General features: G+C 54.5%; 3 protein-coding genes across 4 annotated transcripts in view; 1 reads left to right on the top strand and 2 right to left on the bottom strand.

Moving 5' to 3' along the window:
• Positions 1–26,069: 26,069 nt before the first annotated feature.
• Positions 26,070–35,068, top strand: LOC117649735 (segmentation polarity homeobox protein engrailed-like). Its single transcript, XM_034392757.1, has 2 exons — positions 26,070–27,336; positions 33,857–35,068. The coding sequence occupies exons 1-2, from the start codon at positions 26,307–26,309 to the stop codon at positions 34,231–34,233; spliced, it is 1,407 nt and encodes a 468-aa protein (XP_034248648.1). The 5' UTR covers positions 26,070–26,306; the 3' UTR covers positions 34,234–35,068.
• Positions 35,069–44,224: 9,156 nt separating this feature from the next.
• On the bottom strand, positions 44,225–65,900 carry LOC117654078 (homeobox protein engrailed-2b-like). 2 transcript variants are annotated; one of them, XM_034400243.1, is made up of 3 exons: positions 65,050–65,864; positions 48,514–48,519; positions 44,225–45,521 (listed from the first exon to the last, which is right to left on the bottom strand). In XM_034400243.1, the coding sequence occupies exons 1-3, from the start codon at positions 65,639–65,641 to the stop codon at positions 45,178–45,180; spliced, it is 942 nt and encodes a 313-aa protein (XP_034256134.1). In that variant the 5' UTR covers positions 65,642–65,864; the 3' UTR covers positions 44,225–45,177. The 2 variants fall into 2 exon arrangements, with proteins under 2 accessions (XP_034256134.1, XP_034256135.1); XM_034400244.1 differs by lacking the exon at positions 48,514–48,519 and having other exon boundaries at positions 65,050–65,900.
• A 963-nt stretch (positions 65,901–66,863) lies between these two features.
• Positions 66,864–70,446, bottom strand: part of LOC117652088 (beta-1,3-galactosyltransferase 1-like) — a 5,933-nt gene continuing 2,350 nt past the window's right edge. Inside the window, exon 5 of the mRNA XM_034396756.1 lies at positions 66,864–70,446. This exon is cut by the window's right edge and continues 538 nt beyond it. The gene's annotated coding sequence lies outside the window, so the exon portion shown is untranslated.

Below are 70,446 nucleotides of genomic sequence, written 5' to 3' on the forward strand. Positions count from 1 at the left end.
GGCCCGCATATTCGAGAAAAGGTGGACCCCGGAGCGATAGGGGCGGCGCACATGGAGATTTTTCACGGATCTAGTTGAAGGCCTTACGGTGCCCTGGGCGCTGCGCTTGCCCCGGCTTGCCCCGCAGTCCTCGAGGCCTTATTGGTCGATGCGGGCCGTAAAAGTAATGGTCAAACGCGTGCGACTTGAACAATAGAGCCGTCGCAGGGAGGGCGGTCTCGGGTCTCGGGCTGTGTGGTGCGGCCACGTCGGAAAGCTTACTCTTGTCTCTCTCGCGTTCCGAATTCTCCAGCGAGTGCGCGCTTGACGCAGCCAGACATGAAGAGGAAAATATGAAGGCGTGCTTGTCCGAGGCGGTAAGTAAAGGTTGCTCGCTGTAAAGATGCCACAGGTGCACGCGGGAAACAAGCAGAACCTGGTGCCGCTCCGCGTTCCAAATGCCAGGCAACAAAACGAAAACGGTGACGTCACAATGCGTCGTGCGCGCAGTCGGGCTGCGTGTACGGAACGAGCAGAAAGAGGCTTAGAGGAGGCAACGCGAATAGAGCCACCGACTCGAGCGTCCACATTAAGTTGCAAGGGGACCGCCGGGGCTATCAGTACGAGCACACACATACACTCGCCCTTTGCACGCACACACACACACACGCACGCACGCAGTCGAGTCCTGAAAAGGACACTGCTGCTAGGCCCCACTGCAAGGCGATATCTGATGCGTATCTGACACGCCAAAGGGAGTCGCTGACATCTCAAACGGCTCTCAGCCAAGCCAGCGCCGCCAGCGGGCAAAGCGGATTCTTTGCCCTTGCCGAAACCCATCTTTATTTTCGTTATTTTTTCCCGTCCTCGATTCGCTGGCCTTTTTTTTTCAGTCCGCTGTCCCGCACTCTCATGAGAACACTGATTATTTTTAGCTTTCGTTCACGAAAGGGATCTACAGCAAGATTCAGCAAAATGTGTTGAATCTTTCCTTCCGAGTGCAGCCAGACCGATTCTACCGAGTCCCTACCCACATTGGCGCCTGCCTGCCGGGCAGTGTACCCGTGGCGGGGCGAGGTTCAATGTGCCTGGCGGTGCCTGGGCTGTGGGTGCGGCGAGCGGCTGGGGAAGGGGAGGGGGGAGTAAGCCACATACCAGGTCCGCCCAGCCTGCCTCTTAATATCATAATCGACTCTCTGCGCGCTGTGCGCTGCGCGGCCAAGCCGGCCTTGTCTCCTCCCCCACAGTGGCATTCCTTTCCGGTCAGGGCTGCCACCAGTGTGTATGCAAAGCACCGAAAAAGCCTCAACTGGAGTTTTTTGTGCGAGTGTTAACCAGCATTTCTCTGCTAGGCGTTCCTCACACGGCCCTTGGCTCGCCGCGCCTCGGCCGCCGGGATGACTGTTTTCGACCGCAGTGCTGTCGATCGGCTCGGGGCGCAGGGCGGCGCAGGGACGCGTCCGGAGTGGGCCCATTTTCACGGCCTTCGTCGCCTTGAGCGCCCGTCCGCGCCCCGCCCGTCCCGCACTCCTCGCACGCAGCCCGCGCAGCGCCGTGGATCCGGACCAGATAAATCAGCGCACGACTGGCTCTATTTCATGTTGACAGGCTCGACGGCCCGACAGCCCCGACAGGCCACGGGCGCTGACAGCCCGCGGGGCTGCGTCCGCAGCGACGCGTTCGGCGCGCGCCCTCCGCGGCACAGGACTCCGCTGGCCGGGCCGCGCTCCGGACGCGGTCCTTGCGCGTGGAGCGTACTGGACTGTAGGTAGGGCCTGGCGAGCCTGGCTAGCCGAGCGGACGGCCCAAAGGCAATCCAAGAATGTATGGGCACGCTCGCGCTACGCTTGCACTGCCAAGCCGGCACCCACCGCCACAAACAGGCTTTGTTTTACCTTTATCAAATTTCTACAACAATGTTTTTTTTTAAGAGTATAGAATAAACATTGTAGTTTTGAAAATTGAAATTACGTTTTTATCATCGTTTTTCGACCTTGGTTTTCTGCCCGGCAGAGAGTCGGGAGGGGTAACCATGAATTTTGTGCCATTCCCGACTTATCTCTGGGACGACAATGCAAGCGTCGCGGCGTCCCGGGTTCAAATCTCGGCGACGCGATAACGCTTTTTTTCTCCTCGCGGCGCGTTTATTGTAATTACTGGTCGCCGTGCGGTATTATAAACAGAGTTATTACGCGTGGGCAAAACAGGCCGCCGCCATCGCGAGTATTATTACAGGCAGAGCCCTCTGCGGCGAGTTGGCGCAACACGATCGGGGCAGATTGACACATTATCATAACAGCTGTGCCCGGCTCGGCTCGGCCCGGACCGGCCCGGGGCGCGTGTTCCGGCTCGACCGTCCGGCTCGGGCGTCCGGCTCGGATCTAGGGTTCGGCCGGCCGTTCTGCTCTGGCGAACCGGAAAATATGTAGCGTGGTCTCTCTCTTGCACGCGGGACGCGTGCCGCAGGGAATGCGCGCCGTGTCGTCAGGTGCCGCGATGGCCTGCACTGCCGCACCACGGACGGGCTGGTGCCAACGCATGCACCAAGAAGTTGTCTCTGTAAACAGCACTTGTTTCAAAAATACTTTTGTACAACTGTTTTTAATTTTGTTTTATTCCAAAACTTTAAGAAAAGAAATGCTTTTTTATTTTTATCAAATCTCTTTACATTAAAATAGATTTTTCATTTTTGTTTACGTTAAATGGTAAACAGCTTTTTGTTTCAATTTTGTTGCTCTCCCGTTCAAACGTAGGCTGCCTCAGCCTGTGAAGCGATCATCTAATCGATTGAAGGACAACCCCTCGCTCGTACCAACACACACACACACACACACACGGCGTAGTGAGCTTCCCGCCGGTTGTTTCTTGCCTCGCAGATTTATTGCGGTTAGGGGGTGCGGGTAACCAAAGCGCGAATCTGCTCACTATTGATGAGCGCCAGCGCTGTGCATGAGCCAGCCAATCACTTAGAGAGGGACCATACGGCGGCGGGATGACTCGCCGCACACATCGGCATACACTGTGGGGAACCGTATGCTCTTCATGGAGACCCATCGCGGGATTGAGTGAGTTTGCTTGTGGGCAATTAGTTTGCCTGTCGGGACGGAAAAATGGTGTGCGTCGCGGTGCCGCGTCACGCGACCAGTGTGACGGAGAAAGAACGCCTCGTCTCGGCGGCGCGCCGCGGCGACAGGCGAATCAGCGTCCTTCCCGGCGAGAGAGGAAATGTCATTTGCCTGGTGAACCGCACCTTCGCGGTCTCGTCCGCCAGGCCGTATTTTTCCCGTAGCCGACCCGTCCCTTGCAGACCGCCTGTTCCTGGACCCAGCGTGCTTCCTTCTCACCTCCCCCTTCTTTTTGCAAAATGGCATCCAGGCCCTTTTTCCAAAAATCAGACCTCAAATGTTGTTTTTCTTTGGTGTGGGGATAAGTGGTTTTTGAAATCGCCTCCTGACCCGTCTGCGGCTGCTTTTCCATTCAGCCACACCTCTGAACGGACCGGGAGAGGAGCGCCAAACATGGAAACAATAAAAATCCAAGTTTTACACCAAGGACCGGGGTGGTGCATTCCTGCATAGGAAAGGCGGCGGTCCGGCTGGGCTTGCTTGTGGACAGCGGATGACACGGCCGTCAAAGCGCCCGGACAGAGAATCCGCCCTAACGACGGTCTTTGATAGATCCAGTCGGGCAACACTCAAACGTGAGCAAGAAACTGACGTAGAATCCAGAACTCCTCACACCTACGAACCAATACCCCTTAGAATGTCACAAACAAGGCTGCAAACTCTAAAACCGTCGCTCCTTCAATGATAAAATGTTTAAAAGGTTATTCTATACAAAACTTCCTCGTGAACAAAAAGCTGTTCTATTTTTCGACTTTAGTTTTGCGTTTGCAGTGTGACACATGTTGCTCGCGCGGTGCGTGCCGCGCGCACGCTTCTCCATTGTGCCGCTTGCGTGTCCGAGACGTGTTCACAGCTTTTGTGACCACACACACTACACTACTGTTCTGAAAGGAAAAAAATAAAAGACAGGTAGGGTGCCGCCAGGTGCCACCAGGGTGTCCGTCAGCTGCGATTTCACAAGGCAAAATACGGACTTGTAGGACACGCCGGTCACTCTGGCCGCAATCTTTGGCCTGGTTCTCCGAAATGCAAGCTGACTTGCCGCTACCCGTGCCAGGCTTCAACAGGACGGCTCGTGCCATTCACAGAGATACACGCACAGAAATGCGGGCGGTTTGTTTTTCGTAGTGCAACAACGGAAGAAAATTTGACAGCTCGTGTTTGAGTCTGAGGGGGGCCGACGAGCCAGCGAGCAGTCACTTCTCAGTAACTTGGTCAAATTCGGGTTCCAGTTTTCGTGGCCGAAGAATATTATTCCTGCCGTCGGTACCTCGGTACCTCCAGGGGCTTCTCGGAAGGGCTGGGCTGGCAGGCCGCCTGGCGCGGCGGGCCAGCGGGCCGATCCGAACAAGGTCGTTCCGTCTCTCCTGCACCCGCTCGGTGCGCCCCACGAGTGCGAGAGAGACTGGGCCTGCCGAAGGGCCAGAAGTAAGGGCCGGAGGGGCGGGGCGATTGGCCCGGCCCATGGCCCGGCCGGCCGGGCGCAGGGACAGGTGGCGGCCATTTTGGTGGAGCGGCGGCGGCGAGCACTAGCGCTGCCGAAGAAATACCAGTTTGGATTTTGGTTTTTAATCTCCTTCCACTTTCTGGATGTGATCTTGGTTGCACGGGGAGAGAGAATAAATTCGACGTGGAAGACACCAACACAACAAAGCACCGCAAAAATTACTACTCTGCCAAAATGAAATTACGTTCAAAGGCCGATATTTAAAATGAGCGGCGTGTAGCCGTGTCGATTTCGGTGCAAAATCGGGCGTACGCACCTTCTTCAGCTTTCTGGTGCGGGTTGCTCTTTGACAGCACTGGCGGACCCAATCCCGTGGCGCGGGAAGACCTTGACCTGACGGGCCCGGGCCTGGCCAAGGGCCCGGCCCTCACCTTGCCTCTCTTCTTCCTTTCTTTCCGATCTTCGCCGCAATTAGGCTGTTGCATTGTTCCCGGACTTTCATTTTCGCACCTCACGACTTAAAAGCCGCCGTTGCGTAAGTCTGCCGGGCCGAAAACGGATCTATCAACAACATTTCTTCTGCTGTCTGCTTGCGACGTGGGCTGTAAATGGTTGTGACGATGCGACTGAGACTGTTAGATTGAGTCGAGTTGACTTATTCTCAGACGCGAATGCCTAGCGTACTTTAAAGAAGTGAAGGCAATCAACTGAATTTTACTGGACCGAAATTGGTCCGTTTAGTTATCAAATCCCCGCGATGGATTGAGTGAACCGAGAGGATGAGTCAGAGGTATAACGAAGCGCCCATCCATCCTTGAACCCATCCGGAGCGGCGACAGCCCTGCTTTCCTTCTAACTGCCGAGATTGTATTTGTCGAGCAGCTCCGTTAGGTGCAGCTAGTTTCTCCTGGCAGGCCCATTAATTCGGATCGTGCACCGGACAGAGCCCGGAACTTGAAAGCGCTTCCTTCAAAGCTTTCAGGCTTTCAGGCGGCACTGCCTTGGCACTGCCTGGAGGTCATGGAGGTGCTCGTCGCGTTGCTGTCCATCCGCCAAGACAATCCTTGTCCTGTGCCGGACGGGCATCAAGGAAAAACGAAAGAGGAAAATCAAAAATTTTCAACGATTGTCCTGAATTCCAAAAAGGCTTGGCCATTAGCCTCTGTTGCTGCTTCTGCCGTTGTTGTTGGCTCCTTATTTACCCCACTCTTATTCAGCCCGGCGAGGGCTATTGAGCTGTCAGGCCAAAGGCCCCCCTCCAGTTGCATCCGCGAATCGTCACACGTCACGGCCTTCTAATTGTTACACCAGCTGCCTTCCGTTAACAACATCCCCTTTCGCTCGCGACTTTGTAAAAGGTGAAAGTGAGTGGCTACTGGAGCCGGGTCTCTGTATTTCTCATCTTTGAATAAGGTAACCGCGGATTGGTTTTATTTTTTCCTTTTTCGGCGATTGAAATGGTTTGGAATGATAGTTTTGTACTCAATTCAAAACCTCATTCTCATACACTGCCACTCTCACAATTAGAAACTGAATTTCGTTCAAGTAAATGAAAAACGTTTGCGAAGTAATGAATGCCGATAACCTTTCGACAGTTTCCAGTACAGCGGGGCCGGTTTGCGACACATTAGCCAAAGGTAAACTCTAGCCTGCCAAGCGGCAGGCGCACGGGGATGATCGCTAAGGGTCCCTCTTGCCTACACTTTAATTGGCAACAATGAATAATGCAAAACTCGAAACCGAGTGGCTTCTGCGAACGGAACCCCGGCCGTGTCCGCGATATGTACCGGCAACACTGGTCGACAAGTGGTATGCGCTACTAACAACAGGACTCACTCTCGAGACACGAAGAATTCGGAATGCTGGACGGACAGTCCGACGCAGCCGCCGAAAGCGATCAAGGCGCTTGGCTGCCGCGCTGCCGCATGCTCTGCCGCGTGGTTGCGAGCGTCGCCGCGAGATGGCGCTGCGGTCTCGGCGGCGGCGCGGTGGCACTGGGCAGGCACGCTACAGGTGCTGCCCCTGGCGGCGGCGCGGGAAGCTCAACTCGGACTCCTCGCCCTGCGCGCGTCTTCCCGCCTTCCGCTGCCGCTGGCTGCCGCCCGCCCTGTTCGCGGCAACAAATGAGGCCAATCTTGGCGCCTAACACTTTCACTCTTCATCCTCCGAAATATTTGAAGGTAATTGCGGGTTTGGAGGTAACTAGCTGGCCAGTCACTCCGGACAGCCGCTCCGGGCCGCGGACTCGGACCGGAAGTGGCGGAGTGTGGCGCGGATTTTGCGCGGTGTTTTATTACCGGTTGATGTGGTGCAAGAACTCTAGTTAGGGAGCCACTTAGAAACAGATTTACCAGGCTGGGAAAGGACGCTGTGGGTTTTGGAGCCCGTTGCCGCTCTACGCAATCTCCATCTCATTTCTGGAGATTTAGAGTGATGTGCTTTAGTTTTTAACAAGTTTTAAGACGAATTACACTTCGTTCAACGTTGATCAATCAAAAAGAACAAAGTTAAATTTTGATTAGAAACTTGCTGGGCTCAAAGACTACCGGGCGAAACAGCTTAACTGAAATGGTCGCAAAGGCAAGATAGCTTCGCTTTTCAACTCAGGTCGCGCCTGGCCGTTTGGCCGCTTGGTCGCGCAGCGCGTCGAAAGGTCAAGCCTGTTTCCCTTGCATCCGGATTGTCTCACGTTCCCTTCGATAATAAACCGAAATGCCGAGGGACATTCTTGGGCCCCGCGCGCTGTATTCCGTCTCCCTCCCTCATCCTCCGCCCTCCCTCCCCTCGCCCATTCCGAGCCACCCCCGACTCGGCGACACTGTGTTTTTCTGCCTAATTCCTTTTCCAGCCAATTAACTTTTTCAATTTGAATAATTAAAAGGGAGAAGAATGTTAGTCCAAGCCGCACACTCCCTGCTAGTGGAAAGGCGCACGAAGTCTTTATTACTAAGAAAGTCCTTTTGCGTGTGTAGTGCTCTAGTCGCCAACCTCCTGACCTGAGCCAACGGCATTGTGAGTGCCCGGGTAGGTGGTTGTGAAAAAAAAAAAAATCAAATTGAAAACCAAAAAATAATTATGATTCTAATTTTTTTAAAAACTTATCACTAATAATTGTCGTGTTCGCGGCAAGACGAGCCGCAAAGTACTTGCATCATGCGAGGAGTTTCACAAATATTTTAATAATAACTGATGATTATAACCGGCGGCGCCAATGACCCAGGGTGTGCAACTCGCCGGGTGAGTGCGTGCGGCTGGACGCTGGCGCGCTGGCGCCGCCGAGCTGCTATGCAAGGCTTGTTAGTGGAATAACACACACACACACACCGCTTACATGCAGGGACGCGATCTCACACACACTAGACCTCGCAGACAGTCACGGATACTACCCGAATGGACTCATTGATGCTCGCAGCCACGAACGACACGCAGAGGAGTGTGAGGATGCCGCCAGCAACCAAAGCGACTTCCGAAGACAGGCCGCCGAACGGTTCAGAGTACAGCCGCTTCGGAATGCTGCCACGGCTTGGTGTAAATGGTCGGTTGCCACCGCCGAATGGACCCGCAACGATGGCACTGTTTGTTTTAGCTCTAACTGCCGGCACCGTTTATGAGACAAACATCCCGAATTTGCATCGCGTTGTCGGACCGGCTCGTAAGCCCTCCTGTCTACAAACAAGTATCTAGGCAAAGGGTTGTTCGACCGCACCCCTCCCCCAATCTGGGGCAGGGTGTTTGCGCCACCCACCGCACCCCTTCCTCCCAGGCCGCCCAGCCTTGCGGCTCAAATTGCCTCCTATCTGGGCTGCGCAGAGACAGGCCGTCCAAAGGGTGCCCGCGAGGGTGCCCGCCACGCCCCATTCTGCCCGGATTAATTCCGTCTAATAGTCCACACCTTGTTAACAGAATAAACAAAAGGACTGTATCGCGCGCGTAGTCGCCCCGCGGAGTGCGTTCTTGGTCCTTTTTGCAAGAGGACTTCAGCTGCTCAAATTTTTGATTACTTGGATTATTTTCTGTGAGGAAACAGTTTAGGTCCTTCCCGCAGTTTAATGCTTCAATTTCATAGCTTTCTAAATTCAATGATACAAAACCACAGAAGAGACGCTGAAATGATGATTTCCGACTCTGTCCAACCACTGGCCGTTTTGCTGATATTTGTAGTGCGCCCCTGCGAGGGGTAGACAGAAGTGTCTTGCTTTCTCGCTGCGCCGCAGAGAACTTCTCACATTGGTCGGAATAACTTCTTCGCAGGGAAGGGGAGGGAGTACCTCGACGGGGGCCGCGGCGGCTACGGCCCTGTGGCGCCCTGTGGGCTGGGTCACGAATTCTACCCCTGGAATAATGACTTTGCGGGTGAAAATGAGGCAGAAATTTATGCACAACGTTGTGGCCAAACGCAAGCAGAGAGAGAGAGAGAGAGAGAGAGAGAGAGAGAGAGAGAGAGAGAGAGAGAGAGAGAGGGTGGAGGGCAAGAAGCCAAAGCAAGCGTGTTGGGGTAATAGGCGTGGCATGGCAAACTGCGGGGGCGGTCCCGCCGCTCCCGGGGCCCTTCCACCCTCTGTAATGGCTCTCTCCCTCGCTCTCCCTCTAACCCCGTCCCTCTCACTCTCCGGGGAGAGGCCTTCGTGCAAATTGCCTTCTATCTGTCTGCCCCGTTCCGTGTGCGAGTGGCGTTTATGCAAGGGATAGAGTGTTTACCTTACGGTCATTTGCTCACCTCGATAGGAAATTGAGCCAGGCGGATAGAGATGAGGATGGACTGATAGATTGGATAGACGGAACGCGGAGCGGGTAGCCGGAAGTGCTCGGATTTATTTCTGGAGAGACGGAGGGAAGTCGATGTCTCGATGTCACGCCTCGCAGCGAGACGGCAAGGCGGCGAAGGCTGTTCTATTGAGTTGGTTTAATGCCTCGCCGCAAATTGGTGGAAGGGAAGGGAAGCCTCGAAGGCTTGTGCTAAGACCTCCTCCGGGCAATGCTGCGGTGCCGCGGGCTGCGGCTGCGAAATTGGAGAGAGGAGAGTCGGGAAAGGAGGGGGGGGGGCAGCGTGAGCGGCACGAGGAGACTGTGGTGATGCGATCGAATACAGTGCAGGGAATTAACTTGTCGCGAGGCTTCGCTCTCCGAGGAAAACTGATGATGCTGACTTGGTGTCAAAAATTTTAGGGGAAGTGAGATAATTGTTCTACTTGCGGTTCCTGGAAAATCCGCCCCCAAGTGCGTGTGGAAAGGGGCGGGGGCGTCGCCGCGTCGCGGCTGCTCGACATCAAATGGCTGGATATTGATATCACGCGAGCGAGCCCCGAGTGGTGATAAAGGCTGACAGGGGCGGAGCCAGGCGGGGAAGGGGTGGGGCAGATAAGCGGGAAACAGCTGTGGTTTCATTTGAAGCACCGAACGCCCCTCGCTCCGTCTCTGTTCCGCGCGCGGAATCAGCGGGAGCCGTGGAGTCAGCAAGGGGTTTGGTTGGCCGGGGGAAAGAAAGAGAGCGAAAATTGCGTGGCACAGACACTATGGCAGTGAGGAAGAGAGACGGAGCGGGGAGGGGATGAGCGAGGAGATAAAATAAAAGAATTGCGAGTGTGCGTGCCGTTTCCATGGTTACCGCCACCTATCGACCATTCGCCCCAGCCAGGGGCTGCCAGGCTGCCAGGGCTGGCGCAGGCCATCCCGCTGGACCAAAATGGCGGCCGGAACTAGAAAGGCCTAATGCAGGGATGCTGAGCCGCCTTCAACCTGGACAAATGAGATTAACACCGCCACAGCTCCCTCAGCAGACTGAAGCGATATGTAAACAATTTATTTACCATTTTGTATAACAAATCTAGAAACCGAAATACAGCAGGAATGCGCACTGTGCTGCGCACTCCAAGCGTGTGCCGCAGCTGGCGGGCCTAAAATCAGCACTGCCTCTCCTCTCCCTTCCCTCCGAGGCGCACGTCGTTCGGGACTCGTTGTGCATGCTCTTCACACCTCGCACTCCGCCCCGCCCCTCCACCCTTCACACATCCGCACCTCGGGCGTGTCAATCACTGCTGCCCGTTTTAGGGGGCTGCACAGAGATTGACCCGGACTCTCTCTCTCTCTGACCAACTATCCCCCGTCCTTCTTCCTCTCCACGGACCGCAACACGCGTCACTCCCTCCCGGAACACATTCAAACAGTCGCAAAGCTTTTTAAGTCAGACAACCTCCTGTAAAATTTAAATTAAAAAAAAAAAAAAACTTGGGTGCTTTGGATTTTTCATATTTGGCGGCAAATCGCGGCTGTGCGTCACGCGCGCACGTGTGTGTGTGTGTGTCCGTGCGTGGGGTCGGCGGGTCGAAAATTGAACGCAGTGCGGCCAGCTTGCCATGGTCACGTGCGATGCGCGGCCAGCATGCGGAAACGCCTATAAACTGCAATCGGTGGAAACGCGGCGCCAACTCACACACACACACACACACACACACACACACACACTAGCGGGCGGTTCATCTCGGTGGCTGTTATGGGGTCCGACGAACACGACACTCACTTTGCGGCGGATAAGGAATTTTAATTTCCCTGCTGGAACCGCGACCGATGATGCTTCGTTCAACTCTCAAAATTTTCCTCCTGAATGCGCGCTCTGTTGACGAAAAGCCGCAGATCTCCGCGTTTTCGCAAATGGCTTCTACTAATGGATCTAAATTAAAATAAGACTGAAACGGAAAAAAAAAACTTCCATTGTCTCAACTTTGGGATCGCGTCGCGCGGAACGCGAAGAATGTCGCGCTATCAACCCCTGGACCCATCATGCAATCATTGTTGAGGAGAGCACGATTTCAGTTATCTTCACGCCAAAGTTTTATTTCGACTGAGGAAACGCTAAAAAAAGTGTCTGCGAAATAAAACGAAAGCGATTTGCGCTCGTGTCTCCTGTTTCTCTTTTACTACCCCTAGCGGCCCAGGCCCACCCCTCCCAGGAATGCTACAACACTTGACACTTGTTTCCCTGGCGGCTAAATTAAAAAGTGGCGCTCTGTCTCTGTCTCCCTTTGCCGTCTCTCTCTTCATTCCATTTATTCAGGCGAACGAGAAGAGTGCCGGGTAACGTGTTGATTTCTTCCACCAGCCTTCCTTCCTCGGCGCTCCTCGATTTGACGAAACGAAACAAACATTGGTTCACGCCTTCGGCTGAAGTCTTTTTCTTTCGGCAGGCCCTCTATGCACTACACAGAATAAAACAGGAACTGGGGTGTGTTTTAAATAAGTCCGACGAACTCGATATTGGGTCCAAGATGACAAAGAAGGCGTCGTCTTTCGAATCGTCGGCTTGGGTGAGCCCGCCGGGTGAGGGTTTGGTAAATTGATTCCCCCCTCCCCCATCGGGCCGTACTGCCTGCAGTTACAGACCGGGTATGTAAAGCAGTCCGTTGCTGCACCGAATGGTTCAGCGCATACAAACTTTACACTCGATTGGGCCGTGACTTGCGACTTCGGAGCGAGTGACTTTCGATTTACAGGCAAAATGGCGTACGACTGTGTTCCAAATGCAAAAGCTCTGGATTGAGCCACACGCTGAATGCAAACTGTGTTTGCAATATTTGATCCTTATTTTTCGCGGTGGGCAAAGTAAACAAGAAGCTGCACTCGTTTTCTCCCTCGAGTCAAATTAGTGCCCCAACTCGCGGGGGTCTCGGAGCAATTACCCAACAAGCCGAGTCACTTCCCGCGTCTTGCCTGTCACTTTTGCACACCGAGCCGAGGAGAGCGCACGCGAAAGCGGAGCCATGGCGGAGCCCGCGCGGCGCATCTCAAGTAAGGCACTCCTTGTTTATTCGGCAAAAGTAAAACCCCGATCGACATTTAATTGCATTTGCCTGAAGCGAGGCATGTCGCTGCCGACGAGTAAGCTGAGAGCAATTGGCCAAATTGCGGGGACGTATTCCGTCGAGGCGCGCAGTCGCGACGCGGGCAAGACAATTAGCTGTCGCAGAAGGTCTCGTCTAAACGCTCCACCGCGCTAAACGCCAGCAATGCATACTGCCCCCGGGCACGTCTCAACACACTCCGCGAGTTTGTTACTCGGGCGTTTTCATTTGCCGTCTCGAGAAAAAGTGTCAAGTCAGGCAGCGACACTTAGCGGATGAAGTAACTCGGCCGGGGACTAATTTGTACGCAAGCTGTGCACTTGTACGATTCATTCATTCATTCATTCATTCATTCATTCATTCATTCATTCATTCATTCATTCATTCATTCAAAACGAAAATAAAATATAACGGGTACGAATCGGAGTGATGTAAATAAATGACTTCCTACACTACACGATAAGAAGTTATCGGAGAGAAAAAAATCCCCATGTTGGAGGGAAAAATCCCCGCCGAGGTGCGGGAATACCTCCCAGGCGAGCTTGTCGCGACGGCCTCTGCAGATGACAGTCAATCTATCCCTTTACCATCCCGTGCGGACGGCCCGACATCGCTCGAGTGCCGCCGCAGAGAGAGAGAGAGAGAGAGAGAGAGAGAGAGAGAGAGAGAGAGAGAGAGAGAGAGAGAGAGGCACCCCGTCACTGGTCAGGCAGGGGTGGACAGGTGAGGGGGAAGTGCCGAGCCGACATTCCCGAAGGCGACTGCTCCCGGCCGGCGGACGCTGTGCCGACGCTGTGCCGACGCTGTGCCGACGCTCCTCCAGTGCAGAGCGCGCTGAGTGATGCTGCTGGTTTACACTGAGTGCCCCCGACGACAGAACAAATAGCGTCCATCAGCGCGACGCGGCGGCGCGGCCCGCCACGCGGTGGTCGCCGCGCTGTCTCTCTCGTACTTCCTGCCTGGCCGCCAGCGGTGCGAGAGAGACAGTGCGGTGCGGAATCAGGCTGAGGAGGAGTCCAGCGATCGCTCAGCAGCGCCGCGCATGCAGCGAAATCCACCGTAATGAGGGATTCGCGCTGGAATACGTCATCGAACCGTCAAATGGGGCCGCATTGTGTAGGGAAGGACCAGACGAGTATCATCTACCTGGATGATAGACATTTTCAGCAGATGATACCTTTACTTTAAAACGTACCTTAAACTACAAGACGTACTTTATTGACAGGTGTGCAGAGTATAAAACATTTCCACAGTACAGTGCAGATCAAGGACCTTTTGGGCGTCGATGCGACGTCGATTCGACGCCATTGTTGTCTTTCTGGCTGGCGGCACTGCGTGTGGCGTCGCTCGCCCCAAATCCATCATTTAGTTCCGTTATGGCGCTGTTCGACGTGCTGGCCGGGGCTCGGCCGGGCCTCGGCCGGGGCGGCCAGGACGCTCGCCGTCATTTTGGAGACGACTCCGGACAATTAAACAATTAGTCTAATGACCCGTAATTTTGGGCCCACCCCTTGACCAGCAGGGCAGCGACGCCAGCCGTGCGGCAGCGGTGCGGGCGAGGCACCCCTTTCTAGGAGCCACACGGCAATTCGTTTCTCAACTGTGGCAGACAAAAAAATAAAATTAATTAGTAACGAAGAAAAATGTCGATGCCACCACGTGATCAGAAAACGTTTCACCGTGCCCGATCATCGTCGAGCCTTGGTAGGTTGGCTGTGACGTTTATGAATGTTCAGTTCCTATTAAACGGCCATCGCATGTCACGCGCAAATCTCGTGCCTTCCTCAGAAAACCCCCATCGCCAGAAACACTCCGGCCGGCTCCTGGGCAATCTATAATGAAGATGGGGTAGCCTTTGCCTTGGCGGCTTGTCTCCCCCACCCCCTTTCCCTTCACTCCTTCCAGCGCAAACTCAGGCCGCCACCCACCACCCTAACTCCACAGGCACTTCCAGGCTCCCCGCCTCCCCCCTTTCCTTAAACCCGCCCTTGATGCCCAATCAATAAACTCGGAACAACCGCAGTGGATCAATAGCCGCCCCCCCTCCTTTCCCCTCCCGCGGCACCGCGAGCCACCCTTCCGTCGTTTCACACCTAAGCGATTGCCTGTCTACACGCCGCGACGCGCCCTGGACGCCAGGCCACGGGCTGCGTGAGGCGGCGCCACACGCACAGCCTTCTTCTTCTTCTGCTTCTCCTTGATAATTATCGCCGTTCCTTTTATTTTTGCTATAGCTGGATTGGCGCTGGATTTTTCATCTCATTCGTGTCTGCTTACGAAAGTGCCCTTGCTGTGCCTCATCATCCCAGCGGCGTGCGGTTACACCGCCGTGTGTGTGTGTGTGTGTGTGTGTGTGTGTGTGTGTGTGTGTGTGTGTGTGTGTGTGTGTCCGGACCACATAGACCTCCCTGACGTGTTGGACCTCACTGTGAACAACACGGCGGTTTCTTTACTCTTTCTAAATGCCGTCCGGCCGTGCCGCACACACGACTCGCAGTGCCGAGACTCTTGCCAACGAGTAATCGAAAACAACACACCCCCTCGGCTGGGCTGCGGCCTGCTGGGCCCGCTGGCGTGGGCTCCCCACATTCAAGACCTAGATTACGCCACACACTGGCAAAAACGCCCCCATCCACATGGCCATGTTAGTGGGGCGTGGCGGGGCGTGGCGGGGCGTGGCGTGTGTGTGGCGAGGCTGAGATACTGCCTCCGGTCACGTGAGCGGTGTGGCCGTGTGGCGGCGCGGTGCACACTGGGCCAAGACCTACGAGTGAGATATTCGAGGACGCGGTGATGCTTCACGTCATACGAGGGGGTTGGGTACGCCGTGCCCGGACAGGGGACGTCCCATGGTGCCGGGGCTCGGCCCGCCCTCTGCCTGCCCGCCTGCGCGGCCTCGTCACGCGCGCACATTTTATACTGCACCCAATTTATCTCATGCACACCGAGGGGACTTTAAAAAGTCCACCAGGTGAAAGCTCTGCATTTTTCGGGACTCAAAACTCCACCAGGTGAAAGTTCAGCATTTTTCGGGACTCAAAGCTTGACCAGATGAAAGCTCAGCATTTTTCGGGACTTTCATGTTAAAACGTGGCCAAATTTAGTGCAACCGTTCAAAATAGGACTCCAGTCTCACTATAATGTGTGCTTGTTTATTGTAATAAAGGGGCTCTGATTTCCAGTAATATTGCAACCTGCTTTCTCAGTGACACTTGGAACTCTGCCGGCACTCGCGCTTTTTGCCAACACGGTGCGACACCGTTTTAGGCTGGACTCGCAAAGCGACCGCCGCTCGGCCGCGCGGGCCATGACTCTCTATTCGTTAGGGCGCGCACCGTGTGCACTGGGCTTCTAATTCGAGCTTGTTACAGCGCTAAGCAGCCAGTCGATCGCGATAGCTAGTTCGGTGTTCCCAGCGAGGCGGCGCGCCGTCTGTCCCCCACAGCCTCCTAAATCAGTCGGGGCCTTTTCACGCGCCGGGGCGCTAACGCGTCCTGTCCGGTGTGTCCCGACGGGGAGGCCGTCACTGGACACTGGCCACCCAGCCGCAGCAGCGCGGTGGTGTTTTCCGGAACGAGTAATGAGGAAGGGCTACCGGACAAAGTAGTGCACGCCTAATTGGTGCTCGATAAATTATTGGGCAGCAGGTGGTGCGTCCACGTTGCCTCTAGCTTTTCAGTTTCCTCGATAATTTGGGTTATTTGAATGTCTGCGGGGTTTGGTAAAAATGGTTCCCGCTTTTTTCCTGGACCACCCCTGGAAATCACCCATCTCTTTACTATAGGCTTCTTGGGAAAACCAAAAACAGTCACTTGATGCAAGTTTTTTCCTATTTCTGCTTCGAATTTATACTTTGCCTCCAACAAACTTTGCACTGTCATTTTTTCTCCGTGACTGACCATAGGGACAACGCGTCCTCTGCCGCACCTAACTGGATCGTAAAGAAGCGAACGGTGTGACAGCGCGGAGGCAGCGCGCTCTATGACGGATGCGTCGAGAATGCGAACCCGCGGCGCGGTGCCGCGGATCGCCCGGGGAGCGGAGCAAAAAGGGAGGGAAACTGAGGTAGGAAAGCCAGGAAAAGGTATCCAGCTCGTTTACCAAATAATGCCGGTGCACGTCAAGGGCGAGAACGAGGCGACCCGTACTCGTTGCCATTCGTGTCGGCGGGTACTCAGTGTCCGGACACAGGCAGGTACAAGGGCACGTGAGGAAACCAGACATCGCGAAACCTCTGTCAGGTGAGCTGATCCGTTTTTCTATTTGTTTTGACGCTATTCGACTTAAAGCCTTTGAAAAGCAGTGTCCAAACATTTTTTGTCTCTCTTTCGCTCTCCAGAATGTCTGACACATTGTAGGTCCAAGTGTGGGCAGCCACTGTGTCGCCGGCAACGATCTACCAGTGGAGGGGCCAGTTGAATGATGCGAAGCTAACGAATACTCCTTAGGTGCCGACGATGGATGATCGAACCCGATCGAGGCGATCCTTCAAGGAGGGACCTCCAGGAGAGTAATGCCAAAGGGCTCTAATTAGATCAGACAAGGCGAGCCAAGGTGACAACGCGCCGCTGGGTGGCCACCGTTTGTCTGGACGGGGCGTTTTGTAGAGGAGTTGCATGGCACACACCGCGGTCTCAAAACCCTAGCAAGCCAGTAGTGAAAGGCTTTGAACAGTGCCATGCCGGCAATTGTTTAAGACCCGTGGCAAATTTTTAAGTTTTCAAAATTTGAAAAGCTTAAAAACATTGAAAAATTTGCAACTGAAATTTATAACTCAAAAATTTTATTTTGGCATGTTGGCATCATGATGAAAATGCAAGGCGCACCCTTCATAACTCGCGGTCTTTGGAACGCGTCGTTGATTGGGTCCCGTGCTTCCAGCGAGCCCGCTGCTCGCCTTCCGCCAGCTCCAGCCACACCAACCGCGAAACCCTTTCCGAGGCGTTTTCCAAGACAAAAAGCACGTTAATTAATTACACCGCCTTATCTGGCCGGTCCCCGCCGACCCGGAATCGGCGCGATGCATCAAAGCTCGCTGGGAAAGAGATTCACGCTGATTATCTCGCAGAAGGTGTACAGTGTGGCGCGGCCGGGCCGCAAAGAAGTCGGTATCGGACCTTTTCGGCGCTGCCGCCCCGCCTTGCGCCCCGCCGCCCGCGACGTTCACACGAAGTCCGGTAGCCGGGTAAACTGGCTCACTGATTAGTTTAAATGAATGGGGATTATCGGCTTCGAATCCGACCTGGGTGGCTCGGCCGGCCGGGCTGCCTTAGGCTGCCTGGCCGACGCGGCATTCTCGGATGGTGTCGAGGTCGTGTTATTGGGGGAAGGAATCTCCGCGCGGGTGACGCGGAGTGTGCCAGCTATTTTAATTGATCGGCCCACCGATAGAGGGATGTAAATGCCCACAAGTGTGTGTTGGTGGCGCAACTGAGGGCCGCCGCGCGTCAGGCGACAGCTGGCGCTCCTCTAAAGAAAAATCGAAACATTTTTTTAGCAGATAATATCTTTACTACCGTAACACATACCTAAAACAATACAAGACTTATTTTATGAAAATTTTAGTAACGTCTTTTCGATTTCTTTTGGGCCTGTTGGGCTTCTAGAAGTGGAGGAAGGAAACCGACTTTGGCCGATCCGTTCTCCCTTTCCCACTCACGCACCTGGGCGAGCGTGCGCCAGGTCGCGTCTCCGTCCTTCTCACTCTCGCTGTCGATAAATCGCGGCGCTGAATGGACCCGAACAATCCTCGCCGCTACCGTGAAGCACTTGTTTTGGTAGCCCCATTGTTTTGTTATTGTTGGCGCTGCACTAGCGTGTCCTCATTGTTGTCCGATTCCCGGGACCTGTTGCCAGGTAAACCGGGTGAAACCTCGCCGCTTGCGCCGAAATGTGTTTCGGCGGGACAGATTATTATTTTCCGAATTGCCTTCGGTGGAATTAGCGCACAGGAGCAGCGCTTTCCTGCTTATCCCGAATATGAATCCCCGAGCGTGCTGCACGCCGCGCCGCGCCGGTAGCCGCTGCTGTCTCTCTCGCACTCCCGGCTCGGCCCGGCTCGGCCTGCGCGAGTGCGACAGCGACGGAGCGACGGTGCAGCCAGGTAATTGGGGGCATGCAGGAGCTTCTCGGAAGTTACGCTCACGGTGCATTTACACTCACGCGGCCGTTGTTGTTGCAGTAAAGCACCCCGCGCAGCGCAGCACGGCCCGAAACGGATCTTAAAAATGTGCCCTGTTTCGCTAACGCCAGGCATTTTTTTTTGTTCGCCGCACCAGGTTGCGTGCAGCGGTGCAACGCGGGCGCCGCTCGTGTTTGCATGTCTCGGCGGCACTCTGCGAAACGGCGGGTCGCGTTTTCACAAGTTTTATGCATTTTCGAACCAACCGCCTCATATAGGCTGAAAGAAAAAAATAACATAACTTTGATTCCAATCATATTTTTAAATTTTTATTTGCCTTGTGTCTTATTTTGTTTATTGACAAGCCCAATCGGCCACACCGGCCCGATATTGAGGCAGTGGAGGTGCGAACGAGTGGCAGTGTTTTTGCGGCCGGCCGCGCTGCGCCTGCTGTGCCTGCTTCGCCGCTCGGGCCCCTCAAGTGGAGCGGCACGGCGCATTGTCTCGTTATTGCCACTTCGCGACGCTTTGCGATCAATATCTCTTGTCGGGTTATGACTTCTCAATCAGCGCGCCGCGCCGCGACGGCGTCGCAACGGCCGCGCGAGTGCGACAGAGACGGAGCGGCGGTCGCATTGAGGTCAATGCCGCGACCCCCAACAGCGTCGCGTCGTTCCAGTGTTGCTATCGGCCTTCTGCAAAAAGCACACTGCAATCGCTCGCTGAGAATGTGTCTCTCAAAGTTTTGAAGAGCATCATGCAACCGTTAAAAAAATACATTTATAGAAAATTGCGCGTGGCAGAAAATTGTTTCTGTTCTCAGGCTTCCAAAATGCTTGATTTGAGATCAAATAATAAAGAATAAAACATAGGCCTAGGCCTACACAAAAGCAACATTTTCCCAACTTCGTCGGAGTTTTTCAAGGAGTACCCAGCACGGTCGTCTCCAGGCAGGGCAGGCGCTGAACCCGGCCAGCAGCCAATATCCTCTCCACGTGGGGGCAAAGTTGACTCGGATGCGGTTCCAACGGGAGGTTCAGAAACGGGTCCGAGTGCGCGTTTCCACCGGCCAATCACAGCGACTGCGCCATTAAGTTATTCCACCTACCGAAAAGCGTGGGAGAGAGACGGACGCTCCGCTCGCGAGTCATTGTGAGACTTGATAGAGCAATCACTCTTGGCCATCAGCACACAAAACACAGACGGCGTTTGGAAGGCTCCGGCCTCTCTCTCTCTCTCTCTCTCTCTCTCTCTCTCTCTCTCTCTCTCTCTCTCTCTCTCTCTCTCTCTCTCTCTCTCTCTCTCTCTCTCTCTCTCTCTCACTCTCACACACACACACCCTCACCTGAAGAGGACGCGGTCACTACCGCGGATGCAGCAACACAAAGATGTTACACAGGTGCAATAAAGCACTTTGTCAACCTTTTGGTCCCCGTTGGTCCCCTAATCAAGCCTTACCTCAGCTGTGTCTGCCGGACAACTCGACAATGACAGCAATCGCGGCCTGGACAATCACTATAAACGCGGACGAGGGCTGATTAGCTCCGGCACTGTTCTCGAATGACTTTATGGAGAGTGGCATTGTAGGCGCCGTTGAGGCCCCGGCCGAGCCCTGGGCGGTCCCTGGGAATCTGGTCCAGCTGCGGTGTGACTCGCCTGTACCTATGCAGAACGGCTGCACAGAATCGGTGCAACTCTTTCAGCGGCCGGAATCTATGGTTAGCTTCAGCTTTTCGTAGAAAAGTTTTTCGGCAGTTTCGGCAGTTTTTCGTATAAAATTAAATTTGTTATAACGCCGTTTTTTTTTTTAAAGCAAAATTTTTTGCTCCTTGTGGATAGGACGGTAGCCAGCGCGGTGGTGCACCACTTAACACAAACATGTCAGCGAGGCTGGGTGACTGCACTGTACTGGGATTGCGCAGGATGCCACCGCCGTCGCCTGTCGAGGTGTGCGCGCGCATTGTCAGTTTTTGCACGCCTCCCTCACGCACACACACACTCATGCGTAAGAAGTCCCCCACGCGTGCCGTTTTAGGAGCGCGTCGCGCTGTTTGAGTGGTGGACTACGTCGCGGCTACTTGTTTACAGCGAGACATGAGTAGGGTTGTCCCTGCAAGGCCCTGCACGCCCTGCAAGGTGTGCACCGCGGCGCACTTCGCCTCGCCACCGGGCATTCCGTCATAGCTCGCCACCTAATTGAAACAACTCCCACGATCCTCCCGCCGACCGGCGCTGCTCCCACGACGCGCCATTCTCTGGATCCGACGATTCGATTTTAAATTTTTGAAAATTCAACTGGTGTGGATTAAGAAATAATCGGTGTGAATCGAAAAATAATAGGTGTGAATTGAAAAATTGTGTGAATGGAAAAGTTGTGTGAATTGAAATTTCGGATTCTTGAAGAACCGAAAAGTTTCACGTATCGAAATGAACTCCACTGCCGCCCACGGCCTGCTTCAACGAGACCACACGCACCAGACCTCTATTACTTTATCATGAAGAGACACAAGGGAAATCCAGACGCGGCTTAATTGAGCAGTTGGAGTTAACTAATCAAGCGAATAGCCCGAGCAATAAACGGACATGACAATCCTTGCAGCTAGCTATTGGGGCCATTGCACCACTGTTTTTACGTCCTTATGGCCCTGACTGGGGCCCGGGCGCTGCGGGGGGCGTGCGACAGTCTGGCAAAAGTCAGGAGCAGCCCTTGTGGAGGGAGATGTTATCTGTAATGAACACTTTGGAAGGGTTCGCGTCTGCCGGGACAACCTTCCGTTTTACAGGGGCTCATTTCATTGGCCTACCATCAACCGACCTTCTTGGTTCATGTAGCGCGCTTTCCAGCTTGGAGTAACTTGCCGGAGCAGAGTGCAACACAGTTGGTTTAAGGTTTAAGGATGGACGTTCAACAACAGTGTAGAAATCGGCACAGTCCGGTCATTGACTCGTTGAGCGGCCCGGCCTGACAGGACACTTATTTATTTTGGCGCCACCGGGAGTCGCACGACGTGTTGGGGCTGATGGGGCTCGCAGGGCACGCCCTGGGCACGCAGCGGGGTAGCGGGGGCCTCCCACCTCGTGAGTCGCTGCGGTCAACCGAACGATAAAACTGCAAAGACTTCCTCATTTCTGATTTTTATCGTTCTTTCAAGTGTTTCCTTAGCTCAGGCTTTTTGAAAATTTTAAATTTTGAACTGAAGTGAACATGAAAAAGAAAACGTTACAAACTCAAACTCGGAATGACCATCGTGATGGAGCCCTTTCGCGGCGTCTCTTTGCGAGAGATGTGCCAAATTGTCGAACTGCATGGAATGAAATGGATTGCATACGTTCAGACTGTCCTTGACGCCCTTTCGGCTCCGAATCCCTCAACGCCAAGCGACAAGGGACTCCACTTTATCACCGGGATGCTGCAAGGGTGAGTCACGCACACACACGGTGGGACACACACACACACACGCAGAGGCACAGAGGCACATGGGTGCGACAAGCAGGAGGCTGCTCTCACGCGAAAGCTCTAGCCTCTTATCGGAATCCAGCCCCCAATACCCCGTAGAGGCGGCTTCGGCGAGGCCTTGCAGCGCCTTGGGGCTACAGCAACAGCAGGTGGCGGTCACAGAGCCTCGCCGACTGGACGCTGTGTGGTCCTTGTGGCTGTGCCTTTCTCACCTGGCACGACATCCATTCTGCCGACCTGCCGGCGACCTGCCGCCCTGGCGGCAAGCGCCGCACCGTCTCGTCCAAATGTTACGTAACAGGAGGAGTCTTCGAACCCTGCCCACCCTGTCCTTGTCAAATCCCCTTATTTTCCTTAAAAAAAAAATTACGTATGCTCAAAATTCTTTGCAAAAAAATCCACAACTTTCACTGTGAGGCCTAAAATAGGTTAGAAGAAGTCAGGAGTGGAAGTAAATGATTTTGGGTCCACCCCCGACGAAGGTGAACGCAAGACGCGTCACAAGAAGAGTGCCACTGCGGCACCTGCCGTCGAGGCACCTGCCGCTACCCCTTTGGGCACGTGGAACAATTTGTATCGAAGTCGGCGAGCGGCCCGGCCGGCCGGCCAGGCCGACTGTCCGTGCGAAACGAGCGCTGCCTTGACGAGCGCCGCGACCGACGAGCGCGGCGACAAGCGTCGCTCCGTGTAAACTGTCACTTGCGCGGCACGCCGATGCGGCGCGTCATGTCAATGAGCTCTGTCCCTCTCGCTCCTCTTTTCTCTCTGGCTCGCTCTACTCTCCTCTCGCTCTTTTGAGATTTGCACGGTCCTGCCGACGCGACGCGGGGAGGTTCACTGATGCGTCCTTCGGATTCCTCCGCACGCACTCTGCCTCCCGTCTCTCTCACTCGCACAATCACTGCCCGGCGGTGGACGGAGACAGACAGACGGACGGAGTGAGAGAGGGGTGCGAGCGGTGCTGGGGTGGCTGCTGGATTTGCAAACGATGAGCACGACTGGTTATTATGTAATCATGAAAGGGGTGAGAACACTGTTGGCAAATTGGAAAGAGAATCGTGGATTGAATCCTAAGGGACTGTAACTTGATTTTTGTCAAAATGTGCACAATTTTTTTTAAAGCTGCTGTAAAAAGTCGAAAAATTCTCATTTTCTTTTTGTATTTGCTTGATGTACTTTTGGGGTGGTTTGACAGGAGCTCGCACTTTATGTTGCGACCATAAGTAAGGGTTATTAAGGCGAGGTCAGGGCTGGGTTGTTTTGGTTTGGCTTTGGGGTTCGTTCCTATCTGTTTGATGCAGATCTCCGCCCGTCCGTGCCTCGGCGAGAAGTTTGCCACGCTCTGTCTCTCTCTGTCTCGCCGGCCCGGCCTGCCACAGGCCTGCCACCCACGCGCTAAGGGCGCCGACTCAGCGTGAGTCCTTGGCGAGGCCTTGCGACAGAGTCCTCAGGACGCTGCTGGTGGATGCGCCGACCTGGCGAAGAGTCGCATCGAAATGCCGCGTGCAGTCCGACTCCCGCTGGCTTTCCCCCGCAAAGTGTGCAAGCTTGCGGCCTTTGGCGTTTTGCACTGCCGATTGCCACAAAGACTAGAAACGCGACGAAAATCACGAAATCGGCGGCGCAACTCGCCCAGCCTTGCACGAATTACCCCTCACCCAAAACAATCCCAACAAAAAAAAAAATTCTCGAGAGTTATGCTTCAAAAAGCGCATCCTCTACACCGCTAAGTCGGCTTACTTTCGGAATGCCCGCCTCGTTATCGGGATGCAGGTCACCGGCACGGGTCAGCCTTGTAAGCCTCCAACTTTCATACTCGGCTGAATTTATTCAGCGCTTTTTGCCTTTTGCCTTTGTCGGCTGCTGCGAGGAATGCAAGGTGATTCACGTGGATCACGTGACCGCGCGTTGCCACGGCAACCGCGGCTTTTTATATCGAATATTTTTTTGTTTCCACCCTTTGAATGGTACTGTAACAAAGAGGTGGTGAGAGGAGTCAGATCGGTTAAAAAAAAACGAGCAAAGGATGAGTCACAAAGTTTTTGGAGTCATCGCGTCCGTCTGTGAGTGAACCGTGGCAACTGACTGTTTTGAAATCAGCTCGATTGGCCAGTGCCCATGTCCAGCTGACCCTAGCTGACCCAGCTGACTGACCAGGCTGCGGCCCCAGCGGGGCTCCGCACGCCGAATGGGGCCCGGCCCGGTGGGGCGCCCTCGCTCTGTAGGGCGGCGTCCTTTTAGTGTGTGTGTGGCGAAGGACCTGTCCCCGACCCGCATGTTTTGCCTCATTCAATTAATTTGGTCCGAGCGTGTGGACGCGCCATTCAGGGGGACGGAAATTTTGTTTTGTCACATCAGAAGGCGGTGCGGTCAGTCCCACGACCCTGAACAGGCCCGGACTTCTGGCCGGCGCTGTCAAAACACCTTTGGGAACTCACTGGGGACACGGCGCGGCCCTTGGGCCTTTTCGAGTCGAGGCGCTGGGTACACACCCCTTGTTCGGGCCTCTATGGCCGCGATGTGTTCGAATCTGAACGTCCACAAAGGTGTACACGCCGTTTCCGCTTTGTGTGCGAGCGAGACGGGCGGAGCGGCGTCTCTGCCGGTGGACAAGGAGAGCGATAGTCTACCTGAGTTTGTCCCTCTATTGTGACAAGTCCACCCTACCTGTCCGGTCCGCCTTTCCCTCGGGAGATCGAACTGGCCACGGCTCCATTCAGAGTAGCGTAAGTTGTTGTACATACCCTCTCAAAAATAATTTGAAAAAAATAATAAAGTTTTACTTTGAAGCAATCGCCAACGGATATTATCCCTCTGCTCGAGACACGGTCGTGCACGCTGCCGCGCAGTGCTGCCAACAGAAATGAAAATTGAATTAAACGATCTGCAAGCGTCGCTTTGGCTGGCTCACCGTCAACCGTGCTTATTGCTGTCGATTTGACTTGTCTGCGATCGGCGCGATCAGCGCGCGAGGCCAGTGGCCGCCTGCGGTGCGCACTGTTTGATCAGCGATTCGCCCCGTCTCTCTCGCACTCGTGTGGCGTTGCGGAGGTGCGAGGGAGACCGAACGGAGAAACGCTGCGCGCGGAATCAGTCTGCTGATCACGCTTGTTGGAGGCTCGGGTATCGCTCGGAAAGTGATTCAGTATAGCTTAATCAAACGCGCGTGCATTTATTACGTAAAGAGGCCGGGCCTGCGAAAGATAAACGCTGCTAAAGAGCACGCAGAGTGCGTCACGTTTTTTCGGGATTTGAAAGATCCCACTGGAAGGTCTCTCGGCCGGACCTTACCGGTACCAACCTTCCCGCGAATCTAATTGAGGCACATTTGAGTGTTCCCTCTCGTCGGCCTGGGTGGTCTGCCCGAGTCGGTACCGCCAACCTAACAAGCCGGCAGCCATTTAAATATTTCATCAGGTTTTATTACTGCGGCCTGGAATAACTTGATAGTATATGTCGTTCATTCCGAATAATAGTGCGCGCTCTTTTCTTTATTTATCCTCGACTCTTTGCCCTCTCACTCACACACGCGCACCTCACGCACCCACACACGCGCGCACACACACACACACACACACACACACACATGCACGCAGCGCGCGCCGTAGATACACACACTCGTTGCGCGCGTTTACATGGACGCCGGGCATAATCATAAATTGTGGGATGACGTGCTTGCATTGGCTCTGTCTCTGTCGGACGCGGGCCGCGGCCCGTCGGTGCTCTCCGTCGCACCCAGGCCTGGGCCGGCCTGGCCTCCAGGTGCGACCCGGGTCGAGCTCTTTATCAAACGGCCAGGCCGTCGGACGAGGCGCTGTTCCGGCCGCTCCACGCCGCCACGCCGCGCCCGCCACGCCGCGCCACGCCGCGCCACGCCCCACGACCAATGGCGGCGGGGCTGCCGGATGGCCGGGTGGTGCGGTGGTGGGGGAGGTCCTGGCGGACCCACCCGCGCGCATGCGCCGCGCCGGCCGCACCGCCACGGCCCGGCCGCCGGGCGCTCCGGTGGAGGGGGGAAATAGAGCTATAGCCGGGCCGGCGAGCGAGACGGCGCTCTCGGGCCGCGCCGCGAGTGCGAGAGAGCGCGCTGCCGACTGGGCGGAGCCGGCGGGCGGGGCGGAGGTTCTCGACGACGCTGGCAGCGCCTGGCAGCGCCTGGCAGCCCAGCCCGAGCAGAACATGATTGTGCGCCGGCCGTGTTTGAGTAGAGAGCAGGCCGAGCAGGCAGACAGCTAATATAGACGTGGCCGGACAGCGTGTCACTTCGGTCAACCAGTCGGCGACGCGTCCGTGAAGTGTGTTGTGAACATGCAGTGCTAGTGACGACTTTTCGCGCTCCGCCATGGCTTTGGAGACGGAACGGTGCTCCCCGAGCAACGCGGCCTCCGCGTCGAGCCCCAGCCCGACGAGCCAGCACCACCAGCGCCCGGCCCTGCCCGACTCGCCCGCCCAGCAGCCGCAGCGGTCGCCCTGCACGTCGCCATGCACCTCGGCGCCGTCCTCGCCCGTCGTGGTCCCCAAGACTGAGATCCTGGACAATGGTGAGCACTCGCCCAGCCCGTCGCCACCCAGGGCGTCCTTCTCCATCATGCACAAGGAGCGCTCCATCGCGCACCCGCGCGCCCTGCCCGCCGTGCCCGCCCCCGCCATGTACTTCCAGGACGCCCTGGACTACAGGCTGCTCCGCCACCCCATGCACCGCCCCTTTATGGACCTCAGCCCCGGCGCGCCGCCGCCCGGCGCCCTGGGCCACCTGGGCCTGCACCCGCTGCAGCAGCTGCAGTACGTGCACCCGGAGCTGTACCACCCTCTCCGGGACCCTCTCCGGGACCCTCTCCGGGACCCTCTCCGGGACCCTCTTCGGGACCCTCTTCGGGACCCTCTCCGGGACCCGCTGGCGCCGCTGCAGCACCACCACCTCCACTCCAGCAACGCCCCGGTGGACCTGCTGCGGCCGCACCTGCAGGGCATGCCGGGCTTCCAGCAGGAGGCGCCGCTCCCCTTCTCCGTGGACAACATCCTGCGGCCCGAGTTCGGGCGGACGGCAGTGAAGCGCCGCCTGGAGGCGCCGTCGCCGTCCTCGGGGGTGCTGACGCCGTCCAGCCTGGCCAACGGACTGGCCAGCGGACTGCCCGCCAGGCCAGCCGCCCCCAAGCCCGCCAAGAAGCCCCGCACCGCGCCGCTGCCGCTGCCGCCCCCGGCCATCACCTCCCCGACGACCACCGCCGCCCCCGCCGTCAGCCCCGCCAAGAGCATCGCCTCCGACGTGACCTCCACCAGCGGTGATGACGCCTCCAAGGACGGCGAGGACAAGAACAACATGTGGCCAGCCTGGGTGTACTGCACGCGCTACTCCGACCGGCCGTCCTCAGGTGAATATGCTTCCCAATTCAATCTAAGCTTAACCAATTAGACGACCGAGATACTATATGAATTCGTGCCTAGCTTCCTGGCAATAGTTTCGTGTTGGCTTATTTTTTTGTCGGGTCGAAATGTCAAGCAGTTGAGCGCTAGTGGATTGCTTCTAGAATATTTTGCTGATAATGCAGGATGGACAGGATAGGCTTTCGGGAAATGCAGTTCCGTTTCGTGCCTGAACAGCTGATGCGCAAAGCAATGCCGCCTGAACGGCGCCTGGCTTTTGACAGTGTTCCTACCTGTCTGGCCGGGCCAAAGCCACAGGCAGCCACAGGCAACCACAGGCAGCCACGGGCCACACAATGCTCCAAAGCTGATAAAGGACGGTCGAATCGCAATGCCGTGTCAAACGTGATGCCGCATCGCGAAGTGAATGTCTTTTGTGACTGCCTTTGTGGGGCCAACAAACCCCCAAGAGGTGTGCCCCGGTGCGCCCCGGCGAGGCGACTCAGGTGGTGCAGCGGCGGCGCGAACGCAGCTTCCTGCTTTTTTGTCTCAGCCAGGGAGGTTATGGTTGCCCCGCGATGACGCGCCCCGATAGCCTAAACAAGGTACGCGTCCGGCAGTCTCACTTTGAAAGTAAAACGTTTGTTCGTCTCGCCGTGGCGGGGCTGGCGGGGCTGGCGGGGCTGGCGGGGCTGGGGGCTGCGGGGGTGGGGGGGCTGGCGGGGCTGGCGGGGCTGGCGGGGGCTGCGGGGCTGGCGGGCTGGCGGGGCTGGCGGGGCTGGCGGGGCTGGCGGGCTGGCGGGGCTGGCTGGCGGGGCTGGCGGGGCTGGCGGGGCTGGCGGGGCTGGCGGGGCTGGCGGGGCGCGCGCGGCCGAGCACGGGCTGTTGCTCCGGAACGAGGTGCCATCAGTCTCGCCTAGCCCCGGGAATTGCACCAATATATCTGGAGGGACGCTCACCTGGACCCTGGAACCCCGGGCCTGTCGGGCGGGTCGTTCGTTTCCTGCATACTCACCGTTTGACCGGGTCAACGCGCCTGCACCGATTGTGGCTCAAGTGGTTCCCGCGCGTTATGGACGTCCGTCCCTCTCGCACTCGCTGGGTGCATCGTGTGGGTGCGAGAGAGACCGCTGCAATTAGCCGCGCTAGCCATTGAAGGCTGCCAGCTCCGCCAGCCCCGCCTCGCATCGGCCGTTAATGAGCCGTTTCACACGATTGCGACTTCCGTAACTTTGAGGATCTAGATGTGCACAGGAAACGCCTAGCGGTAAAGTTTGCTGAAAGTTTAAAAATTGTCGTCATTTTGCGGTGAGCTTTGAGTAGTATAGACGGCTCATCGTTACAGGCTGCCTTGGTGCGACCCCGTTTAGCTGCCTGAAACTGTTTGCCGGGTAGGCCACCGCCAGACAGCCGCGGCCCCGCGGCCCCCCACCGCTCCATACGACACCTTTGACAGCGCTGCAGACGCCGCCTGGCTTGAAGCCCGCCGGTTCGAGCCTGGCTTCGGAGCAGCCTGGCTTTGAGCGAGCATAATGAGCGGTCCACAACTAGCCTGGCTGTCTGCTCGCCAATTAGAAATAAATCAGACGTCGTTTATTTCTTCGACGGCGTTTGCCCGCCACGCCTTGGGTGGTTCGGGCCGCGGCCGCGGGGGGCGCTGCTTTCCGGACTTGGTGTTTCGTTGTAGAGCAGTGCTTGTTTACCGGAATCGCCCCGAAAAAACGACAAACGAAACGCGCCTCGGGTCACGTTGGGTCACGAGGGCGGCGGCCGACGCCTCGCTCGTCACGGGCCGCCACGCGCACGCCGTCACGCCACCGTCACACGCACGGCCGATGACCCTCCAGTCACGTGACTCAATTCGGAAGCCGTGCCTTTTACCCAAGTGTGGCACAACTGCGAAAAAAAAAGGGGAAAATTCAATTTGCGTGACCGATTTACAGAGCAAAATGGCCGACGTGATTAAATTTTGATCCGCGGTTGAGCTGACAGCGAAATGTAATCATCTCAAAGCAAATACCCTCGCGCTCTCGCGCGCGACACGGCGGCCAGACAGACAGGCGGTTCTCACAATGCTGTCGCCACTATCTGTCTGCATCTCGTGCGCCGCAGCTGCGGCGACACAGAGATAGCAGTCACCCCGCTTGAGTAGCGCCGCAGAATGCAGCGCAATTTTTTAATTTTCTACACGACTTGCTCGACGGTCGGTCGGCGGGATGCTGCCGGCGGGGCTTCGACACGATCGGGCAGCGCGCTCGGAAGCAGTGGCGGCTCCGGCAGGCCTAACTGGCCGATGCGTCGATCTAGCCGAGTTCTATCCCGAGGCCAACACGGAGGGCATCGCCTGGCACTTCCCTGTCGGCGATACCGATTGTAAATTATTTATTTTCTGCGCCGATTTTTCATTTGTGTCGATGCAACTGTTTTTATAAATTCTTGTAGCTGTTCTTATAAATCAAGTGGCGCGGAAGGGTTGGCGGGAGTCCGCAGGCTCGGCGGGGCCGCTAGGGCTGTGAGGGGCGAAGCGGGCCGAAGCGAAGCCAAAATCCCTTCCCTTTCCCCGGCAGCCATTTTGCCGCTCCCCTGCAGGGGTGCCAACCGGGGTGGGGCATTCAAATTAGCTAACACCATGGAAACTTGCTCGGCTATTCGTGACTCTGAATTATAATCCATCTCGTTATGCTTCTTGCTCTCTGATTGCTCTAATTCTCGAGGGGTGGCCCCGTCTCTCTCGCACTGAAGGGTTGCCACTGGCCGTGAGGCCCGCCTTATCCTCCGCGGTTTTTTATGGTACTTAGTGCACACATTTGTTTGGGGGCAGTGCCGACAATTTTCTCATCATTGTTCCTCTTTTTTTTTCGCTGGTGGACATTAAACAGGGAGATTAGAAGAGGTTATTGTCCACGCGGAGGAAGGCCCACGATTAAGCCTGGACGCCCTGGGCAGTGAGTGGGCGGAGCGGAAGGACAGCTCGTCGCGTGCGCGATTGTATGAAACATTGATCGGTGCGAGCTTGACTAGCTTGACCCGACCGGGCTCGCGACCGCGCTCGCGACCGGGCCGGCCGACCAGCCGATTTGTGGATCAAATATTGAGCAGCGAACGGGTTGGGGTGGGGCCCATTCGGTGGAGCGCACGCTTTCGATCGGGTGCTTAGCTCGGACCGGCCCGGGGCTCGACTCGCCCACCGAGCAGCACAGCGCAATTAAGATGCCATTAATATGCTCCCTGATGCGGGTGACGCGGCGCGACGCGACGCGGCGACGCCCAGTGACGAGAACGAGTTGAATATTCCCCAGGGCTCGTCACGGCTTGGCGCAAATCCACTGCAAAAAAAGAAAAAAGAGGACTTTTTTTCCAACGAATGGATCTGATTAGCCGCGCGGCGTGATTGTTGCCGTTTCGTTTCCGAGTCGCTTATTTGCAGTTCGAGGCTGATTTTGTTCTGCGAATAGTCTTAGGAGCTCGTGTGCTCGTGCCTCACCCTATCTGGCCTTTATCGACCACCCTCGATGGCTTAGGCCACGTTGCTGCTGCTGCCTACTGCTGCCCAGGTAGACCCGACCCGCCTCCCGCCTGTCCGCCTCTCTCTCTCTCTCTCTCTCTCTCTCTCTCTCTCTCTCTCTCTCTCTCTCTCTCTCTCTCTCTCTCTCATTAGTGGCCAGACTGCGCTACCCCTTTGGGGGATGTGTGTGGCAATAAATAATACGAGCGAGATAATCTTTTGTTGTGATGTGCGGTGTGTTTACACGACTACCGTGGGCGAGCGAGTGAGAAAGTACTCTGCGAATAAACCAGTCGCTCTCTCGCACTCGCATAGAGTGTCGCTGACGACTCACTGGTTACCAACCGCACAGTACCTGCTTCCCACGCGGCATGGACCGCTGTGCCGCGACACGACTCTGAAATCGCGCCGCTCACTTTGGCGAGCTATGAGCGTCATCGTGTCGACACGCCGACACATATTCCGCTACCCTTTTCTCGCACCCCGTCGCCACGCCTCTTTCAACGAGAGGGACAGGGGGAGAGAGAGAGAGAGAGAGAGAGAGAGAGAGAGAGAGAGAGAGAGAGAGAGAGAGAGAAACGGGGAGTGGAGGGGGGCATTGTGTAATTACAAACATGGCGCATACGAACGGAGCAGCGCGGAGCAGGAGCAGGCTGCCATCAAGCGACTCCGTGTCCAGCCATAACGAACCCTCATGCGGCACACACACACACACACACACACACACACACACACACACACACACACCCGCGTGCGCTCCTCTCTCTCATACGTAGCACCGTTTTCCGATTTATAGGTTTTCCGGATACAGCACGTTGCGTCCTATCCTCCTTCCGGGCTGCTTGCAGTGCCGCCTTATGTCACAATGACACGATAGGGTCGCTCTGTCTCACTCGCACCCGCACCAGACGGGGCGTGCGAGAGACGGCCTTGATGGAGAGAGCCACCTGGGGTGTCTCCACCTTTCCCGGCGACCGAAAGTCCCCGCTTTGGAGCGTGCCCGCCGCGTCACTGGCCGCGTCACTGTGCGGTCCTGTTTGGAACACGCCTTTTGGCCACGTTCCTATTGACTCTTTGAGCGCGTTCCGCCTGGAACACACACACACACACACACGCGCGCGCGCTCACACACATGCAGCGCGCGTGCCGAGCCGGGCCTAGGATGGGCGGTCACGTCCATTTGAAATAAACGAGAGGGTTAGCGGCACAAAAAAGCATAGGCCTCCGAATAATTGTTTGTTTGTCCAACGGCCGTTTTGGTGTGACCGCGGCGGCGGAGCACACACGGTCGGCCACACACGCACTCACTATTCCGTCCACGGCCGCGCCGCCGCGCCCCGGAAGTGATATTACTTTTATTTCCGCTTTTGTTTTTTTTATGTGCGAGCGATTTGCCCGGCCGGTTGGCAGCACTGCACTCAAGTACGCGGGGAATGAATGGATGTGTGTTGGTAGCCGTGGGTGGTCGCCGCCGTCGCCGCCGTCGCCGGCCCGGCGAAAGGGAGGTACGTGTTAAGAAATGACAAGGCCTCGACGTATTGCAGGGCCGGGCCGGCCTGGAATCCGTGCAACGCCGCGACAGACGCCGTCTCACACACACAGACACACACACATGCAGCTACCAACATTTTTCGGGTGTAGGGAAATCTGGGGCTATCGCTCTTGTGCATCGATTGTGGCATCCGAGGCATTCGGCCAGCACACACCTTGGGGCGCCTGCCTGGGTCGCGGTGGGTGGCGGTGACGTCACCGCCGGCCAATCAGAGCCCCTCGGGTAATTGGTCGGACATAACCTATCAGAGAAAACAAAAGGAATGAAGCTTCCGCATCGCGGCACTCGATCGGTCCGCTGCACTGGAAACCAATCTGGCACCGCATTGCGCGCATTCCGCGCCACCGTCTTGTCTTGGCCGAGTCCGCTGCAAGCAAGGGTTGCCTTTTCCTCGCTGTTTCCCACCCCCGAGGGTGGCCTTGATGGCCCCCGGGGCTTATCAATAAATGAACCGCCCACGCAACAAGTCACATTAAACGGCGGTTTATCTCCGTTGCCACCCTAACACTTGACTGCCATGACGCTGCGAAATGTGCCGGGGATTAGCATAGCAATCGTGTGAAGTGAAAACACAGTCGGCGCGAGGCGCGCCGCGGGCTGAAGATGACGTCACAGGGCGCGAATTTGTCCGGCAAGGGTTTGCTGCCGGCGTCGCGGTCCAAACGCACAGCGGATGATCTATGGATTCGTCCGCATAATCAAACGACGCTCGCCGAATCGAACATGGCCGCAGCTGTCTCTCTCGCCCCCACTGCCGGCACCGCCGTGCCCCGCCAGACAAGGACAGTCGTCCAATAATAATAACGCGGCCGCAATCATAGTGCCGGCCATTATTCGTGATTTGTACAGTGGCGCGGCATTGGCTGCCGGCCGAGCGGAGCCGAGCCGATCGCCGGCCGAGCGGAGCCGAGCGGAGCCGAGCCGGAGCGCGCTTCCCCCGCCGCGGCCGTTGGTTGAATGGGGCTATGATTATGTTATGGTTTGTTTTGTGGGGTCTGGGCTGCGCCGGGCTGCGCCGGGCTGCGCCATGCCTGCGCTGCACCGTTAAATGCCCGCGGGTGTCCCATTGGACAATGTGTTCTGATTGACTGGCTGCCAACTGCGGCGTTTGGTCGCGAGTTTTCCCCCGGGGCCGCGCGCGGACGCGTCGTGATCGCCCCGCCGTTGACACGAGCGGGCCGCCCTTTCGGACGCGGCCGCGCGGAGGACGTTTATTGCTTCTAACAAGCGCTTGATGGTCGGGGAGTCGTTTGACAGCGCGCGGTCCGAGATATACAAATGAGCGCGGCTGCGTCCGAAAACGTGAACGGCCGCCATCACGGCTGCGTGCGAAAGCACAGCCATTAGGGTTGGATTATGCGGGCTGGGACACATCAAGCTTTAGTACAGGAAGCTCATTGGCCGGGCCCGGCCGGCCCATAGCGCACTACGCCCACTCTGTCGCTAACAGCCGCCCCCTTGCTGTTCACAGGTCCCAGGTCGCGCAGGATGAAGCGAACCAAGGAGGCGTCCAAGGCCTCCGAGGAGAAGAGGCCCAGGACGGCGTTCAGCGGCGAGCAGTTGGCGCGGCTGCGGCACGAGTTCGCCGAGAACCGGTACCTGACGGAGAAGCGCCGCACCGAGCTGGCCCGGGAGCTGGGGCTCAACGAGGCCCAGATCAAGATCTGGTTCCAGAACAAGCGGGCCAAGATCAAGAAGGCGTCCGGCAACAAGAACCCCCTGGCGCTGCAGCTCATGGCGCAGGGGCTGTACAACCACTCCACCGTGCCCATCGACGAGGAGGAGGAGGAGGCCCAGAACGCCATGATCCTGGCCGCCCAGCAGCGGCAGCAGCAGGCCGCCATGTGAGGCTTTTTCGAGCGGTGTGATATACTTCTTATGAGTTCCTCGGCTGCCACACGAGTGTGTTCAGTGCCTCGCCTCCGCGAGCGGACTATACAAGGGCACAATGTCCCCCCATAGCTCGCGAAAGTGACGTTTTTCAAGAGCAGCCACACGCACGTGCCCGTGCCCAGGGCACTCATAGTTTCAAGGCTGATATTTTTTTGTTTGTCGGTTAGAGCATATTTGCTGTAAGTTTAAATGGAGTAATATATTATAGTTTATTAGACGTATGTGCGCAGATTTTTAATGCTGATATGTACTTCTGTAGCATTTGTGTGATCAGTTCCGCACGGAACGCATCTGTATTCTGGCAGGTGAGGTGGGCAGGCGAAAATGTGTGAAGCTTGCCGGTGTTTTACCAAAGATGAATGTTATTTAGTATTTATAGACAGTACAGACACGTTGTGGCTTTAATACTGTAAGATCCTTTTAATTGACGTGCCAAACTTAATTTATTACTGACTGCTGAGGATTACTTTTCGTGATTGTGTGATATCAATTTAATTATATATAAATATAAACAGTGGATGGAAAGTAAATAACCTTGAATTATCGATGTATATTTCTCCTTCAACAGAACAAGTGCGGTTAGTTTGAGCCCTGTACGGAATATTACAAATTTTAGTAAGCAAAACCAAATGTACAGTGTACAAAATGTGACATGAAGAGACGGTTAAATTTTTTAGAAAACAAGCATTAAATTGTACATTTTTAATCGTTTCTCAAAGACATAATTAGACATCGGATTGTACAAAGTCCAGTGATATCAATAAACATATTCATTACATGTTACGTTAAACTAGCTGTGCTACTGTATCCTTGGACCCTTCCCACACACACAAAAATTGAGTTTGAGACTGCTGCTCGATCAAGGGTGGCTGAAATGAAACCAGAGTCCCACATTCAGCGGTGTTCGGGCATCAAAGGGGGAGACAAAAGGGGTCCGTGGCAGTTGCAGAATGTTTTGACGAGCGGAACGAGCAACGAGACTCAAAGGGCCTCGATGTCCGAGACTTGTCGAGGTGTGTAAGTGAACCAAACGGGCCACCCGGCCATAACCCGGTCCACTTGGGTCTCGTTAATCGCTCGCTAAACGGCCCCGCGGTGCCGCGCACTGCCGCGCCACACTCTGTCGCTCTTTGGCGGCAGGCCACGCAGTGCTGCCAATCCCCCCGCGCTGCCACGCACTGCCGCGCCACACTCTGTCGCTCTTTGGCGGCAGGCCACGCAGTGCTGCCAATCCCCCCGCGCTGCCACTACACAGAAAAAAAAATGAGTGGAAAACAGAGTTGGCTCAAAGTACATACACCGAATTTCTACGGAACATGAATGTAAAGGATTGCAAATCGGAAAGACTTACAATAGACAGATTCTTTAATTACCTTTTCTAGATTCGGTACTTTGAAAAAAGTGGGGAGCCTTGGACGGGCATGCCGCCCATGACGCAATGATTATGGGGGAATATTGTTTCGGCCGGGCCGCCATGATCGACACTGGATTTATTTCCTCGGCGCTGCTCAGTCATTGCAGTTGATTTACCGAGCTTTTAATTGGATATGCTCGACGGGAAGGAGCGGGACGGAAATCAAAGCACTGCGGACGGGTTGGCAGTCAGGCTTCAGTCTTAAAATTCATAAAAAGTATTTTTTAAAAAGGGGTGTCATGAAGGCGTTTGTGAGCTCCGTGGAAGTGCCCAGAAAAAGGGCGCTGCACGTTTTCAACTTTTATTTTTATTTCAAATGTTACTTTAAAGTTTGCGTCCTTACATTTATTGTGTCAACTGCTGATTGTTCACAGTGCTCTTCCCGTCTCTGATAAGAGCTGCGCGGCGCAGGCCTTCCGCGACACTCTGTGTCACTCTGTGTGACGTGACGGCGTTGCGAAAACATGCTGTACATTCCGCGACGCGTGCACGGCGTGGCGTGGCGCGGCGTGGTGCGGCGCGCGGCGGCAGGAGACAACCCTGGCGTGGGCCACCCACCGCGCCACGGGGACCAATTTAACCGTTTGTCGTTAAGACATTTATTTAATGCGAGTGTGTGTGTCTTTTTACTCGGCGGCGCGCAAAGCGAGCCCACATGGCCCGCACGCCCCGAAGGAAGCGGGGACGGGGAGAGAGGGGCCCAGAGGCTTCCTCAATGAATGATATATTAGTTCGCACGTCCGGGATTCGCCCCTCACTGACACACACACGCTCACTCACACAGGCGTGCGTACGTCCCTTCGTGTAGTAATTCGCGACGTTAACCTCGACACTGTCTTGGAGCCGCCTCCGGCTCAAACATGCAGATCACACACACACACACATGATGCGGATGCGACACGCGTACAACAGCTCGCAGTAATTGTCAGGGAGCCACACACGGCACAGCAGCCCGAGATTGGAAGCGCTCGTCGCGAAATCGCGGCTCGTCGCGAGCTCGCGGGTTCGACTCCCGCTCCCGGCGCGGCTTTTATTTCGCTCCTTTTCCCTCTCACCGACTTGGACTAATGACGCTCGCAGATCAGAAAACGGGCCGACCTTCAATCAGATAAAGCGAGCCTGGATGTTGGGGACAAGTTCGGCGCCTGATTGCAATTAATTGAGACATTTAAAACGCTGTTGCCTGGCAGAGCCTCTGCCTCTGGCCCCCCTTTTGCGGCCTCGAACAGGTGCCGATATATGGCGAGGCTTTCGTCGAAAACGGGTCGGAGGAACCTCAGGCTCTGGTGAGGTTAGAATTAACTTAGGTTAGGTCTAATGCTGCGTTGTCAATGTGACTTTCTAAAATATACTCTTGCAAGATATTCTTTTGAAACATTCAACCAACCTGATAAGCCACGACCACCGCGCATTCTCCAAACCGCGGTCACTTCCTGAAACCTTTTCGGACCACTGCAACCCTTTTGACGCTATAGCTCGCAGCCTCGCGGTTCATCGAACACGCCTCCAGCCAGCCGGCCCCACGCTGTGACAACACACAACACACCAAAGTAATTTCCTCGCGAAATATCGCACCTCCCATTAAGCCCATTATCCTTGGCCACACAGTTCTGTAAACTTGCCCAATTAGAAGATTTTTGGAAGGAAGGGGTCGGGCACACGCAAGTCTGCGAACAAGGTGCTTTGTTTGTTTGCTCTGTGCGAACTTTCCTCTCTGTGTGTGTGTGTGCGCGCGCGCCAGTCATTGCGTTGCCACGTTCCCTGAATGGGTTATTTGTTTACCCTCCTCGTCATCGTGAAGACGCTGCCCTGACAGGTGAGAAAGACTTCTTCCCGGAGCAAGATCTTTTGGCGACGAAAAAGGAAGGGGGATGCCACTGCTGCGCTACCCCCCTTGGATCACGCACACACACTCACACACACAACGTTCTCGGAAGCGCGCTTCGAGACGGAACTGTCATCAGGTACACTTCATTTATCCACTTTGCGCGACTGTTGCACGGCCAGGGCAGCCGCAAGGAATTTAATTTAGATCCGTGATGCAACTTCTCGCAGGGCCAGCTTGACAGATTTTAATTTAAATACATAGTCTTTTTTCGAAGGACTTTTTCTGTTTGAAATGGCGGCTGGTTTCTGACTGTTCCGCCGTCGAGGTTTGATCGGTGTAGATCGGTCGGACAAAAGGCGCGGTGGGTCGCCGTGCCGCAGCCCGTCGACGCCGTGGGCGGCGGTGCACAAAGACAAAACAATCCGCCCGAAAATATTGAGCCGTCGCTGGTTCCGGCCGAGAGGCAGGAAGTGTCGATCTTGTTTGGGTTGGCGACGGAGTGACGCCGCCCTGCGACCCACCGCCCCGAGCACGCCGGCCAAAACAACAACAAAAACAAGGAAAACAAAAACGGGAGTACGCCACTAGCAGGAAAAGGGGCAATGGCAGAGAACACACACGCGTTCAGGTGAAGTGCGGCGGTTAACTAGCCGTGTCAAGTCCCGTGGGAAATCGTCAGACGCACAAAAGGAGGATGAGGCAGCGTCCGAGCGACGCCCGTGTCGCAGACGGGCGGACGGACGGACACGCACAGACAGACCGCGCTAAATGAGTGACAAGCGAACCCGCGAAACAATCGGGGGCCGTGGGGGCGTGTGCCGGCACACACACACACACACACACACACACACACACACACACACACAGAGGGAAGGGGTGAGGGCGTCTTGGGTAAACTTGAACTTCAGAGGAAATGGTGTCCGAGGGTCGATGAAGAGCGACAGGTAATCAACGCTAACGCAAGGTGAGGTTAGGGTTGGCTCACGGGGTTGAGTAAGAAGGCAGTCGTCGGCACGACAGGCAGCCCGTCCCGCGGACCTCGACGAAGGTCACGTGAGGACCTTATTGGGGGCCTCAAGTAACTCGGCGAAATAACAAGGCAGTGATTTCGCCAGGGAATGATGCTGCACAGTGCTTCAATTAATTTATCAGATTCATTATCTGCCCGCGGCGGGAACGCGGTGCGCCACACCGTATGAGAAACTGGTGTGGCGGCGGGCTTTTTCAAACTCGGTAACGAGATGGGAAAACAGCTAATCGGAGTTTGGATCGAGCACCAGCGGATCCTTTTCCAACCAAGTTCTTCTCGGCCTTTCTCGTCGCCGACCTGGTCGCCCTCGGGTGCGGGATTCGTCACGACGGCGACCTTCCTGTCGGCCGGAGCACGCCGACGACGCCCCCCGGCGGCGGACTCGGTCCGTCTTGGTGGCCTGCCGCCACGCGTGCAAGGGACGTCCCAGGGACAACAAAGCGACATTGTTGGTCCGACAATCCGCACGGGAGGGCGGTCGGTCCGTCTCGCTCGCTCCGCCGCGGGAGGCCCCGCGAGTGCGAGAGAGACACAATGCGTGCGCTGGGCGTGCGCCGCGGGTACCGTATTGTTCGATGCCGCCCGTCACGGACGCCACCTCGGCCACGGCGTCACGGTGACACGGCGAGTACGACGGAGAAACGGCCACCTGATTCGGCAAGGTGAAATGTGTGGAAAGTTCAAAGTCCCCTCCTAGAAAAAAAAATGGGTGTCGTGCAAGAGGACCTGACAGGCTTGATCTGAATTAAATTTTTGTTAGAAGTGTGGCTCTCGCCAACCAGTTCTCGCTCATCATTGTCTCTGAACATTCGGCCACAAACTTTCAATTTGGGCTGGCTGGGGCTTTGACTCTCCGTCTTCCCCCTGCTTCGCCGCTTCCCCGCTTCGCCTCGCTTCCATTTGCAAACAAGAGCGCAGCATCTGCAGCCCGCAAATGGACGCGGCAGCTCGGTGAGCTCGGTGCGGCTAGGGGAGCGTTTTCTTGGCGTCATCGTCGAGACGGCGGGGCGGCCGGCGGCGGGGGAAGGGGCTAGGACGTCCGTGCATAATCTTAGAACCCTGCCGCGCCGCTCCCCGATCGCCACCGCGAGCCCCAGGGAGACAGTCTACTCGGCCCCACTCAGAGGACGAAAATCACCAGTCATGGAGCGCCCGCTGCACGCTGGTTCTGAGAGTCGTTTTCGTCGCTCTGTCTCTCTCGCAGCTGTCAGGGACGCCCCATGAGTGCGGGAGAGAGACAGAGCGACGAAAGCGACTCTCGGAATGAGCGTGCTGGCTGGCGCGGTTGGCGCGGCTGGCCGCGATGGCCTGAGATACGGCACAGCCTCCGCGCGGCGAGTGGGGCGGCAGTGTTTGAACAGCCAAATCGTCGCGCCGGCAAACAGACTCAGTGTCACTCGCTGGTTAACAAAGTGTTTCCGCGATTTACTGCCGTCTGCTCACGCCTATTCCCGCCGGATGCAGGTTTGGATGGTTTCAGGGGCCGCGCCCAAACGCGGAGGGCAATCAGAACCTCAGACAGTGTTAGTACCTGGGCTTCCTAGTCGAAGCTTCCTAACCCAAAGTGGTTGCCACATCAAGACACTCACAGCACCCATACCGTAGGGTTAGTTGCGACGATACCCCTCACGTGGCAGGTGCGCCATGCACGGGGTATTGCCGGACGGTGACAACATTAAACAATTATACCCAGAAGAGCCCACCTGCCTCGGGAAGCCGACGACGCCCCCACGGCGCGGGGTATCGCCGAGTGCGCCGCGCTCCCCATAGCGCGGTGTATCGCCTCGGCGCATTTCAATGCTCGGTGATAAACCAGCGGAACCGCGAGAATGCGATACCGTTCCCTCGCCTCTCTCTCTCTCTCTCTCTCTCTCATTCGAGGCTGGGGAAGTAAAAATTGAAAATGGCGCGAATTTGATGGTCTGTAAAAAGCGGCCGCGAACGCCGTTAAATCTGATGGAGCATACATACGAGTGGCCCACGTGGTGTGTGTGTGTGTGTGTGCGTGTGTGTGTGTGTGTGCGTGTACGTGTGCGTACGACCTAGTGAGCGTTCGCCACACTCCATTGAATTTAATTGGCTTTTTGAAGTATTTGACGTCACGGCTTTCGACTTAAGATTGGCAATCGCCGCGCTTGTGAGAGGCAAAGGCCGGCGAGGGCGGAAACGCCGCTGTTAAATCGGAACAGATTGGAGAACCGCGCTAATCTGGAAACATGGGCAAAGGGGCTGGAAACGGACTGCGTCGCTGTGGAAACGCTAGCAAAAGGCGATTTTGTGAAACTATCATCACAGTTTGCATTTTCTTTTTTTAGCTGCTTTCAGAGGCGACAACACGACCACCCCGAGAGAAGAACACACGAAAGAGTAAGACGCGTTAAGGACGACACGATTCGAAACTGAACCTCTCGACGACGATGTCTCCCTCCCTTTTCAATAATATTCAACGCGAAAACAACAAAGCGAAAAACGGGATATTCACAGTTCATGAAACGCCCCTTCGCACCCTTCCCTTCGCTCTGCCTCGCCCTGCTTCGCACCAGACACCGCGGCGGCGTGGCTGGCGGGGTGTGTGGTGGCGAGGGTGACATAGAGTGAGGTTAGGGGAAGGGGGAGGCGATTTGTTACGGATATCGCGGCCTTGCAGGCGCGTCGCGGGCCGGGCCGCGGCTGCCTCCGCGGCGCTCTCTCCCTCTCTCTCGCTCCCCCGCGGCTCGCGGCCCGGGCCGCGGCTGCCTCCGCGGCGCTCTCTCCCTCTCTCTCGCTCCCCCGCGGCTCGCGGCCCGGCCCGCGGCCAGCCCCGCGGTGTCCCCGTCGGACGCGGCCGACACCCTCGGTCCGAGGAGGGCTCCAGACTACCAGCTTTATTAAAGTGACAATGTTTCAATTGCGTGAACAGCGAACACTGCGACGACACCAAAGGGGAATCTGGGTGGCGGCGGTTTGGACTCGCAAGGCCAGGCTGGGAGAGAAGTAAGCGGCAGTTCTCTACGAGAAGTGTAATTCCGAAAAAAATGCTGGGCAACCGTGTTTGAACCCGGATCCTGCCACTTCCCAGTCATGCCCCTTGCCACTCAGCTACCAGGTCACCATTCCAACCGCAATGTCAGCGCCGATATTGAAACTTTTGTTCAGCACGGCACCCTTGTCACCGGGCATTTTCCGCAAGCCACTCCACAGCACTCCATCTCTTCCGAAGCAGCATCACTGGTAGTCCTGAATATGTGATCGCGGCAGTCGTGGACCAGCTGTCCGCGGGGCTGCCTGCTCTGGCGCCCCGCGGCGGCCACCCTCGCCGCCCAGACCGAGCCGCCACCCGCGGCCTGGCAGGCTGGCAGTGCGTGGAGAATCTGTAATTGTTTGTCAGAGTTGTTTAAGGTATTCGCTCCAGGCCTGGGTTATTTGATTCCCGCGCGTGGCGTTGGCCTGGCGCCCCCATGAGAGAGAGAGAGAGAGAGAGGGGAGGGGTAGCGAAGGGTGTGATAATATAGCAGTTTGGCTACCCTTTTGCATCCTCTGTACGTCTGTGTCCGGCAAAGCCGCACCGAACGGCAACCCTTTATTGCTCTTCACAGTTCACACCGCTGCGATGCATATTAGGGTCATGCGATGATGAAACACGTCATGTCTTTTGGCAAAGCTGTGACTCTTCCTTCTCATCATTTTGCGTTCTATCTTCCTGTGCTGTTCCGAGAAGCTGTGATGAGTAATACTTTCTCTCTCGGTCCACAGGAGGAAGCAGGAGACAGCGTGATGTGTCACAGTCCAGTCAGGAAGCACACACGCCACCACCACTTGGCCGGCACGGGGTTGGGGTCGCCTTGGGGTTACGCGCCGAAAGAAGCTGTATCATCTCCGAACTGTCAACTCTGACCTGAGCCCTCTTCTTCTCTGCAGTGTGAGGACCGTGAGGACTGCGTGCCCCCAGAGGTGTCTACACTTGTCTCCCGGAGCGACGGTAGCCTCGCGGGAGCTCTCTCTCTCTCTCTCTCTCTCTCTCTCTCTCTCTCTCTCTCTCTCTCTCTCTCTCTCTCTCTCTCTCTCTCTCTCTCTCTCTCTGCCAAACGGAGAGAATGGCCCAGAGCAACGCAGCAGCCGATGATGCGGCGCATTGCCGGGCGTGACTCACTGCCGGGGTTTTTTCCCGTTCAAACGCCAAAAGAAAGTTTGCAAAAAGAAAAAGTTTCTAAGTTGTTGGATTTGAACGCCGGTCCTCTAGGATCGTGATCGAGTCTGAATGCTTCCAAGCACCCCCTCGATGACGAAAATGTTCGAATCCTGTTTTCCCTGGTGAGCTGCTTGTCGTCCGGGCAGGTGCAACATGCTCTCGGATGACAATGGTTTTAGACTTTTATGTTTTCATTGCGGCAATTCTGTCGGCGATGCTTACCTAGAGCAGCTTTATTGTCAACGTGAGGTGGTTTCTTTCTCTCCCTCTCTAACTTTACTGTCGACTTAAAAGCTGAGAAAAAAAGTGTAAAAACTTGCGGTATTTGAACATCCGCTCATGTACTTCGAACCATCGATTCGCGAAGCGTGTGCGTCCTCAGCGACGGCGTGGGCCGGGAGAGAGAGAGAGAGAGAGAGAGAGAGAGAGAGAGAGAGAGAGAGAGAGAGAGAGAGATAGGGCGAGGGGGAAGGGGCGGCGGGAGGTGGAATGAAGGAGGGAGAGGGAGCCTTGGCCGGAGTGTCCAGGCCTCCGGGCGCCACGGCAGGCAGGTTGACAGGTGCTGGCCTCTACCGGCGGACCGGGGAACTGCTTGGCCGCCGTGCAGGTGACTCGAGGGACCTCGGCGCGCGGAGCGGTCCTGGAGGCCACTGGAGTCCACTGGAGTGTCCGGCGCCTGTGCCGATCAGTGTAGGCAACCCGCGCGACCCCCGTGTGGCGCGGCGGCCAACCCAGCACGGCGCTCTGGGCGCTTTCTCCGGGACGCCAGTTGAGTTCTTATGTGGTGCCAGTTGAGTTCTTATGTGGTAAAAAGGCAGTGGACCATAATGGGTTGCCCAACTATCCGGCGCATTTCATTTTTTTGCTAGAAAAAGACTGTTTAGGGCCGAGATGGTCCTTGAAATTGTCAGGAGCAATAAGGGAGAGCCCCTGCACAACGTACTCAAATTTGGGCCTTTTTTAATTTTTTGCCGAAAACGTGAAAAAAACACGAAGAGCCTTAGCTTTTTTCGACGAAAATGGTCAACCTCCTCAGATTTGTCTCAAATTCACATGGAATCTTCCTATGGGCCTAAGAAACAGATGCCTAGTGCCTAACGGTCTTTGCCACATTCGTTTTGGTGTGAAAATGGTCTCGCACATAAATCTTCAACTGTTTGAGACATTGTTTTTACGCAATATTCACCGCTCTTTTTTTTCTTCTTCAAAATAATGACTTTGACTGACTTGTGAAATGGTTCTAATTTCTTTTCTATCTCACTTCTGCCTTTAGTGTGAAACCAATCCTAAACTGCAGAGTGGTCAACCCATCGCTTTTTCAAGCGAAGGGTCGTGGGTTCGATTCCCACTTGCGGAAATTGGTGTAGCATTTTTTTTTCTGTGTCTCGATCAAGCTTCTCTCCATGTTTTTTTCTATGTCTTCTGCTACGACCACCGGATGTAGACTATTTTTTTTTTTCATTTAAAGCATGTTTGTGTGTAAGGGGGGAATGACGAGAAAGTATGTAACGTTAACACAGACATTTTGTGTTTTATTGTTCTCTTTTTACAGTCCATTTACAGCTTCTCGAGATAAAATTTACAGTTAGACTTACGAGCTGTACATTAAATACAATTAGTAACTGATATAGAGGGGTATTGCAGGTCTTTGGTTTCATTGGGCAATGCGGACGGAGTTCCAATATTTCCTGCCCGTTTTTTATCATTTCTTATTTCTTTTTCACCAAATATAACATATTCCAATTGACTTTCTACTATATTTCTACATTTCCTTCTAGTCACCAGTTTACGAAAAAAAAGGTTACGATGCATTATAGAAACTACAATCTCATCGACATCTTGGACATCATTTTTTTTTGGAAGGAAGTCAAATTTTCCAGGAGACAAACATTGAGTTGCTCGCCAAAATACCCGGCCTAGACGGCAGAGAAGTCACAATACCCTCTTTCTAAAAAAATCACAGTAGCTTATAAAACTATTTACAAGTGGGTAGGACTCTTGACTAATTAACAAATATACACATTAGAAACCAGTGTTCCTTTCATTTCAAAAGCCCACAACTGCAGAGAGCGCAGAGCACAAAGTAAATGACAACATTAGCTCAGTGCTCCTCGCCCCCACTTCACTCTGAAGATTCCACAAGCATCTTCCGTTGCACCACAAACTTTACCAATCGTATCACAATGAGCAGAGTATATTATAATGACTGGCTTAGAGACTGAGATCTAACAGGGAAGGGGCAAAAAAAGGTTGAAACAAAAAACAACTATAAAATGGCGTCTTTTAGAATTCTACATCGAAAATCATGTTTGATAATAATTGGCATGGCTCAGAATAACAGAAAGAAAACAATGAAAAATATAAAGGATTGTCAAATATTTCTATTTTTCCGGGTTCCTTCCCCCCACGACACCGGTGGCGGGCAGCTTTTCCCGCCACAGGGAAGTCCCAACGAAGCGCTACGCGTCGCCCTGCACCGCCGCGGCCCGCTCCTCCTCCTCCCTGGTGAGCGGAACGGTGGAGTGGTTGTACAGCCCCTGCGCCATGAGCTGCAGCGCCAGGGGGTTCTTGTTCCCGGACGCCTTCTTGATCTTGGCCCGCTTGTTCTGGAACCAGATCTTGATCTGGGCCTCGTTGAGCCCCAGCTCCCGGGCCAGCTCGGTGCGGCGCTTCTCCGTCAGGTACCGGTTCTCGGCGAACTCGTGCCGCAGCCGCGCCAACTGCTCGCCGCTGAACGCCGTCCTGGGCCTCTTCTCCTCCTCGGTCCTCTTGTCTTTCCGCTTGGGCCGCCGAGTCCGCGGACCTGTCGACAAACACGCACTCCTTTTAGACCGACAGCACCGGCGTGTTCGTCAGACTGACCAGGTATGATTTTACTGAGTGGACGTAGGCACCAGTGCACTAGAAAAAAATTACTGCGACATAATCTTAGCTCTACTACTAACTCAATCACTTAAAAGAAATTAGAATGGTGCTCTAGATGGGAACTAATGTCCTCTGTTGCCATCGTAATTCTCGCGCACACATGCTATCTTTCTCGGCAACAGGTAATGACTGCTGGTAAGGCACTACTCCTAGAGCAGCTGGACGGAACAGGCCAATTACTGAATTAGCATCTCTCGCCTAGCCTCGCGCAGCCTAGCCTCCGACCAGGACATGTTTACGAGGCACCTGCTACCGCGCAGCGTGCAAACGGCACACACCTTCGGGTGCCGACTTTGGCGCTCTCTCCCCCGACCACCTCAGCCCGGGCAAAAAAAAGCGGCGATCAAAACAAGAATCTGATCGCACAGCATATCGTAACGTTATCCTGACCACAGGCACAACGCCTGGCTGCCCCCTCCCACTGCGGTGGGGCCGCCGGTGCGATGCCCTGGGCCGCCCTGGGCCGCCCTGGGCAGTGCAGGCCCCGTGCGGCGGCGGATGATACATGTGTCAGCTGTCGGGTCCTGGGCATTTTCAGCTTTTCAGCTTTTCGGCGATGCCGGCCTTGTCTCCGATGCGCAACGACAGCGAAGCTGACAGACACACAGACAGACGGGCAGAAAACGGACAGACGGGCGCCGGTTGGGCCCCAGGGCAAGGGGTACCAAGGCCGAAATTTTAACTTGAACTTTTTTTGACATATTTATGTTGGCCTGCCACCCCAAGGCAAAATTTTTGATAATTTGATGTTGGCATGCCTGTTTTGTCTGAGTGACACCCACACATGCACGCACCTGGGCTGCAGGTTGCAGCAGGGGCACCACGAAAACGGACTGATCCGAAGGGGTTAATGAGCACACGAAGAACCCGGGGGACCCGAAGGACCCGAAGCAGGAGGAGTGGAGATGAATTCGTCATCCACCTGATACCGTACCTACCACCCGCATGGCACTAGCGCCAGCCCCGCCAGCCCCGCCAGCCCCGCCAGCCCCGGGCCCTGAAGCACTCAATTACGTAGTGGCTCCCCTCCCAGGGCCCAACCAACCCCACCGCGAGACCCTCAATACCACGCGACCCGTCCTCTCACATTTCAAACCCTTAGGCCCTTTAACTCCGACCCCCTCTCTGCCGCCACTGTTCGAACTTCCCCGACCTTTCACCACTTTTCCACACAGTGCGACTTTTTTTTCAACCCTTTTACTCAGACATAATTTTCTCTGCAACCCCTTCCCTAACCCCTTCCGACCCTTCTCCGACCCCCTCCGACCCCGATCGCGTGTCTCTCTCGCACTCGCGGCGCTGGCCCATTTCGGAGCGAAGGTGACTAAGTCGTCACGGAGGCACCTCAAGGCAGACCCCATCCATCACTGTGAGCACGCCGGGCGGACGGACGGACAGACAGACAGACACGCCCGCCAGGTACGGACTTCTCCAGTGGCAGACACATTCTACCGCAGATAAGCCCCGATTCTCCCGGTTTTAGGGAGAAAAAGAAAGGAGGTGTATCGGTGACATCAGCGAACGGGAATGAGGGAGAGAGAGAGAGGGGGGGGGGCATACCTCGCCCCGTCCTTCAATTTCGGTTTCAGTTTCGGCATGAATCGCATACACTCCACGTGTGTGGGCCGGCGCGCTACGCCACGCCACGCCCCTCCGCGACAATCGGCCGTGCCGCGCCGCGCCAGTGAGCACTGCGTGAAACGCGAACCGGATCTGTGATTCGTGCGACCGTCATTTGTCAATACCCCGCGCTCCGGTTTGAATGCACGTGGGCGCCGCGCCGCACAGCACCGCCCCGGACGAGGCGCGTGTGAGCCGCCCCGCGCGCGTGGAGTAGCGACGCTCTAAAACTACATAAGTACTCCCCCCCCCCCAATGCCCCCTCACTCACGTTTTCGTCGTGCCCAGTGACTCATTCAATGAATGGACCCAGTTCGCCCCGGGCAGAAGGACGCAGTGACGGTGGTTCGGCTGGAATGCCGAATTCCCGTGTGTGTGTTTGTGTGTGTGTGTGTCGTTAACGGGTTACGTTGTTCGAGTTCATTACTACAGCGATGTTGTTTTTAGAGAGGGATGGCCTGTTTACAGATTTCCAGGTCACCTCCTGGATACTGTAAGCCCTGCTCCCACTCACTCCAAAACAAGAATAAAACAAATGATTTGAAACATTTTGTAAAACGTAGTCAGGTACTACCTCGTTTCCCTGAAACAAGTCCATCTCCCTTTTCCCCTAATTCTACGTTCCCGTTGATGAATGGCAGCACTTTCGCGCACTTTCTTTAATTGGTTCGCCTTGCACTTCTTGCCCTTCCGCTTAGCGCTCCCGAGGTGCTCCCCCCCCCCTCCTTTCCCCTGCCGCCCTGACTCCTAACGGCGTGGTTTGCGGTCCGCTCTACCTACGTTACCGTCGCAAATGTAACCATCAGCACCCCTCAGCAGCACCCCTGGCTACACTGCTAAACGAAGCTTCTGTACGGGTACAAACAGCACTACCGTAAAGCCCATTTTAAAAAAAGCCATAATTTAAAATTGAATGTCCAGCTTTGATAGCATGGCACTTATTAAATTAAGAGCTTAAAATTGAACAACGATGAGAGAAGTACCTCCATTGTACTCAAAACATCACCGTGAAAGAAAAGAAAGAGAACACACTGGTAATTCAAGAAAAACTAAAAAGGATTTTTACGCTTTTCTTAAACAACTTGCTCATTGCCAAGCATTTCTTTTCCAGGGCACTTTTTTCTTTTCAGTGCGTCTGTAGAAAGACTCAACTCGATACCAATGTGAGAATAGTTAAAAGAAAAAGGGTACTTAATACTGATGATGTGGAGGCTTTTTCGCTCATGGTTGAAAGAGTTCAGCAAACTTACTGCGGCCTGGGGGCAGAAAAAACAACGAAAATCAGTACAGGATCACTCACACTCGACATCATCTGCAGACCTGGACAATACAATATTTGGCATATAACACTTGAAAAAGAAATAAAACATTAACCAAAGAGACAGAGCAGGACGACAAAGCTGAGTATTATAGCACGCTAACGTTTAAACAGAAAGAGTGGCGCTCTACATATCAGAGCTGATGGTGCACGGTAAAAGAATAACGTGCAAGGATTAAAAAAAAAAACACATTAAAAGTGGGAGGGGGTTTCAGTGCACATTCCTGGAGCGGGGTGGCCCTGGCCAGTTGGACTTAGGGGTGGTTAATGCTGGAATTTAATTAGGAAGACATGATACTTGATGAGGCAGACACAGCCGTCCCAACGCTCCGCACGCCACCCCCAATGAATGAATGAATGAATGAATGAATGAATGAATGAATGAGGAGATTGGCGCGCACTGGACCAAATGCAGCATTTCCCAGGTCCGCCACCCCGGCTTGTCTGGCACCGCCCTAGACGCCTAGAATTACGTAAAGATGGAGAGATAGCAGAGTGCTTCCCGCGCGGCCAATCGGAGAGCACAGCGCTACCGCTTTGGACCACACATGAGCGTCGGCGTAATTTTCTACTCCGTTGAACAATTAGACAAGTCGTCTTTTCGGAAGCCGCCGCGGCCAGTCCATGCTCGTATAAAGACATCAAGCGAAGGCTTCATCTTCTTGGCGGGACATAGAGAGAGAGAGAGGGGGGGGAGGCCTAGAGGAATGACGTGCCTGTCTCCCTTCAATCGCCGTCTCTCTCTCTCTCTCTCTCTCTCTCTCTCTCTCTCTCTCTCTCTCTCTCTCTCTCTCCCTCTCTCCCATTGTCCGCTCGCGACATACGCTCGCTTCTTAGGCGACCACCCTGAGACACTGATCTTGTTTCTCTCGCGTACCGACGTTGCTCTCCTAACGCCTTCTTTCTCGCTCTGACGCACCGAAAGACACACACACTAACGCACACACACGCGCACACACACACACACACACGGATCGTGACACTACTCTTGTTTTCCACCTGAGTGCCCGACTCATCCCTATAGAGCTGTAAGGTGAAACACACACACACACACACACACACACACACACACACACACACTCAGAGTCACTAAGCTGCTCCGATCCGTTTGCCTCTCTGATTGGTTTGGCGCGGCAAACACTACAGTGGACCTAAGCTGGCAGTCGGGCTGCCGAAAAGCAAACTGACGCGTTATGGGCGTCGCACAAAAGCCGGCCGGAGCTGGAGGCGAGCTGGAAGACACTGGAAGCGGCGGCGGTGCTGTGAGAGAGAGACGCGCAACAACAACACGCAACACTTCGGGAAGCAGCGAGCGACGCAGCCAGGACGGCCTTTAAAATGTTTGCAACCTTTTTCATATATTTATTTTTACTGCAGAAAGATTTTTTTATAATGTCATTTTCTCCTCAGTGGCCATTTGTAAAACATTAATTTGGCGAAAAATTAGAAAGTACAACGAGAAAAAAGTTTGCAAAAGGACCCTTTGGCAAAATAGTGAAAATTAGCATTATTTGTTGCTAATGGGTCGCGCAGTCCGTGTGACTCAGGCTGTCACTCCAGTGCGGTGACTCCGGGTGACTCCGGCCGGACCACCACGCTCGGGGTTCGCCCGGAAATCTCAAATCACGACCGGAACCAAGCGCCGCTTCGCGCTTCGCGTCCAGCGGACCACGCGTTCAAATCTCCCGCGGTCCGGCAGCTCCGCGGCCAAGAAAGAATCCAGAAAAAAAGAGAGAGGAAATGGAAAAGAAATGGTGGTGGCGAAAGGTCCCATCGGTGCTCGAACCAGCGACCGCTGAATGAGATTGCATAGCACGTGTCTCGCTTCAGTCTTTCAGGGCCACCCATGCCGGCCAGATAGGCTTACACCGGCCCCCTCCCTTTCACTCTCATCCCAATAACTCCCCCTGCTTCGACCGAACGTTTCTGGGCGAAATGCTAGATTGACAACCACAGCAAAAAGAAATCTAAATTTTGCATTTTGCGATTGAATAGTGTGACAAGCGTGACGGCTCCTTGGTGTCACTAGACCTCCTTTTTCAATCGAGAAAAATTTAAAAAGGGCAGGGGAAAATGTCAGAGCTTCCCGGCAGGTTAGGTCATGCTGCTCGACGATTGTCTGACGATGGGATCTGTACGCTATAAATTAGGCGCACCGTCTGCACTCGAAATTAACGCGCGAATACCGCCGGAAGCGGTTCGAATTGCATACCCACTAAATAAATAAAAGGCGCCCGACACCCTTCTCTCTCTCTCTCTCTCTCTCTCTCTCTCTCTCTCTCTCTCTCTCTCTCTCTCTCTCTCTCTTTCTCTCTCTCTCTCTCTCTCTCTCTCTCTCTCTCTCTCTCTCTCTCTCTCTCTCTCTCTCTCTCTCTCCGCCCTTCGCCCCCGCACAGGGCTGCCTGCCTGCCGGCTGGCTGGCGGCTGGCCGGCCGGCGTAGCGCGCCGTGGCCCGGCCTCCGTGTGTGGTCTGCGGCCCGCAGTGGCGGGGCGCGGCGAGGCGCGGTGGGGCGCGGTGGGGCGCGGGGGCGCGGGGGGGCGGTGGGCGCGGCGGGGCGCGGCGGGCGCGGCGGGGCTGGCGGCGGGGCGCGGCGGACGAGTGCAAGCTGGCTGCTCGGTCTGTGCCGGCCCGCCCGTCCAGGGAGCTTAATAGAGACATAGCAGTCAGTTTGAGCAGAGAGAGGCAGCGAGAGGGAGGCAGAGCGAGAGAGAGAGGCAGAGGCCTGGCGGGCCCGGTCGGTGCGGGTGGCATCCATCTCCCTTACCTCCGTCTCGAACGTGACTGGGTCACATATGTGACAGCGCCGCCACAGCGCCGCCGTGTCCACAGCGCGGCCCCTCGGCCAAACAATCCAATCACCCTTCCTCCATTCATTCGATTAGCTTCATTCATTTCGATCTTCATTTGAATAAATTAATTATTTGCTCCGCGGCACGCGCGATAGGCGAGGGCACACTGGACTTGGGCCAAGCGAGTTGACGCGCCACTCAGCGTCATCAGCCGTTCAAGCGCTCTATATCAGAGGGAGAGAGAGAGAAGCAATCTGTCTCACTCCAGCTACAAGTTTCGCCCGAGGCCGTACAGAGGTCATACAAAAGACGCAAGCATTCCTTTGCCTACTGGGCGAGGACACTGCAGGCAGCTGCAGGGAACGGATTTGACTCGCGGCGAAAAGTGGTGAAGGGACACTGGAACCCGTGGCGGGACACCTCCGAACCAAGATTAAATCAGTTGGCGCCCCCTTGCACCACCCACCAGGGCTATACTATGAATGGATGCGACACTCTTTTTGCTTAGACGCACTGCACTCCCCATTGAACCGGGTTTCCAGGCAATCAGCTCCACTCGTTTGCAGAGGAGAGAGAGAGAGAGAGAGAGAGAGAGAGAGAGAGAGAGAGAGAGAGAGAGAGAGAGAGAGAGAGAGAGAGAATAATAGCACTCAGCCAATTACTCAAGAACACACACGCAGAAAGAAGCGACGAGCCAATATCCGAAGAAAAGTCGTGTTTTCCGCGTCTACTTTTTTCAGCTGACCAGTGTGGGAATTCCCGCAAGCCCGCCGCTCCCCTTTTTTTTGTCAGTTTCCAATGGAGCATTTCCTTAAAAATGAGTGTGGGAATACAAGGACATTGACAAGGCCGGCCCCTGGCCGATAGCATCTCCGACAAGCCGCTACCGCCGGCTGGCCCGACTGGCGTTCGGGTCGGTTCGGGACGGTTCGGGACCTCTGCCGGCAGCGCGTCGCCGCCCGAGCGGCCCGAGCCCGATAGAGGCACGTTTGATCAGCTGTTGATGGGCGGTGAGGTTAGGCCCGCCCTGCACGCAAGACCGGCAGCGGCGGCAGCGGCAGGGGAGTTTCCCGCATCCGCAGGGAATTTCCAACATCCAAAGAGTATTTCCCGCACCCGAAGGGAATTTTCCCTTCCGCTGCCTGGATTTCTTTTCCGGAGTCGAGGAAATGTTGCGGGGAAATTGAGGCCCAGGATGACGGCGTGAGGAGAGGGGTGAGGATGATGCACGCGTGTCATATCGTCACAACATAATGACGCCATTGTCTGCAGCCCGAGGCACGCCGCACCACGGCCCTCCCGGACGACACACGCCAAGGCTCTGAGTTACTACTCCCCGCGAGTGCCACCCAGAATAGCGATAAAAGGACAGGCAAACAGGCAAAGGTGTAAATCTCGAATTTCAGCCCTCGTTCAAGTTGCCGTTCTTCGCCGTACGAAAAGCATTCATGCGTTGCACTCAGTTCGCAGCGTCGGAGGACTCTGTTCGAGTCCACAGCAGCGCCAAAAACTAACCTAACTCGAGGCTCGAAGGCCCCCCCTCCTCCTGGTCACCGATCAGGGCAAGGGGTACGGGGGGAGACCAGCTGATCCATGGCCCACTGATGGGGCATGAGGCCCCCGTGAGCACCGCGCCGCCGGGAGACGCCGTGAGTGGGAGCGAGACGGACGGAGTGAGTGCGAGAGAGACAGACGGACGGGCATTGCAGCTCGTTGATGAAGACATCAGTGAGCCCACACAAGCAGCGGGATACTGACCGGGGACCGGCGGGGACCGGCGGGATGGGACCCTCAAGGGGACCCACGGCGAGGACGGGGGTCGCGCGTAAACGCGGACCGGGGCGCCACTTGAAATGCAAATACGTGTATTGAAAAAAATAAAAACAATAAATAAAAAATGTATCATCTGCTTAAAAAAAAAATTCTACTCCTGGCTAAGGTAGTCGCAGGGGCCATTCATAAGCCAACAGACTAAAGTCACGTGACTCTCCTGTTTGGAAACCTGGTGCTAGCTCCGTCCTCGGCCGAAAGGCTTAGCGACGGCCCCTAACGACCAGCGATAATACCGCTCTTAATTACCTTAACGTAACCGTGTCACTGGCCCGGGCCGCCTGGCCGCCTTGTTTTGCGGTGTAGCTCCGAACGACTTTGTCAGGAATAATACCGGGATTATTATTGAGGCCCCTGACACGCCCGGACGGACACGCCACAGCGCGCCACAGAAACCCAAACAGTGCCTCCCAGCAACCTATGCGCGACTGTACATAATTAAATATTCCTCTATTAGCGAGAATCGGGCTGGACCGCCCGGGCAGCCTATATCCATCCTTCAGGATCATCACACCTGAGCCTGTCTTTTAATTCAATTAATCTGAGCTGGCGGAGTCACACAAAGCCGAGAGGTGCCATTCCTCGAGGGCCACACAGCAGCAAACCCGGAGGCGCTTCGGCAGTCCGAATGGGGCCCGAGTGGGATCCGAGTGGGATCCGAACGGCTTCGGAATGGGTGTTGCACACCGCGTGGCGACATCAGACGCTGTCTCCCTGCTGACTCACCGCAAAAAGACAGCTCAATGAAAGCCGGGGTTGTCCCATCAAACGATCAAACTAATTTCTATTTTCTTAAAAAATTACTGAAACGGGAAACAACTGAGTTTTTTTCTCGATTCCGACTTTATCGGTGGCACACTTTACGAACCGAGAAAAAATGACGGGAAAGCAGAGTCCGGCAGTCCGGCAGCCCATCTCGAAAGATAAAACGCTATTTGTCGCAGTCGGCCGGCAGATTTAGGCCCCTTGGGAGGCCTTGCCGTGCCACGCCGTGCCACGCCACGTCCCGGCCGTCTCACCGTCAACTTTTACTGCGACCGGACGGGCCCCGTCGGCACCGAAAAACTGGCTAGTTTTAGCGACTTCCCTAATTCCTAATTAGAAGTGAAGACCCTGACTTATGCCGCCATAGGCCACTCCATCCGATAGGCGTTTGGGAGAACGCACGTCACGGGATTTTCTAGAAGAGGCACTAGAGGATAGTTTCGGCCTCCGACTTCATCAAAAATTAAGATGACACAAAGTACACGTCTCAAACTTTTTAAAAAGTTTTTTATTTATTTTGGAGATTTTAAAAAGTTTTTTGTCGTTTCTCCTTGGTTGTCAAAATAAAATTTTCACGAAAGTTTCCTCCAGGCCCTAGCCCAAATTTGCGACTGTTCTAGTTGAAACTCGGTGTGCTGTTTCGGAGCGTGTACTGCAGTATGAATCACGCCTTTCCGAGCCCAGCCAGCCCCGCGGTGGGTCCGCGCGTCGCCGCGGAGTCGTTCGCGGGAGGGGGAGGGGGGGGACGGAAAGGCGGAAAGGGGGGAGGGGAAGGGGGTCCAGCCAGCTCAGACGCCAGAGACAGACGGCCCGGGGAGATGGCAAAAGCGGCGATGAGAATCTGCCTGTCCAATATAAAATTTTAAATGTCCGTGTCGCATCAAATGATATCACTTTGTGGACGCAGTGGAAGAGAGCGGGCAGGATGGGCAGAGAGAGGCCGACAGGTGGAGCGAGAGAGAGAGAGACTGGGTCGAAGGAAAGGAAAGAAGTCAGAGAAAAGGTGTGTGAGATTGCCTTGTCCACCAACGAGGCATATCGTTGTGTGTGTGGCAGTGTTTATGTAAGGATAATTATGGAAATGTTAGCGTTGTTCCTTCGCTCAATCTTTCTCACTATGTCGTACTCAATTTTAGTTCGGATGTGGACAGGTGAGTTTCGGTGATGGCCTGGCTTGGCTTATGGAACGCGCTGTGTAAAAAGAAAAAACGAAGTAAGAGAGGCCTTTGAGCAATCCTCAGCAAGAGGCGCGAAAAGAGGCTGAAACGGTATGTCCAACTGAGCTGCCTGAAAAGGCTGATATTCTCATGCTGCCACGTCAGAGAGGTGCGAGCAATCACTCATGAAGTGTGAACCTCAGCGGGTGAAATCAGCCATGAGAAATTAGCTGCGACTGTCATAAACAGGGCTCCAGGAGATCCCACGGGCTGAACAACACTCTACTGGCGGGCCACCGGTACGGTGCATGGCGAGCGGGGCAGCGCTAGCCTGTCATTCGTTGACAAATGACTCATAACCCGTGAAATGGCGGGTAGAGTGAGACGGAGAGAGAGGCGGCGTCCAGACGGTACGGCGCAGTGCCCCCCTCGCCCCTCTCCCTCACACCCCCGCAGCGTCCCGCAGCCCGCGGGGCAGTGCGGCCACACAGAAGCTGGGGCCTTACGGGCATTGCAGTACGGTCTTGTTTCCCTGCCGGCTTCGTCCGCTTTCGTCGCTCTGTCTCTCTCGCACTCCCACGGCACGGCACGGCGCGGCACGGCGCGGCCCGTGGGTGCGAGAGAGACAGAGAGTGTGTGACTTGACGGCCAAGGGACGGCTTTACTACTGGCGGCACACGGACGCGGCGTACGCGGCGTGGCCAAAGGGATTCAGGGGTCGTCCAGAAAGCACGTAACGGACGCCCAGCGACCTATGTGCTTCCCCAAAGGGCCCAAAGGCGTCAGGGACCGTCCAGGAGTCGGAAGAACCACACAGTCTGTTCAAACTAACTTCCGAGTCTCTACTGCAACCCAACCTCACTCACGAAACATGCTCTTCATCGAACAGGCGGTGAATAGACAGCTGGACTCTTATTCGCAGTCGAGTGCAAATAAGTGCGACTCTCCCAGCGCCTTTACATTGTTCAAAACGAGGCGGCAAATAAATTACGGCGGGAAAGGAAAGGGACTCACCGCCTTTACGATTTCCGCCCCAATAATAAAAATGCGGAGCGTCTGTCTCGCTCGCACTTACGGGACGGACATTGGGCACCTTGTTGCAACGCAACGAGTGAACCCTTTGCTACTCATTTCCCTTTTCATTGCGTCCCCGCCTGTCTGTCTGTCTGTCTGTCTGTCTGTCTGTCTGTCTGTCCGTCCGTGGCTCATCTCCCACGTGGGCGTCCGCGGCGGCGCATAGGCGTTGCGCCCCAACGGCGCGTCAAGCACATTCTGCTGTCCGACAAGGTGATACCGCATCATTTCTCCCGATATTTATCGTCTGCCAATCGCCATGTCATTTCGCATTGTTGGTCTGCGTTGTCGCAGTCTACTCTGCCAAAAAAAATCGCGCAGAAATTGTGACTGCACGTCGACAGAGCGGCAAGCCGCACGGTGGGCCAGCAGAAGACCGGTGGAGGTGGCCGAAACACTAGACGCGTTTTGAGCTCCAGAGAGTCGCTAAATGGGACTAGAACCGAACGTGTGATCCCACCAGATCCCACCAATGGATTTCTCTCCAAAAGAGGAATCCATTGGTGGGATCACACGTTTGATTTTGAAGACGCACGGACGCACCGGCCAAATTGCAAGTCGCTTGCCAGTTCTAAGGTTGTTGTTGGCGCGTGCTGCGCGTGGTGCGCAGCGCTGCGTGCCGGCGCTACCGGGCCACCTGGGCAGTACGCAACAGCAAGGCGGTGCCTTCCCGCCACCCTAATTATTGTTTTGTCCTGTCGTCTGTTTCAATTTACAAAATGACACATGCTTCCCTAGCGCCGCTGCGCCGCTGCGCCGCTGTGCCGCCTGCCTGGCTCCACTCCCGGCCTCACTTTCCGGCTCCGACTTCCGACCATAATTACCCTTACTTTTTTATCCAACTTGAGCCCGTTTTCCCCTTATCTCGGGTTGCTGCGCTGGGCACGCATCTGTTTGGAGTCGCGTGCGGCGCGCGGCCGGGGGGGCTCGAACCCACGACCTTCCGCACCGGCGGCACACCGGCGGTGGCATCGCTAGCGTAGCTACGGGGTGCCTGTCGCACTGTCTATCGGTTAAAATCCGTTTCAAAGAAAAAAAAGCGCTATACGTATCTTCATACTGATTTGAGAAAATTCTTGAATTTTAAAAGTAAAACGCATGGCATGTCGAGTTAGAAAAAAAATAGGACAAGTATCAGCTATGTGTGAGGGGTCTCCCATTCATACGCAGCCGTACAGAACACCGTGGCTCTGTGGGGAGAACAAATGATCATTGCCCACCCATTTAGTGCGCCGAAGACACGCCCAGGGCACACTTCATGAATTGAAACGCCGTCGAAACATTGTGGTACGGCTCGCTGTAAAAAAAAGGACAAGTCCTTCTTTTTATTGACTGACAATTATCCTAATAATCAGCTCCAAAATTTATTTATTTTTTTCAAATTTTTACCTTTTTATTTTTTAAATATTGCAGGCTTATTAGACTTAGTGATGGAGAGCTAAGTCGCGGGACACATCGAGAACCGCTTAGGATTCGCTTAGGGCGCTACGCTTGCTACGCCGTGCTACGCTCGCGGCCGCTTAGAGTCCGTTGCCGGCGGAGAGCGCGCGGACCACCCGAGCGGAGCGCGTCCGGAACGTCGCGGCGTGGCGGGCCTGCCCGGCATTGCCCAGGCGTCCACGTGGGAGGGGCACTGCCTGCGCCGCCTCGGACGCAGTCCCAGCAATTAGAGGATGGGGCTCTGTCGCGCGGAGTAGCGCCGCGCCGGCCGCGCCAGCGAGCTTTACTTCTCGCGACCTTGCCCACGCCAGGCCACGGCTCCTTTCCGATGCCACAGCGCAAGCAATTCAGCTTAATTTCAATTTAAAATTTTCACTTTTCAGTTTTAAATTTTAAATTTTTAATTTTTAAGTTTTAAAATTTAATTCTTAGGTCTCAATATTTTTCCTTTTTATAAAAAATTTACTTCTCGCGACCTTGCCCACGCCAGGCCACGGCTCCTTTCCGATGCCACAGCGCAAGCAATTCAGCTTATTTTCAATTTAAAATTTTCACTTTTCAGTTTTAAATTTTAAATTTTTAATTTTTAAGTTTTAAAATTTAATTCTTAGGTCTCAATATTTTTCCTTTTTATAAAAAATTTAATACATTGATTGTCAAGTGTTGATCACATCATTTTGACCAGTCCGAAACTGAACACCATTTCGACCGCGTCGACGCGGAGGTTCCCGCCCACATTAGCGTCTCATTTTGCCGCCGTTTCTCCGCCGGTCGCGCCTCGCTGCCCGCCTGACGGACAAATCTTCGTCCCCGATGACTCCGCCTTCGAGCCAGCTTCGGGCTTTCTAGTGGGCAGCCATGTTGGCAGCGGCTATTTTCCTGTCACCACCTCCTCAGCTACGCCACCGCCGCCGCGACGCGTAGCTACGCCCTTGGACCGCCGTCCTAACCTCTCAGGCCGCGTGGGCAGGGTATCATCAGCGGCCGGCCGGGATTGGTGAAGCCCGAAGCCGGGGAGTAGCGGTTGGCGCGGCATTTGACTCGCCTCACGCAGGTCCAAGCCCCACGGTAGCTCACGTCGCTCACACACTACCAAAACCTCGAACCATTATCAATCCCTGCTCGTCCCCCTGAAGGACCGTGTGAAGTCTTTCCAATCTGCGCTTTAAACTGCCGACTGTGTTTGTTTGGAAAGGCGACTTCTGTTGACATTCGCACCCGAAACGCGTCGCTCCAAATACGCCTCCAAAATGACTGCGCCGCACGTGAGCAAAATATTACCTCAAGAAGACGTCGCGGCCCTAATTTGGCAGCAACAACAACAAACAACAACATCCGGTGTTTCCGCACTACTGCCCCCCTCCCCCCTCTTCCGGCGCTGCCTGCTCACCGCCTGCTCGCGCACGTTCGTTCCGTCGTTTTCGCCGACGAGGAAGGCCGTGGAAGCGACAGAGACAACACTCTCTACGGCCAATAATTGCTCGCGTGTTTCTGCAGGCCTTACTTACTTACACCTGCCGTCCCCGGCAGGCCACCGGCAGGCCAGCGGCAAGCCAAGCCACCCCCACCCCGGCGACTCCCACGCCCAAGGAAGGCCTCACGCCGAAACAACTCGCAACCCTTCCCTTTCACCCCACCGGCAGCCCCCTCCCCCTTCCCTTCTGCCCGGTCCGCCCTTGCGGCCCGCTGATTGGCTGGCCGTGCTAAATAGGTCTGTTCACGAAATCTTTGGTCGCGAAGGCGCCGTCGTGGACAATCATTTAGGGGGGGAGGGGGTGGGGGGTAATTACATCGGCGCCAGCTTTATCACTCGAGTCCTTACAGGGCGGCACAAATTTCGTAAAGGTGTGATTACTAGATTGTGTAACGGTGGCAACGGCGCCGCCTAGCGCGTCAGCTGCCCGTTCCGAAGTCGCTCGCCGCGGCCTTTTGAACGAGCGTTTGGTCCGCACGGCTCTGCGTCTACGCGTGTCAGAGCGTGTCTAGTTAAAGTCTATCGCGAAACAGTTTCCGCGGGGAGGTGCGTGGAGGGCGGAGCAAGCGGCGGGCAGCAGAGCGTGCCGTCCAGTACATTTCTCATACACCGTCCCCGCCCACGCCTTGTACACAAACTCCCTCGGCAGTCGCTGTTTTACAAGTTATGAGAATTTGCCGCGCCGGCGAGCACACTGTCTGTCCTTTTTGCCGCTCTTTCCACCGCGCCAGAACTTGGGCGCGGCAAAAACGCAAACCAAAACAAGAAAACCATTCGCAAATGCAGGAACTTATTATGGACCGCTGTCAACGTTTTACAAGCAGAGAGAGCACTGTAAAAACTTTACGAAGAACCACTTTGTAATACGAAGAAAATGAAGGCATTGTAAAATCTACGAAGAAAAGCTTCGTATTACGAAGCATTTCTTCGTAATACGAAGCAATTCTACAATGCCTTCATTTTCTTTGTAGTTATGAAGCAAAAGCTTCGTAGGCTTTTAAGAGCGAGAAAGAGAGAGAGAGAGAGAGAGAGAGAGAGAGAGAGACGGGATATGCCATGAGGCTCGTCTCCAAATTGAGTCGCAAACGCGCGCACGCGCACACACACTCACACAGCGACAAGTTGCCGACTGCAGCATTGGCCATGCTATTAGACGACATGCTGGAGATTCTCCATGCGTGCAGTGCGCGCGCGTTGTGTGTGTGTGTGTGTGTGTGCATGCCCTATGCGCACTCCTGAGCGGGTGTATGCGGTTAGAGGGCGGGTGCAACACGTGCAACATGCGAGCCATTGCACACACACACACACACACAGCGAGAGAGCAGGGAATTGCGACTGCGTGTTTGTCGCGTTCGAGGCAATTTCTCATACAGCGGTTTGAAAACAGATTACTATCCCCCGGCCGGCTGTGTGGAGAGAGCGAGATAGCACCGCAGTGGAAGGCCGAAGCGAGGTTAGGGGTCGCTCCATTTGCCCGTGACACATTCCTCGCCACGCCGCGTTGCATTTTTCATTTTCCACTTCGGATTTGGCGGGGAGCTGCGCCGGCATGGGTGGCGCGGCGTGGGAGGGATCGAGTTCACTCTTTGATCGCCGCCACGTGCGCGCCGTGGCGGGGCGGGGCGGGGCGTGGCGCCCCAGATCATCAGCAGCTACCCCTTGCGCCGCTTGTCCGAGGCCAGGCCTGGGCCAGGCTCGGTCGGGTCGTAATTGAAACAAGATTCGAAGCGCCTGTCTGGAATACAGTGTGGCCACCCTTCCGGGGGTCGCGGCCCTGCCTCCCTCGAAGCGGCGAAGCCTCCAAGCAGCAATAACTGGAACACAACTTAGTCAATTTGTTCCGACGCAACGTCGTCGTCGCCCCGCCCGCCCGCCCCGCCCCGCCCCGCCCCGCCCGCCCCGCCCCGCCCCGCCCCGCCCCGCCCGCCCGCCCCGCCCGCCCTCCACGGGCCATTACCGTGACTGACAGAGGCGCCGCGCTTCGCACCTCGTCCGGTTTTAGGTTAGGTTGCCCCGCGCTGGCTGCCCCACGACGGTTCGCGCATTGATTTCGACCCACACTCGTTCCCTTTCGTCACGTGGGGCGCCCCGTGAGAGCGAGAGAGAGAGAGAAAGGGCGCCCGTCCGAGCCTTCTTACCGCACCGTGCTCGCGTTGCCGGGCGAACACATGCGTGTCCGTCGACACCTCGTCGTTTAGTCCGGTTATTTCCATACGGGTTTTAAAACCACCGCATCGACGGGCGAGCCTGGCAAGGATGAAAATGACTCGAAAATTACTCCAAAATGAGGAAGCTGTTTGAAAACCGCGTCGCTGCGTCGCACCCTCCCTCCCTCTCTCTCTCTCTCTCCCTCCCTCCCTCTCTCTCTCTCTCCCTCTCTCTCTCTCTCTCCCTCTCCCGGCTAGACCGGCCACCCGCCTGTGCTGCAGCCAGCGGCTGGCTCATAAAGATGTAATCTGCCGCCCATTTCGATCAACACAGATCGAAAGAAATCAACAGGAGCCGTTCACCGCACTGTGAGCATTCCGCGCCGTTCCGAAACGTCACGGCCGCGCAACGCCGTACGGAACACGGGTCGCTCTGTCTCTGTCGCACCCTCACGGGAAGCCCCGAGTGCGAGAGAGACGGCCCGTAAGGCCACCGCAGTGCCGGGCTGGCTTACCGATCTGCGCTAATGCGCCAGGTGAATTTCTCATCGAGTGCTGCCCGCTAGGCGGCCTGGCCACTGCATGCAGGACCTGCGGGCTGCGCTGTCTCTCTCGCACCCTTACGGGCCGCCCCGTGAGCGCGAGCGAGACAGAGAGAGACAGCCTCCTGGCGCGGCGGCCACTGCAGACGTTTATTAATCGGCTGCTTGCGTCACATGGCCGAGCAAAGGCGGTGAAATCTTTGATATCGCTGTCCCATCCATCCCCGTGTCCACCTATCTGTCTGTCTGTCTGTCTGTCTGTCTGTCTGTCATTTTGTCTGTCTGTCTGTCCGTCTGCACGCCAGGTTTGCGATTTTCTCTCGAGAGTGGCGGTCTGGGCGCGAGCCATGCCTTATCAATACAGTACCCCTCGCGCTGCGGGGTTCGCTTCCCCGTTGAGACTCGGCTCCTGCGCGGAGTAGTGCTGGCTCTGTTGTCGCTCTGTCTCTCTCGCACTCGAGGGGCCTTCCAGTAGGGGTGCAAGAGAGGCAGAGCGGGCTGGCGGCACCGAAGCGCGCCACCTGTCAACCGGCGTCGCGAGCGTCCCGGTGGAGGTATGTTGCCGCCTCGTTGTCTGGGTATGATTGACTTCCTCAATTTCTATTACGTCCCTTAAACCAACAAGGAGGGGTAACCCTTTGCTCCGGACAGAGACAGACAGACGGACTGGCAACCCTTTCCGTCCGTCAAGGAGCCTCGTGTCTTTGCATCCTGGACTCGTTCGTTACCAGCACCAGCTGTCGTTGTCAAGCGTTAAAAACGTGACGTCACTGTCAAGCCAGCAGCAGAGCAAATTGTTGGGACGCATTCGACCCCACCACCCCAACAATAACAACAACAACATTTGAGGAGGAAAATCGACAGATATTGACAGACCATCTGGTGCACTGCATCGGTCCAGCCGCAGCGACGAGTAGCGGTGAGGCCGATGGAGGACGTGGGAGGAGCTGGGGAGGGAGGGAGAGAGAGAGAGAGGGAGAGAGAGAGAGAGAGAGAGAGAGAGAGAGAGAGAGAGAGAGAGAGAGAGAGAGAGAGAGAGAGAGAGAGAGAGAGAGGGAGAGCATCGCGGATGAAAAGGATGCACACCCATCCATACATCAGTGTGGCTGCCTATGCACAGCGTAGGTGCGCACGACAGGGGGACGCTCCCCCCACCCTCCCCCCTTCTCTCTGCTCTGTCCCAGTCGAGCCCCTTCGCACGCAGCGAATGCCGAAACCGGCCAAAAACTCGCGACATGATTGGACGCAGGAAACGCGCGCATCTGCCGTCAAGTGAATGACACGCAAAGATGGCATGTGAGCTCATTTCCCATTTTCTTTCCGAACCTCACTTCGATGCTGGAGGAAAGCAGGGTGGATGTTGTTTTTCCAAACTACAGTAGTTGGGGCATAGAACCGCCCAAGAACCGCCTGCAGTTCCGATGACAACGCAGAAAACTCAGGAAGAATGTTTAAAGCAAAAACGTAGCGGAGCAATTTCTGACAGTGGAGCTTCCTCCGTCAACACCCTCTCCCGCGGATGACAAATCCGCCCCGGCGGTCTACTTGGGCCGAGGGCGCAGAGTCGTTCTCGTCGCTCCGTCTCTCTCGCACCGGTTCGGGACGCGCCCTGAGTGAGACGGAGGGACGCCTCTCAGTCTGCAGGCCGAGGTGGGCAGCGGAAGGCGTTAGCGTCTATTTGCAGTAGAGCGTCGTCTATTCGCACTCGTGGGAGCGGCCGGCAGCGCTTTGGCTCACGTGCAAAGAGCGCCGTTCTTGTCGCTCTGTCTCTCTCGCACTCATGGGGCGTACCGTATAGGTGCGAGAGAGACAGAGCAGCGACTCTCGGAATCAGTCTGCTGCTCGTCCGGTGCGTAGTAGACTACACTGCGTACCGCGTACTCTGCCAATTATCATTAACGAAAACCAGGAATCGCGCCCCGCACCCATCTCGCAAACGAGTCATAAACGGGTAAAAAAATCAACTGCAGAAATCTCGCTTTAGAATTCGTCGCGCATCAGTAATGGCCCTTTCTTACTCAACAAAGACTTTTTCTCAAACTGAATTTTCAAAAAATATTTTCAATATTTTTCTGCAATATTTAGTTTGGCAAAGGTCTTTTCTTGGTGCTTTTTTCTTTCAGCAGAATACGGCGTTGCAAAACTGGCGTCCTTTATTGCTCTAGATGTGCCTTGCAGTGGCGTGCACGCGCGGCGCGTCGGTAACGAGTCTCCCGTATTTATCGCTCTGGTAATGGCGGCTCGTTAGGCCCCAAAGGGGTTTTGCCCTCGTCAAACGGAAAACCGGGAAAACCGCGTCCAAATGGGCCGCGGAACGACTCGGGACCATTTTGACTGCCGTTGGATGGAAAGACGCGCGGAGGCGACGAAAAAACAGTTTGGAGGGGGTTTGTTTTGACATTTGGACCCCGTTTTGACTTTGTTGTGACGTTTCCTCGAGTACCCAGGTTTGAATTGTGGTTTCAATGACACTTTGCTCGCAGTCTTGAATGACAGGATCACCGCTCATCGCTCAGCGTTATTGAAATTCAGAACATCTTGTTAAAAATTGGTGTTTAGAGACAATGGATTCCACAGTCTGGTCGAAAAAATCCCGAATTTACAAATGGAGGTCGCTGCACCGCAGCACCTACAAATTAACATTGCAAACCTTTGGCTGCGCAAATCAGCCACAGAATTCAACATTTTGACAGTAATTTCGTTAAATTGTCGCCTGGATGCGAGTTCGGCAACTTGACGACCGATCCCCGACGCCATTGCGACGTCGATCCCGCTGATTGAAGTTGACAAGTGCTAGACTATTGGAAATAACGGAAATTATTAAAAAAGGACCCAGGAACACCGCAATGGAAGATTACTGCCAACATTTTTCGGCGCAAACCTACAAAAACAGCCATGCAGGAGCAGAAAACAAAGGTTAACGCAGTTATGAACAACCCAACTTCCACAAAGAAGTGTAACATGTGTACCGATTTACGTCGCACGTTGAGAAAAATTTAAGCAAACCCTCTCAGTTTAGCGAAACATTTATTAGCATTTATTGAGAGATATACGGTAATAAAGACATGCTCAACATTTTTCTCATTTCACTAGGGTCGAAGCGTTTCTGTCTCGCACTCGACAATTTTGTACATTTTACAATGAAACAATAAACAAATACGACTGGATTTGTTTTTCTATTGTACCGTCACACTTCTTTGCGCAGAAGCCCGATTGTTGATCGCGGATAGAAAAGAAATATGAACTCACCAGATGACGGTCGGTCCGAGTACCGCGTGCAGTACACCCATGCCGGCCACAGCAGCGGGTCCGCCGACGAGCTGTTCTCCGTGGACGACGAGGACGTCGAGGACGTGGACGAGGCCACGGACGCCACGGAGGGAGGGGGCGGGGGAGGCTGCACAGGGGTGGAGGACACCCGCGACAAGTCAATGGGGGCGGGGGGTGCCCCGGGGGGACTCACTAAGGGGGCGGGCGGCGTGGGCCCTGCTGTCCTGGCCCCACTGCTCCTCGCCGACCCGAACTCGGGTCTCAGGATGTTGGCTATGCTGAACTTGAGCGCCCCGATGGTGGGCACGCACGGCACATTGTCACAACACTCGTCGGGATCCTCGCTGCGGGGGCTGTGGGGGCTGCGGGGGCTCCCCGCGGGGCTTCCGGGGGAGCTGCCCGGCACGCGGGGCTCGGAGCCCACGCTGAGGACCTCGTCGTCGTCGTCCTCCTCGACGTCCACCGGGCCGGGCGAGGCCGACGCGCCCCCCTGTGGGCGAGGCGCCCCCTGCGGGCCCTGGTGGCCCTGCGGGGGGTAGCGGGCGAAGTTGAGCAGGCAGGAGGACGCCATGGTGAGGCGCGATGAGGCGCGGAAGGTCCTTGACGGGTACCTGGCCGACCTGGCCGGGCTGGCGGGTACCCTCCGCCACGACGCGCTGGCAGCGCGCTACGCCCCAGCGCAAGCAGCGCAAGCAGCGGGGCGGCAGTGCCGGCTGTGCCACTCCATCGCACACTCACTCCATCGGACGCGCGGGCCGCGGCTCGACTGCGGTACTCGGCCCACTCGGCTCGCTAGTGGCAACACTGCCCCGGCCGCCTCGCCATGAGCGCCGAGTGCAGGTTGGCCACGTCGGGCCGCGGCTCCAGCGCTGCGGCGGCCGCGGAGCGCAGGGCAGCCAACCTCGGCGCGGCAGCGGCAGCAGCGCGCGGGGCGGGGCGTGCGCGCAGTGGCCCCCCTCCACCGCTCCGGGGGCGGGGTGAGCGGCAGGGCGCGCCGCGACTGGCTGCCGTCGGCCGGGTCACCCCCACCAAGCCGCCCCCGCCGCCCCGCAGCCGCCCTCCCACCGCCGCGTCTTCCTGGACCCTCCCCCCTCCCCCCGCGTCGGCATACGGCAGCGGCGGCACTCGCGTCTCCGGGCTCTGATTCGCAATAAAAAAGATGTTTGTGTGCACAAGCCGAGCGCTGGAGCACAGGCACAGACACGGCAGTGCCATGGCAGTGCTGCCACCGCCAAGGGTGCCTGCCTCCCCCCCCCCCGCAAATCAAGTCGCCGAGTCCCGATTGAATTTCGCAGTGGCAAGCGAGGGGTGTCGACGTGCCTCGTGTCGCAGTCCAACTCGCCTCGCGCCTCCCGCTTCGATTTTGGAATCGGCCGACGGGCCGCGTCAGCTGGGCTGCAACGGGACGCAACGGGACGGCGCGAGGCTGGAAACACCCCCGTCTTCGAAAACGATACCATTATGAACATTTCGGTTCAGAACAAATTTCAAATATCGCGCGAGAAAGGAAAACGGTAGAGAATAAATGAGCTGCCTCTGCATTGGATCTCAGCGAGAACATGATCGGAAGTCTCTCGAGTGCGGGGTATCGTGAGGCAGCTGCGCTGGCGGGGTATTGACAGCGGCCTCGGTCGCGGGGTATTGCCGACGAGCCCAGCCGTAGTCGCGGGGTATTGACAATAACGTTGAGCCTGAGGTATAAACGAACTCAGCAAATTTTAAATGTCTTGTTACTCATGGGTTGAAATGAGATAGTATTGTAAATACGAGGTTAAATTTACACACAAATCTCATAGCTTTTCAATAAATATATTATTAACATTCACTGCTCACAAGACAATTGTGACCAACTACGAACAACAAAACCATCACAGTCAATTAGTTGATGTTTCAGCATTAACAAGATTAATCTTCTAATTAAGGGGCAAAAATTATTCTGATTAGTCATGCAGATGCTATGCAATCACATTTGAGCACTTGACAATTCAATGGCCAGCTACCACCTCCACCAATCTCAACAACAGGGAATTCACAGCAAGCATCAAAGCACTAAAATAGGGACAACACAATCAACCGCAAGATTGAAAGAGATGTACCAGAAAAACAAGGTCCCTAGCAGTGGTTGTATCATGATACAAGCCAATGACAACAAGATAAGAAAATTTTTAGATTCTTGTAATGATGATTAACAGATCTGCAAGTCCCCATTTAAGTCAAGGAAATTGATCCATTTCAAGAAAAGAATGGGGAATGTGTATCTCTATGTATCACTATCTGTTCACAATTTCAAAACAGAGACACGTTCTACTAGGATAAGACCGACCAAACGTAATGAAATACTTAGCAGACCCAAATGGTATACTTGACAGCAAAGCTAAGTTTCTCTGTTGAGTAAATATGTTCCATAGGGGAATGAAATGGACTGTCAAAATTTCAAAAGACTGCAAACCACATCCGATAGTTAATAAAATCAGTAAGTCTACACAAGTAATGCATTTTAGTAGTAAGATACCAAAACAAGAATAATTTAAAAAAGAAACAGAAACTGTTGAAAGAGAAACAGATCAGAGAGAACTTAAGGCTAATAGGAGACAAAACCTTGCCGTTCCTCAATTAGCTTTCTCCTAAACAACCACTCTCTACAGATTACTTCAGTTTGTTTATAGTGCACAATTTGTTCCACCATGATATGACACCATAATGACTGTTACACAGGTACTAAATCTGTGAGTGTTGCAAGAACACTTCACGAAACAAACAAGAAAAAACATGAATGTTTAAACATGAGAAGGCCTAGTGAAGAACAATCTACCTTTCTTGATTTGACGGAAATAAACAAATCATAATTGGAAATAATATCATAAAAATGATGATATGATCTCTAAATTACTTTGTATTCATACGAGAAAGCCACAAAATCAAAACAAAAAACCCAAATTTTAAAGAAACTAAACAAGCAAAACAGATCCAAACTATATTGCATATCAACAGGGAAATGGTTCCAATTACTTTATGAACTTTCAAACTTGGTAAGCATAAGGTGTCAGTAACAAACCACCTTCAAAACATTGACCAGGTCAACAACAATGGCTCACCTGACAATTCTAATACAAACCACCAACTCAATTTCTACATTAATGTCTAAACATAGTGAAGTATGGCCGAAGAATATCACAGTTCTACACATGTCAGTACAGCTCAATTCCTCGTAAAATTTTAAAAGCAGGAGGATAACAAATGAGCAAGATGTATGACATTCTGGACAAAGATTCCAATCATAATATTCAGGGCAAATGTTTAGGTCATCTTCCAGTAACAAAGTGACCTCCTTTTCTTTAAAATGAAAGACCAACAACACAGTAATCAGCCTAATCTCTCCTGATTGTGACAAAGCACTCAATATCCTCCTATGACCCCAGGAGAAATGCCCTGTGATATTACAGATGAAGGTAACTAGAGTCATAATTGGATTGGAAACATTCACAATGAGGTCCAATAATTCTCTTTGGTCATATCTACACAACACTGCTTGAAAGAAACAATGATTAAATTCTAAAATAGAATCTAAAGTTTTGAGAATGATAAGTCATCTCAACTTTACTTTAAATTTGTGCGCTATACGAGAATACAGAGCCATGACAATACATAATGTGAACTTATGAATGGAAGAAAAACAACAAACAAATTAGAGGTAGGAATGGCATTACACTCCTAGAGTAATAAGACATTTCTGACTTCATTATTTAAAAAAGCACATTTTTTTTACAGTGATCAAAATTTACTAGGTTGAGACATATATTCTATTAAAGGCAACATGTGACCTAAGGCTTCACAGGCTTTTTTTTTCATTGCATCAGTACACACACAATACGCACATTACTTACATGAAAAACGCTAATGGAGTCAGAGTCACCATTTGAAATCACTTGACAAAGAGCAATGTTTAACAAAATATACATGCCAATTAATTGGGCTGGATTGATTAAGTTTTTCAGGACACATTCTTATGGCAAAAGCGATAACAGAAGCAGGAACCCATACCGCAAAGCAATGGGGGCCAAACTAGACCAAAAGATTGTTTCATAAAAGAACAGATAATAAAAATTGACTGGAATTTTCCTAGTATTGTTCAGTGGCACTAGAGAAATATCAACACATGCAACAAGCTTCACCAAAACCCACTCAGACATGCAACAGTCTTTTCACGAGATTATTTCATTTACTATAGTGAAAACGCTACTAAGATGATGAACGAAAGCACACATTTGAACCTCCTCACAAAATATTCAATAGTCTTTGTGAATAATTACTAGTACCAAAAGACTCCAATTCAATAACTGAATGACTAGTGACCTAAGATGAAATCCTTTTAAAACATCAAACAGGGAGGGGAAAAGGCACACACTACAAAAAATGAGTTGCAAAAGGCACAAAAAGGGAGATTCTACATCTAGTAAAAAATTCATATAAAGGACAACAGACACAATTTCTCAAAATACCTAGGAGATGTTTTAAGTACAACATTTTTAAGATGACAAAAACAAGGGCTCAATAAATGTTCAAAAAAATTAGAAATTTGAATAAACTACAACACTAAACATAAATAAATAAGAATTCAAGACTAGAAAAATTGCAAAAGCAAAAATTATTGAGTAGCAGGTAGTGAATAATAAGTAAAAGCAGTCTAACTAAAAAGTTATGAGAAATCTCATGGTATACAATGATTACGGCAAGAGCAGTTCAAGTCACCTCAATCACTTCATTCATAACATGGGAGAAATCTCCCCTCAAGTCAATCATTACCATAAATCTATCTAAAAATTAGGGCAAATTCTGAGGGATAACATTAAGATCAAAAATAGACTATTTTCAAGATTGAGCTACATAACTTCTAATCAAACTCAGGTTGAACTCTCAAAATAGCAAAGAAAGAATACTCATCAAATTATAACAGTACAGTACTCCATTAATGTTTTAAAGATTTACACATAAATATCAATAAGAATTTCACAGGCAGGGTTGGGGATGTGGACGGTTGTTGATCATACATAGTAGATAACAACAAATGCCATTCGCAGGACATTATGCATTGCATTGAGCATTAACAAGACAATTACGTACCTACACTACACAAAATAATAAACAAGGGAGTCACAAATTTAAAAAAAATGGAAACTGTGGTTTGGATGACTAGGCATTAATACCTCTGCAAAGCCCTGACCCTAATGCTGGGCTACAAAAGATGCTAAGAGAAAAAACAATAACAAGATCAATGGCAAATAATACTGCATTAAAAAAATGGAGAACATTAGAAAAGATTATATGAATGAATACAAACAACATTATTAAAATTAAGCAATGAAGCTGAACGTGGGA

The sequence above is a fragment of the Thrips palmi genome, unplaced genomic scaffold (genome assembly GCF_012932325.1).
Source record: "Thrips palmi isolate BJ-2018 unplaced genomic scaffold, TpBJ-2018v1 HiC_scaffold_10, whole genome shotgun sequence".
Classification (NCBI taxonomy): domain Eukaryota; kingdom Metazoa; phylum Arthropoda; class Insecta; order Thysanoptera; family Thripidae; genus Thrips; species Thrips palmi.

What these genes read in the sequence shown, in the direction of transcription:
- LOC117649735 (XM_034392757.1), top strand. Translation starts at nt 26,307, where the DNA reads ATGGCTTTGGAGACGGAACGGTGCTCCCCGAGCAACGCGGCCTCCGCG. An exon ending in CTCCGACCGGCCGTCCTCAG is followed by an intron (nt 27,337 to 33,856) that starts GTGAATATGCTT and finishes TGCTGTTCACAG; the next exon opens with GTCCCAGGTCGCGCAGGATG.
- LOC117654078 (XM_034400243.1), bottom strand. Translation starts at nt 65,641, where the DNA reads ATGGCGTCCTCCTGCCTGCTCAACTTCGCCCGCTACCCCCCGCAGGGC.